Raw genomic sequence first — 72,089 nt, 5'->3', positions numbered from 1 at the left:
TATCGTCATCCGTACTCATACTCGCCATTGCAACAGCGGACAAATCGACTTCCTCATAGAGTGACGCACTCCCCGTTCCCATCATGCCACTAGCTTCCGGCAGAGAAATTTCACCGACCTTGATCTCCGCCTTCTTCTTGCTCATTTCTTCATCTTTCTTTTCTTCCTCCGAGATCACGGTCGTCTCTTCTTCTTCCTTTTCTGATTTCTTAAACGATTTTTTCATTGGTACCGCGTAGAGTACGTCAGAACCCGGTGCTGCTTCTCGCAACACGCGCAAGTTATCACCATGATCTATAATAGGAGTTCCTAGACCTTCGGAGCCGGTTTCGCCGCGATCTGTATTTCCATTTTCGTCTGGCTGAGCATATATTACAGCCGAGTCTACATCTTCGTTTCTATCTTCTTCTACTGTTTTGGTTTTGTCTGGCTGAGCGTAGAGTGCGATTGAATCTTCCCCAACTTGATTATTATTATTCGTGGTTCCACGTCCTTCGGAGTGGTCATTTTCACCGCCTAGATTCTTGTCTGGTTGAACAGAGTGTGGAGAGTTTTCTTCCCCATGCATCTTCACAGCAGGTAGATCATCACTGGTGCGCTGTTCCAATCCTCTGTTCTCTATTCCGGAGAGTTCTTTGTTATTATATCTTGAATTTGAATCTCGTTTCGGCTTCACTAATTCCCTCTTCGATTCGTCATCGGACCACTCTCTCTTTCGGCTGAAAAATGAAACGGGGATACTCAATAATAACATATGCAAATATGTGCTCTAAATATTAAGGGGCTGTGCAATAATTATGAGCCCTGGGGGAGGGTAAAATTGGGGGGGGCAAGAAATTTTTGGCGAGCCGAAAGGGGGGCAAGCAATTTTGACAAGCCGAGAGGGTGGGCAAGCGATTTTTGGCACGCATTCACGGGGCGCCTTTTTAATAAAACGCTCTAAAATGGCTTAGAAAAACGGTACGGAAACGCTTAAATATGCAAATTTTCCTGCTCGCTGCGCTCGCAACATACATCTAGACCATTTAAAGTTTGGAATTTGGGATCATGTTCAAGGGGGGCAAAGAATTTTGGCGGGCCGAGAGAGAGGGGCATGGCAAGCGATTTTGGCGGGCCGAGAGGGGGGGCAAGCGATTTTGGCGAGCCGTTCGAAATTTTACCCCCGAAATGGGGCTCATAATTATTGCATAGCTTCTAATATTTCCTCAGTCACAGACTACCACAGACCATTCGCAACCAGTCAAAGTCCCCGTGTTTTGTGTGCTGTGAATTTTCGCATATTCATGAGGGCCCATTGTTCGATCGTGCGGGTCTAACAATCACGCCAACGTTGCGAGCTTTGCGTGTGCGCGTTTTCGGGAAAATACGCGGTGCGTGCGTAGGAGTTTCGCCTGTCGCATTCCATTGAACAATCGGACCTCATTATCGGATCATGCTGAGACTTTGACGGTTTGGGAATTGATCTGTTCTTTCGTCCATGTCCTCAGTGTTCTCCATGACAATGTGTATGCTCCAAAAATAATATTTTAATTGACAGCAAAGAAACCAAGGAGAGATGGTAGCTTAAATATGAAATTTGGCCTTTGCATTTTTTTATTTTTGATCCTCCATTTGACACCCGCTAGATTTTCCTAGTCAAATTTAACCCCAAATCATGTGGAGAATCAGGTCAAATTTGACGCGGGAAAATCTAGCGAGTTTCACCAGTCATCAGTGAAATCGATTAGGAATTTTAAGATTGTAGGGTCTATTAATACCAATCATAAAACTTACTCATTTTTGCGCATTCTGATGAACAATATTGTTACTATGATAATCACAACAACAGAGACCATGATGATAACGAAAGCCCAAATTGACATGCCAGCTGTGTAGAGGAAACAAGATAAATAAATTGAGACAAAATAGCCAGATTCAGACTCATCAGAATTATATAGACGCCTTTGTTTCAAGCGGACATTTTATAATTCAACTTAAACCAGAGGTCCTGTTAGTTGTGAAATATCCTCTATGTTTGAAACGCGTAATGTACTGAATAGATTGTCATATGGATCTGTGTGACATCATCATTCCTTTGTTAAAGTAAATTTAGCTTCATCATAAATAAATTGGTAAAAATTGTGGGAAATCTAATTTATCACCCTAATGGCCAAAAAAGTCAAAGTCAGATAACCCAGTGCAACTAAGTCCACGTCAGACGTATCATAGTTAGAATCTTAGTGAGTCAAAGACAGATATCAGAGTCTGAATCAGAGTCTTGGGGAGTTGGTCAGAGAGAGTCAGAATTGTGACTCAAAGCCAGACAACACAGAGTTAGAATCATAGCCATTGCGACTAAGGCCTATAGGAGCCAGCATCACAGTCATGGAGACTCAGTAAATATTACACGTATCGGAACAAGGATCAGAGTCATGGAGAGTCAGACTAAATAAGACATATAAATGTTAGAAACAGAGTCACGGTGCAGTGAGACTGGTGGAGACTCGTCCAAGACAGGCGTACCACAATGAGAATCAGAGCCATGGAGAGTCAATCCGAGAGTCAGACAACACAGAGTCAAAATCAGGATCATCGTGAGTCAGTCAAAATCAGACGTATCAGAGTAAGCATCAGAGTAGCTCAGAGTCATGGAAAGTCAATCAAAGTCAGACAACCAAAGTCAAAATATGAATCATGGTGACTCAGTCAGTCAAAGTCAGACGTATCAGAGTAAAAATCAGAGTTATGAATAGTCAATCAAAGTCGGACGTACCAGGGTCAAAATCAGAGGCATGGTGACTCAATCAAAGACAGACGTGCCAGAGTCAGAATTTAATCATGTAGACGCAGTCAAAGTCAGGTGCATCAGAGTCAGAATCGAGTCACGATGACTCAGTTAAAGTTAGACGTATAAGAGTCAGAACCAGACTCATTGTTACAAAGTCCGAGAGTCAGAATTCCGTCCAAATCAGGCGTATAAAAGTAACAAATCATAGTGATATAGACTCAGTCAAAGTCGGATAAACCAGGTGACTTGGTCAAAGCTGAAAGACAGAGGTACTAATATATGCATTTGTTAAAGAGAGCGAACCCGATTATGCCAAAAATTCAACATGTAGTTGGTAATTTTTCATTCTGATTTTAAAATAAACAAGATAAATCAAGTAAATCAAATAGATCAAATCAAACCTATAAATAAATTTGAGTAAATAAAATAAATAAACCATATAAAATATATCAAATAAATAAATAAATAAATAAATAAAAAATATATAATAAAAAATAAAGAAAGAAAAAATAGTAAATAAAGAAAAACAAAAGAAACAAACAAAGTGAAGGAAAGAAAGAAACTAAATACACTTACGCCAAATGTCATCTGTTATACTCAAGGTACCACCACCACCATTTGTAGCCATTTTGAAATTGGATGATTCTTATCGTCTTACCTGTATCAGTGCAAGAAATGTGTAATGCTTAATCTCTGTCTGTCTGTGTGTTTGTTTGTTTCTTTGTTTTAATTGTTTATGTTTTTGCCCGGTAGCGTGGCTGCTCCTGCCGGGGAGGGAGGGGTGTAAAAATTTAAATTTTGCAGCCCCTTCATCAACAGCCTAAAAAGGTTGACCCTTTTTTCCGATGGTTTGAAAAAGTGAAGAGCCAAAATATCAATAAACGCAAAAACATATGTACAGGCCTATTAGTTCCAAGTTTTTAAACCGTTTTCATAATTTTTACACCTTTTTTTAAATAATTCTTTTTGAAGCCGCTTCTTCTTTCGCCGCCCCTTGTTTTATGCCGCCCTCTGCTGTGTTGGAAGATCATTAAGGGCAACGTCAGTATAGGACAAAGAACAATCACCAACATAACCTTCCTGTTGCTGATTACAATGACGGATTTGCAGAGGGGCATTGGCGTACCCAGTGGGTAGCCGGGGGAAAGTTGCCTCCCCCAGAAATGTTGGAAAGTTTTCCCCTCCGAACTGTTTTTCATAGATGAAAATCATGGGGAAGGCAAAGAATAAAGTGTCATTAAATTGAGGAAGAAAAGGGTAAAAACTTGGTGGGTCGCCTAGACCATGCATCTCAAAGGTAAAAACTTGGCGGGTCGCCTAGACCATGCATGTCAAAGGTAAAAACTTGGTGGGTCGCCTAGATCAAGAATCTCAAAGGTAAAAACATGGTGGGTCGCCTAGACCATGCATCTCAAAGGTAAAAACTTGGTGGGTCGCCTAGACCATGCATCTCAAAGGTAAAATGTTGGTGGGCCGCCTAGACCAAGTATCTCAACGGTAAAAACTTGGTGGGTCGCCTAGACCATGCATCTCAAAGGTAAAAACTTGGTGGGTCGCCTAGACCAAGCATCTCAAAGGTAAAAACTTGGTGGGTCGCCTAGACCAAGCATCTCAAAGGTAAAAACATGGTGGGTCGCCTAGACCAAGCATCTTAAAGGTAAAAACTTGGTGGGTCGCCTAGACCAAGCATCTTAAAGGTAAAAACTTGGTGGGTCGCCTAGACCATGCATCTCAAAGGTAAAAACTTGGTGGGTCGCCTAGACCAAGCATCTCAAAGGTAAAAACTTGGTGGGTCGCCTAGACCAAGCATCTTAAAGGTAAAAACTTGGTGGGTCGCCTAGACCAAGCATCTCAAAGGTAAAAACTTGGTGGGTCGCCTAGACCAAGCATCTTAAAGGTAAAAACTTGGTGGGTCGCCTAGACCATGCATCTCAAAGGTAAAAACTTGGTGGGTCGCCTAGACCAAGCATCTCAAAGGTAAAAACTTGGTGGGTCGCCTAGACCAAGCATCTTAAAGGTAAAAACTTGGTGGGTCGCCTAGACCATGCATCTCAAAGGTAAAAACTTGGTGGGTCGCCTAGACCATGCATCTCAAAGGTAAAATTTTGGTGGGCCGCCTAGACCAAGTATCTCAACGGTAAAAACTTGGTGGGTCGCCTAGACCATGCATCTCCAAGGTCAAATTTTGGTGGGCCGCCTAGACCAAGTATCTTAACGGTAAAAACTTGGTGGGTCTCCTAGACCAAGTATCTCAACGGTAAAAACTTGGTGGGTAGCCTAGACCATGCATCTCAAAGGTAAAATTTTGGTGGGCCGCCTAGACCAAGTATCTCAACGGTAAAAACTTGGTGGGTCGCCTAGACCATGCATCTCAAATGTAAAAACTCTGTGGGCCGCCTAGACCAAGCATCTTAAAGCTAAAAACTTGGTGGGTCGCCTAGACCAAGCATCGCAAAGGTAAAAACCCAAGGGGTAGCCGGTGGAAAGTTGCCTCCCCCGGAAATGTTGGAAAGTTGCCCCCTCCGAACTGATTTTCATGGATGGAAATGGGAAAGGCAAAGATTAGAGTGTCATTAAATTGACTAAATGGGACCAAATATTGACAAATGTGGACTAAAATGTGGCTTTGCCCCTTCACACTAAAAAGCTGGCTACGATACTCTGCAGGAGATGGGCAAGAACTGAAAACCTAGACCAATCATCTCAAAGGTAAAAACTTGGCGGGTCGCCTAGACCAAGCATCTCAACGGTAAAAACTTGGTGGGTCGCCTAGACCAAGAATCTCAGAGGTAAAAACTTGGTTGGTCGCCTAGACCAAGAATCTCAAAGGTTAAAACTTGGTGGGTCGCCTAGACCAAGAATCTCAAAGGTTAAAACTTGGTGGGTCGCCTAGACCATGCATCTCAAAGGTAAAAACTTGGTGGGTCACTTGGACCATGCATCTCAAAGGTAAAACATGGTGAGCCGCATGAGGCCAAGCATCTTGGGGGTCATCTTAAGCATTTCAAACTTGGTGGGTCACCTAGACCAAGCATCTTAAAGCTAAAAACTGGATGGGTCGCCTAGACCAAGCATCTCAAAGCAAAAACTTTGTGGGCCGCCTAAGACCAAGCATCTTAAAGCTAAAAACTTTGTGGGCCGCCTAAGACCAAGCATCTTAAAGCTAAAAACTTGGTGGGTCGCCTAGACCATGCATCTCAAATGTAAAAACTCTGTGGGCCGCCTAGACCAAGCATCTTAAAGGTAAGAACTTGGTGGGTCGCCTAAACCAAGTATCTCAAAAGTAAAAACGTGCTGGGTCACCCAGACCATACATCAAACGTATATGACATGGAAATCAGTGCTGAGAAAAAAACAAGCTGGTAACTAAACGATTCTAAGCTAATGGCATCCAGGAGGATATTGACAACAGCTAGGAGCAGTGTCAAGTTTTAAATACATTGGCTCAATCCTCTCAGATGAAGTTTCAAAAGCAGGATCAATCCCCTTCCACCGAAAATAAAATATAGCTAATAAAGCTAATTTCACAAAAGTTGATAAATGGAATATAAGAATTTACTGCTCTGATTCGATTGAATTCCAATTCTATACTATACGGCTTTCGCACACCGTAATATAAAATTCCATGTACAAGTATAATCATATGCCTCTAAATGAGTGTTTGTCTTTTTGTTTTGTTTTTACCAAACAGGCGCTTTCCACAAAAAACATTACAATAGATTGCTCTTACAATTAGTTAGGTCAAAAAATTTGGTGACCACTCTCTGGCTAGTAAGGTTTGACGATTGATTCGACTTCTATGGACCATTTAGAAATAAAATAGCCCCCATGTCCCTCGCGAAAATCCCGGCATTTTTCGCTAGAGGCCAAAATCCAAAATGGCTGCCGCCACCATTTTGAAAATTTAAGTTTTGAACCAGAGCACCTATAATCATGCACAAAGACACTTTTTCGGATATGTCGAGTACAAGGATTCCGATTCTGACATTAGTTTGACATTACGGCATCATTTTCACCCTTTATAAAAAATTAGTTTTGAACCAAAGGACCTAAAATCGTGTACAAAGACACTTTTTTGGATAAGTCGACCATAGGGATTTCAAATTTGACATTACTTTGACATTACGACCTCATTTTTACCCAGAAATCCAAGATGGTGGCCGCCGGCGCGGCGCCATCATGGAGGCTATTTTTTTTTCTATAAATGGTCCATAGAAGTCGAATCAATCGTCAAACCTTATTAGCCAGATTGGTCACCAAATTGAAGTTTTTGACCTAACTAAATGATATATGTTTGTACAGTCGCTGTATGACCTGTATCAATATAATTGCTCAATCTCCAAATAATGTTTTTGTAGAGGTGCCTGCCTTTCGTCTCTTTCGTCAAAAAACAAACATTCATTTATAGCTTATAGATGGAATTCTACGCTATGTCATGAGCCAAATTAATGAAGAATTATTGTAAATGTCCGTGCAAAAGTCAATTTGCATGCCGCAACCATTATTTTTCTAGTCCTACACCCGGAAGTGAACACAAATTTAGAAAACAAGACTATACAAATCTAATGACAAAAGAATAAAGCTCAAATAATTAATCTGTTGCTTAACATGACACTGCAGCTGTTGATAAATGATTTTATGTCTTCGTTTAATTCAGTGTCATTTTAGTAAATAGCCTTACCTTTATGAGGAATGAAAAGCACAGACAGATACATACAGACCTGCTTTGTTGAACTGATTTGGTTGTAACGCTAATTAACATGATAAAGTAATCAACATGTGAAGATAATGATCGCAATTATGAGCTTGTACGGTTGAAGTTTTTATAATATTACGATAAAAGGGGTTGAACAAATCACCGTGTTAAACTTTGTACCTTTGTAGCTCGTTGTAAAAAAAAAAAAAAGACCAAAGGCCAATACGTGCTTTAACTCACAACACTAACCTTGTCAGTAGAATAATAATATTTACCGCCGATCGAAATGTCGGTTACAGTTCACTCTATCGTGTATTTTTGGTATGCCCCTCAACCCCACCCCACCCCGCCCCGCCCCACCCCACACACACAAATACGCACCCCTACCTTATGGAAATCAGATACTTTTGTGGTGGTGGTGGTGCAAGTTATGGAAGATATTGTCAACCCTGTTATAGTCAAACTTGAAAATACCAGAAGACTGTCTTTTCAAAAAATGACAGGGCTTCAAACTCTTATCAAGGCGATATAAGAAATGCAGGGCCGTGATTAACGCATGATATCATGATCGTGCTTTATAATACTGAACAAATTGTACAATTTCACTGTCGTGTGTTTTAATATAAGTAGATTTTAAAGTTCAAATAATAGAACTATAAAGTCCAGTTGATATTGCTATATAAGTTTATTCTCTCATCTCCATTCACCGTAGTACTATAGTGGGACGTCAAAATCGACCGTTTCCAGGTCAACTGGTTGTGATGTGCCCTGAGTAATTTGATTTAATTTAATTATTTAACTTTGTTTACAAGCTGAAAGTAGTTCATGAGATGGGAAACCCCCTTGTACGTGCAAGACAATGGTGTGGAAAGTCATTTTGGTATTCTCTGTTTTTTTCTGTAGTAATCTAAGGCGCATTGCTATGCTGTGTTTATCTTCCTTTTTTGCAATTTTCTCTTTTCAAATGCGCATTGAGATGTTTTTTATAATGTTTATGCGCTATATAAGCGCGGTTTATTATTATTATTATTATTATTATTATTATTCCCCCAAATTATTGTAAACAAAGTCAGATCTATGTTTGGAACTTGGAAATCCTCAGTTCAGTATATTGCACCATAGTCAGAAAAGCCCCCCAGGAAGTGATGTAATGTGAAAGGTGAATGTGTATAATTAATATTGGGAAATCCCAATATTGCAGCAATGTTGTGAAAATGTGATTGAAGTAATGGTTTATTAATAGATGATGGGTTTTTTGCACGAGTACTGATATAAAAAGCTGGAGGCTTTTGTTGGGACTTTACAGAATGCCGTGGGAGATTGAGAAACTCCACATGTGTGTGATGGTCTTCGTGCTTCAAAAAAGAAGTACATTTTAACCAGTTTATATAGCCAATAATTGAGCTAATTTTAATACAGCAACGAAGAAGACAGCGAGCACACAAAAGTGCTCTTCCTCATCAAAGGATTAAAAGTTCTTCTGTCAAATTGCTGGAGTTTGATGGGTTTGTGAAGGCCACGCATCTGTCAAAAAACAGCGGAGCTGTGTTAAAGAAACCTGTTCCCTGTGGAAAAGAGTGATTGGTGAAAGAAACACCAGCGCAAAGGAGATTGGAGGAAGCATCATCATTTTCGTATGAGGATTTTATATGCAAGGATTTATAAATGCAAGTGTACTATGGACTTCGCTGATTTTCGCAGGACAAGTGAATAAGGATATATTACATCAGTCGTCCAGAACATTGCAAGAACTCTAGAATCACCAACAAGAAGACCGCTGGTTAAGTACCGATAGAGTAAAACTGATTGTGTGATTTTAGTGTATATTGTTATTATATGTACCAATCATACTCTGTTTTCAATTAAAGACTTAGATTTTGTTAGCTTAAACAAACAGTGTATTTGTGTTGTGCATTCGTGTGAGTTCGGGAAAAAGGTGATTTTGGCCTTGAGTCAAGTACGACTCGTAACAAAAATTGGGGGCTCGTCCGGGAAATACACTGTAAAAAAAAAAAAAAAAGTTGACATTAATATACTGAGTCTTGAAAGTGAAAGTACAGTATGGCAGAGTTCAAAGCAGAAGAGTTTCTTGAAACTATAAATTCGGAGAAGTTTGATGAGTTGAAGAAGCCTGATGGTTCATACCGATTGGTCGCAGACATGAGGGCTGCAAATGTTCATTCAAAGACAGACTTGAAACCAATTCCAAGAATTGATGATTGCATTGACAAAATTGGGAATGCAAAATTTGTTAGCAAATTTGATCTTTTGAAAGGGTACTGGCAGGTTCCACTCACAGACCGTGCCAAAGAGATTTCTGCTTTTTGTATACCATTTGGTCTTTACCAATACAAAGTTATGCCATTTGGGTTGAAAAATGCACCCGCAACCTTTCAGAGAATGGTAAACCAAATAGTGGCAGACATAGAAGGATGTGAAGCGTATGTAGATGATTTGATTGTTTACAGTCAAACTTGGGAACAACACATGGAACAACTCCATCAATTGTTTAAGAAGCTGTCTGAAGTACAATTGACAGTCAATCTGGTAAAAAGTGAGTTTTGCCATGCCACAGTCACATACTTAGGATATGTTGTAGGTCAAGGTTAGGTGAAACCTATCAAAGCCAAAGTTGAAGCAATTGAGCAATACCCCACACCTGTAAACAAGAAGGCACTCATGAGATTTCTAGGAATGGTTGGCTATTATAGAAAGTTCTGTCCAAACTTTTCAGAGATAGCAAGTCCTTTGACTGATTTGTTGAAGAAAGATGCAAAATTCATTTGGTCAGAACAGTGTGAAAATGCTTTTCACAAAGTCAAATCAATACTCATGAGTTCACCAGTACTTACTGCACCTGATTTTCAGAAGCAGTTCAAGTTGACTTTTGATGCCAGTGACATAGGCTGTGGAGGTGTTGTGATGCAAGAGGGTGAAGATCAAATAGATCACCCCATTTGTTACTTTGCAAGGAAATTCAACAAGCACCAGAGAAATTACTCCACAATTGAGAAGGAGTGTCTAGCATTGCTATTAGCACTGCTACATTTTGATGTGTATTTGGGTACCACAGTATACCCTGTGCTTGTTTTCACAGATCACAATCCCCTCACCTTCATCAACAGGATGAAGAACAAAAACCAAAGACTGGTGAGGTGTAGTTTGACCTTGCAAGAGTACAATCTGGACATCAAACATATTAAGGGAAAAGACAATGTAATAGCTGATGCCCTGTCCAGAATTGCATAAAAAAACTTGATAAACAAAAGTTCCTTTTAAAAGGGAACTTGTGTGACAAGTAGTCACTGTGTATGATGAGTTAAATACTCAAAGTTGATAAATGTTGAAGTTGATGTAAAAGAAGAAAACATTTAAGAAAGTTTTCATTACATTCGAACTTTCTTCTTTTAAGGGAGAGGGTGTGATGTGCCCTGAGTAATTTGATTTAATTTAATTATTTAACTTTGTTTACAAGCTGAAAGTAGTTCATGAGATGGGAAACCCCCTTGTACGTGCAAGACAATGGTGTGGAAAGTCATTTTGGTATTCCCCCAAATTATTGTAAACAAAGTCAGATCTATGTTTGGAACTTGGAAATCCCCAGTTCAGTATATTGCACCATAGTCAGAACCCCCCAGGAAGTGATGTAATGTGAAAGGTGAATGTGTATAATTAATATTGGGAAATCCCAAGATTGCAGCAATGTTGTGAAAATGTGATTGAAGTAATGGTTTATTAATAGATGATGGGTTTTTTGCATGAGTACTGATATAAAAAGCTGGAGGCCTTTGTTGGGACTTTACAGAATGCCGTGGGAGATTGAGAAACTCCACATGTGTGTGATGGTCTTCGTGCTTCAAAAAAAGAAGTACATTTTAACCAGTTTATATAGCCAATAATTGAGCTAATTTTAATACAGCAACGAAGAAGACAGCGAGCACACAAAAGTGCTCTTCCTCATCAAAGGATTAAAAGTTCTTCTGTCAAATTGCTGGAGTTTGCTGGGTTTGTGAAGGCCACGCATCTGTCAAAAAACAGCGGAGCTGTGTTAAAGAAACCTGTTCCCTGTGGAAAAGAGTGATTGGTGAAAGAAACACCATTTTTGGAGAAAGCAGCGCAAGGAGATATATTTGTGGAGAAAGCAGCGCAAGGAGATATATTTGTGGAGATAGCAGCGCAAAGGAGATTGGAGGAAGCATCATCATTTTCGTATGAGGATTTTATATGCAAGGATTTATAAATGCAAGTGTACTATGGACTTCGCTGATTTTCGCAGGACAAGTGAATAAGGATATATTACATCAGTCGTCCAGAACATTGCAAGAACTCTAGAATCACCAACAAGAAGACTGCTGGTTAAGTATCGATAGAGTAAAACTGATTGTGTGATTTTAGTGTATATTGTTATTATATGTACCAATCATACTCTGTTTTCAATTAAAGACTTAGATTTTGTTAGCTTAAACAAACAGTGTATTTGTGTTGTGCATTCGTGTGAGTTCGGGAAAAAGGTGATTTTGGCCTTGAGTCAAGTACGACTCGTAACATGGTTCAGTGGTCTCTGTGTTCGGAACCACGATATTAAATGATCACAACATAAAGTCAATTGGTTACAAACCATGCGTGAATAAGTTACGAAAGTATGACGTATGGCGCAATCGACACCAGTGATAGCTAACTTACAGTTAGGACGCGGGACTACCAATTCTTTAGAAATGCATAGTCGCGCTAAAAGTCGATCGATACATGTTAAAATCAGCACAATTCAGAGATACACCTTTTTGCTATGAAATTTATTTTCTCGGTCAAATATAAATCAATATTTTTTTTTCTTCAGTAATGTCAGTTAAAGACATAGTGCTTGGATATACATTTTTTTTAAAAATCCTGGTGTTAAAATTCAAGCATCATATTTTGTCTTTTAGTGTGATATTTTGATTTTTATAGGCCTTTAGTTCGCCCGTGAGCTTTTTACGGAATTCATTTTTAGCGTCTCAAACTAATATAGTTTGCTAAAGAAAGATATTTCCCACCTCTGTAAAGCACATCGTGTGGGTCTATATATTATAGTTTTGTCAGAATTTCCGTTTTTAATTTACCCTTTTTCCCTTCATGCTCCGAAAATGTCAAACTCAGTACTTTATCTCTAGAACAACCAGCAGAAATAATCGATATTTCAATTGTTGTCAACCAGGTCCCTTTTCCATTGAAAACCAGGATTGCCTGACCAGCGATTTGGTAGCCCCAATTCTGGTAAATGAGGTGAATTTTGGAAATTTGCTCCCGTGATAGCCTGCAATTTCAATTTATAGGGGCTATGGATTCCATGAGTATGAAAACCATTTTGTCTGTTTTTTTTTTGTGTTTTTTTTCATTACACACCTCAGACTTGCGTTCGGGTTTGTGTAGGCCTATTTGTCATAATTTAGCGCTATAGGACCTACTTTCTAAATGTAGGCTATAGCTATAGCCGTGCTATATAAATATTATACGATACCGCTATGTAATATTATGTAGGCCTATGGGGGTGGGGTGGGTACTCAACACATTTTAACCATGACTTACAATGCAAGGCTCATTGTTGCCATAAATGATTTTTCCTTTAGGTCATTATAATAGGTTGTTATAAACTTCCATGTTTAACTTTGTATTGTTTTGGCTGCTTCATTATGACTTTCGGTGGGTTTAAGCAATTTCATGACAATTGAAACACTAGGTAATTTCTTTGCTATATTGAAGTTCTGGCAACACTGTATCCAGGCCGGGCACCCAGAGATATCGATCCACAATGCTAGTATTAGCCTAAGATTTCACGCATAGATTTGAAAAATGTTCAGCTAGTAGTCAAAAATTATGGAATCAAAGCGGAAATTCTGACAAAACTATGATATATCGCTCACGGTGATGTGCGTTAGAAAGTTGGGAAAAATCCTTCTTTAGCGAACTATATTACTTTGAAAAGCTAAAAGATTGATCCAAAAAAAGGCTCGCGTGCAGAGTTGAAGCCTATCAAAATCGAAAATCTTACACTAAATGACTGAATTTCACGACTAAGTTTAACACTAAGATTTGAAAAAAAATACAGTATCAAGCATTACAGTTTTTCCTGACATTTACTGAAAAAATGAAAATGATTGCTTTTCATTTGGCCGAGAAAAAAAATTTACACTGAAAAGGTGTAACTCAAAATTTTGTTCATTTGAATACCAAATTCGATCGTTTGTATTGCCTTATTAAATGACTGAGTGAGCCTTGCAGAACAATAACAATCGGTAGTCCCGCGTCCTAACTGCTTATACAGTGATTGATTTTCTTGACCAGTTTAAGGGCTGGGGTATGAACGTTTGGACAGTATTTATTTTGGGACATTAGAGCACATCAGACATATCGAATTGCATTCTGAATACGAAGAATGTCATTCTGATATCAAATAATTTTGATTTTTGAAATTCGCAATTTAATACACATTTTATGGCAAATCATTAAAATTGATATTTTGATATTTAACAGTACTTGAAGTAAACTTTATAAATCTGATGATTTAAACTTAAAGTGTATGTAGGTGGGATAAAACACCAAAAAAAATTAGGTCTTTTTTGGGAAAAAAATCCATATCTTCAATATGAAAGGTCAAAATTTTCAATTGACCGTCGGCTTTTCCTCCCTGCTACATACACTTTAAGAATATATCATTAGATTTATATAATTTACTTCGAGGACTGTTATATATCAAAATTTGAAAAATATCAAATTTTTATAATTTGTCATAAAATTTGTATTATTTTGTGATTTTAAAAAATGAAAATTATTTGATATCAGAAAGACATGCTTCGTATTCAGAATGCAATTCGATAGGTCTGAGGTGCTCTCATGTCCCACAAAAAATACTGTCAAAACGCTCATTCCAGATTCCTTAAGATATCTCTTGATATTTTGAGAAAATATCTCAAAACCTGGACTTTTTATGTTGAAGCCCTATGATCAGCACGCAGAGCATTAACCTATGAAAATAATGTACATTTCACTTACCTGTGTTATAAAGCAGCATGTGGTCAGCACATGGAAAGAGAAATGAAAGAAAAAAAGGCAATTAATATTAATAACAAAGGAATATATGGTAGGCCTATTATTTCAATTACCGGTACATCTTTACAGTTCTACCTGGCACACCGACACCCGGTTATTAATTACATTGGTACAGCCAGAGACACTGAAATGAATACACGGGATCGAGACACGTAAATGTGCTATGCACGATCAGACGATAAATCTTTTGATACGGGGTGGAAAATGATGAATATCTCCCGTAAATGATTTCGTATAAAGAAACCAGATGTGGTAATTCCTTGCACTTGAACATAATGTTCAACATGTATTATCGTCGTTAGGTTGCGCTTTGAAAAACCAGCGTGCGTCTTGAGCTGAAAAAGTGACCAAAATCATCAAATTTTATATAGCGTAGCGTAGACCCTCGTGGAGGTAGTCTCGGGCCAGACTGTATGTGGCTATCACGAACATACAGGATCGACGAGTGTCAGACCGACTGACACAAACTGACTGTGTAGGAGACTATCGTAAAGGCAGTTAAAAGCAAAGAGCTTTTAAATAGAAATAGAGTCGCAATAGATTATATAATCTTTTGTTCGTTTGATGCCGATTAGAACTTGCGACAGGCTATTCATAAAAGTGGTACCATTGTTTCGAATAAAGGGGTTCCGCCATTAAATTGGTCACTGATCCGGCATCATATTAACGCTCTACACAACAGGCGAGTATCAATAAGTGACCACACTACAGTCATGTGTAAGGGCAGTCATGTGTAAAGTGGTACCATTGTACTCATGTATCACAAATGTGTGCTTGTGTGGGTCTGAAGACTATAAGGAGGCTTTAGCTGTCGATGCAATCATCTTTACCACCCACCTGACGATAGGTGTTTCATTTAAATAAATTGAATGCTCTTGGTGATCGATTACACATTAGAATGTATGAAGGCTGCCATTTCCAGTCCATATATCTATATTACACTATAATGGTAATGCTATACGTATACATGTAAGTATAAGTATAGGCCTATAAAGGTTGTTTTAAAGAAATTTCCATTTTATTTTATTTTAAGAAGGAGATTGGTATAGAAATAGTGGCGTACCCAAAGAGGGGAGGGGGTTGGGGAGGGACAGATTCACCTCTGTGAGAAGTCTTGGGAGGGAGGAAGAGGGGAGGGGGGGATATGGAGAATGAGAGAGGGCTGGAGGAAGGGATAATAAAGACAAGTAGATAAATAGAAATATAAGGAAAATGATGGGAATGAGAGAGGGAGGGTGAGAGGGGACAATGAGAGCGAGGGAGTGATAAACTGTAGGCCTAGGAAAGAATAAGTACAGAGAAGGGAAAAGAAAGGAATGATGAATACATTTAATAATAATTATTAGGCCTATATAATAACTAAACACATAACAGCACTGGGCAGCCATTCGACGATGTCAGTGCCTTTATTCGTTACGTAATTAAAACGCCCAGTCAGATGTATTTCACACCTACCAAACACAACTCACCCAATTTCGCAAACTGGGCGTTGAATGTACACTCTCATGAATATTGATTTTCCCTAATATTCAAACTAATATAATGAATGCAGCAATTAAGGGGGTACTACACCCCTGGCCAATTTTGTGCATATTTTTGCATTTTCTCAAAAATTATAGCGCATTGGTGACAAGTAAGATATGTATATTACAGGGCAAGGACTACAACTACTGCACTGAAAATTCAGCAACTCAAGGCAAGTAGTTATTGATTTATTGATCAAATATTGTTTTCCCCCTCATTTTTGACTGTAACTCCACAACTGTTGTCTGTGCTGAAATAAAATTTCTAGTGCAGTAATTGTAGTCCTTGCCCCTATAATATACATATCGTTCTTGTCACCAATGCACTATAATTTTTGAGAAAAATGCAATAGGCACAAAATTAGGCAGGAGTGTAGTACCCTTTAATATTGCCTATTGTTTTTTAATATTGCCTATACTCAAAGTATATGACGGATAATGTACTCGTGCAAATGCATTCGTCAAGATAATCGCACTTGCCATGGAGTTATTGCATTTAGCTCTCGAGCCTATCTCGAGCTAAATGCAATAACTCCACGGCGCGTGCGATTATCTTGACTAATGCATTGCACTTAGTTCATTATCCTTATCATAGTTATAGTTAACTGGCAATAAACGTTGGCTATATAGTTAGCTCATTATTTTGATATTTTATATTATTTTTGATAATTGGTTATGAAACAGATTAGAAATGTGTTTTCCAAAAATTAGAATGCATAATAGTCTGATTGTGCACAGCATACGTAAATGTCCTAAAACGCATATTTTTGGCCCTTAGGCCTATTTCAAAAAAATATTATAACTTGACCTTCACTGCCCGTTTAGAACCAACTAAAGGATTATGATTAGGATTTAGCTATGTTTCATTTAGCAAAACAGGATAATAGTTTTTAATTTGAAAAAAAAGTGCTGGCATTTTCTTAGAAACTACATGGAACAGAATTTTTTCACCACAATACATTTCCTTGAGATCCCCAAAGTATCATACTAAAAGTCCAAAAATATCCAAGTATGGGAAAGGTGCCTAATTTGCATAAATCCAAAATGGCCGCCAAAATGTCAGAAAAAATCTAGATTTTGATATATCTTCACTTCTAGGAAGGGGTTTTGGACACACTAAGTATCATGGGATAGGTTAAAATCGATTACATGAGATCATCATTATATTTTCAAAATGGCCGCCAAAATGTAAATTATGTATCTTTTTACACATGTAACTCAACATTTTAAATTATAGAATAGCAATATTCTACTTGGAACAAATTGCAACATTTTTTTTCACCACAACACATTAATTTGAGGTCTCTTAGACACCATACTAGAAGTCCCAAAGTATCCAAGTATAGAAAAGATGATGCCTAATTTGCATAAATCCAAGATGGTTGCCTGTCAAAATTCAAAAATTGTCAACTTTGACATTATATCTTCACATCTAAATGACACAATGATTCAGGTCTTATGTGTACGGTTGTTTGATGGGATTTTTCAAATAAAACATCGTGTATAGCCAAATTTTAGGCTTAAACAGCTAAAAGTGATATCGTGCTAATGTATGCAGATGCTTTTGAGTCGTTCTCAACTTTAAGTTCCCCTCTTTTACAAAATTATTCACTTTTATAGTATTTTTTAAAGCTTTTTCGGATATAAAATGTATCTATTAATGACAAAATTGGTGGCGCTATTTAGTTACTGGAATACCCTTTCAAGCTTTTAATACAAATAATTCTTTTTATTGTTTGATAAAATATGTTTATAAAATTTCCTTGTTACTTGTTTCACCTATTCCGGCTGTTTTAATGGCGGTATTAATCACCTAACCCTTGCAAATAAAGAAATATGATTTAGAATAAATAGCGTCATCTATAGTTTGCATTTACCGTAATAATGAAGCCAATTCTATATACATCAAACAGCCGTGTATGGGATAGGTTAGAAAATGATTACACAAATGGATCATGAACAGCTCCACAATATTCAAGTATGCCAAAATGGCCACCTGCCGAAATTAATTTTTTTAAACATGAACTCTGAAATATATTTACTTCCTAATGACCAGTATGATGGTTTGATTTTCAATGATGTATATAATTATGATATTTGTTTGTATGAACCCGTAGAATGTAGAATCCTCCAGCATTTCTTAGAAAGCAAAGTGTGCCCATTTTTGTATTCTTTGGGGAAAGAATAATCAGGGCCGGATTTACCTCTTTTGGGGCCCTGGGCCAGGCCAAAATTTGGAGGCCCCAAACGCACCGTATGAAGGAAGGCATACAATGCACTCAAGTGGCCAAGTTTTTCGACTTTACTAGGACAATTGCGTGCGACTACTTTAGCCCAAATTGTGCGCGAAGCGTGCAAAATTTTGGCCCAAAACTGGTGTTTTTCGGATAATATGCAAGATACACACTGCACAGGGCAATTTTGGGGGTCCAAAACATTTGGGGCCCTGGGGCCCGGGCCCATCTGGCCCTATGGTAAATCCTGCCCAGAGAATAATGCCAAGAGGACTGCTAGAATTTTCTAAAATGCAATACATTAACATTTTTGACTTGGAAATTAAAAAAAAAGCCTACTTGTGGGATGTAAAGCATTTACATTACGAAATATAATATATTTCATGGCAGCGATCATCTGAAAATCGTTTTCTGACCTGACATGTCTCCCAAGACATTCCTTGGATCCACAAACTACATTATATATTGAAAGTTCAGCTATTGTAATGAACCTATTAAGGGGTGACAGTGTTGAATTTTGGAAATACCTACCTACCTAAACAGTCAGTATCGTGCATTTCTGCACCTGCTGCCTTACGTAGGAAAATGTCCACATGACCTGGTCCTTGGTAGCAATTTCAGCTTCTTCCACAATCTGCAGACAACCTAGTACCATGTCTATCCAGGTCCCTCTGAATAACACTCTTCGAAGTTGTTATAGGGCGTCTAGGTTTCTCTTTCCATGGGTGGGATTCCAGAAGTAGAGCTTTCTTGAGATGCGACTCTCATCCATTCTGTGCAGATGTTCAAACCACTGTAGGCGGCGCTTTCTTATGATAGTAGTGAGCTTCTGTTGTTTCGTCAAGGATCTTATGAAGTCGTTGGTGATATGCTGAGTCCATTTGATGTGGAGAATTTTCCTTTGGCATCTCATATCAAATGCATCTAATCTGGACTCATCACTTTCAGTGAGGGTCCAGCATTCAGAAGCAAAAGTAAAGAGAACGCAGGTACTATAGAATTTCATCTTGGTGTCTAAGTTGATATGCCAGTCCTTCCACACCTTCTCAAGTTCTTTAAAAGCACCCGATGCTTTTTGCCAATCCTATGATTGACAGCCCCTTAGTATTTGATCCATCAGCCCTAAAGTATGCTCCCAGATACTCAAAGTGATCCACAACCTTGAAGAGGCCTTCATCTGCCATTGAAACCGAAGGTGCTGAGCTCGAACGACCAAGTGACATGATTTCTGTTTCTTGAAGCTCATTTTAAGTCTCATCTGTTTCACGGGCGGCTTCAGTTGTATTTGTCATCTTGGCATCAGAATCTTCTATAGTCTAAATCAATCAGCTTTACCTCCAGGTACGTCAAGCTTCGCCTAGGTAAAAGGGTATACCTTTCTTGGTTTTTTTACGAAGTCGATGGCAAGGCCAAAAGGCAGTGGTGACCAAATATCACCTTGTCTTACGCCGATACTGAGGAATTTGGAAAGGGAGTCCTCTGATTTGACCGCACATGTTGTGTCATGATAAGACTTACTTATGATGTTGATGATCTTCCTTGGGATGCACCTTGGTCTGGGGCGGACATTTTAAAATTTAATTTAGAAGAGTAGCAACGACATCACTTGCATTACATTCCAGATGTTAAATCTACATCATTTACAAAATTTGAAGAAATTCACACGAGTCTCTTTTATTTTAGGGCCATTTGTCTATAACTGGTCTTTACATGTAGCCCTATGGAGAGAGTGCCCGATGAGGGCGCTAAAACCCCCATTTTGGGAACAAAATTGTCAATTTAAAAAAACGGACTCGTGCGAATTTTCTAAAATTTTCAGAGTATGTAGTATGAACATGTAGAAATATAATCAAGTAGTTGCCCTACCTGCTCTTCTCCGAAAAAATAAAAAGTCCTATACCTCAATGATAATGAAACCTAGGTGGATGCCATAGATGTGCAGGAATTCCATAGAGATGGTCAGTTAACAAAGGCAGCATTAAAGTAGATGAATTTAATTAAGCATGGTAGCTGTTGGTTAAGACATTTTCAATGATTTTGTTCTAGCCAAATATTTAATTCTGGCATGAACGTCTCTAAAACAAGCTTGGAGTTTCCCCTCATTCTTACGTCAACGTCATCCGTCACTCTTAGAAGTACGATTTTGAAGAAAACTTTGCATGCAATGTCCAGTAGAGTGATACCACAGTGATTGTTACATACAGTTTGCGTCTCCCTTCTTTGGTAATGAAAGGATGATGCCTTGCCCCATTCTCTTGGTGTTTTCTCGGTTTGCCAAATTAGTTTACAAATTCTCAGCAACCATTCTTTGATGTTGTCGCCACGTCCTTGAGAAGTTCGGGAGGGGAGGATGTTATCAATACCCGGTGCTTTGTTTCGTTTGAGCAGGCTAATTACCTGTCAAGTTCTTCTCTGGTTGGTAGTTCCATATCAATGTTCAGTTCTCCACAAGCAGCCTCATCCTGAAGTATTTCTCCTTTTGCATCTCGTATCTGCGATGCATTTCTGTTGGTTTTACCAATGAGAACATTCTTCAGCTGGTGGACTTCTCTCTCATGTTGGTTTTACTTGAGGCTACTACTAAGTCATCATACTTGGATACTTTTAGAGTGCCGTAGTATTCAAGGGTTCTCAAATGATTATTGTGGTGAAAAAAGAACAATGTTGCAGTTGTTCCATGCTATTCTACAATACAAAAAGATGTGTTTCCTGAGTAAAATACAGATAATTTACATTTTGTCGGCCATTTTGAAAATATGCTAAGGATGCAGCTGGTCGAATCCAACGAAAAGTGTACACGGCATGTTCAGGGCCATATAAACTTAAAAGTATTAATCAATTGGCATTCATTTTTTGTATTATGTTTATTCGCCTTGATCATACGCTTCGCGCCTTATATAATAAGACCCCCTTCTGTGATAAACTTAGACACAGAGACCCCAAAACATGCTATTTTTACCCATTTTTTCAAAATATTTCTTAAAGTATTTTTAAAAACGTCTAAATCAGTTATGAAAAGAAGTCATTGGATTGAATCTAAATTGATTTCCTGAAAGGCGTGTATTCAAAGATTGCCTGTTCAATTTTTCACATATTTGTACATAATTATGAATTTGTTGTGATCATTTTTTGAGTGGTATTTTTTTACATTACCTACGAACACAATTTTTCATAGCACTAGATATATCTTTAAAAAATGGAAATCACTAATAAATGCGCAATTGATACAAGCTCTGATATGTCCAATACTGAAATGCATTGCATTCGGGCATCTTTATTATTGTGTTTAACTGCCAGAAATTCTAAATGGCACAAAGGTAGGTTTGGTAAAAAATATGCATTACCTCCTAATACATGTTAAAAGCTGTGTCATTTCCACAAAGTGAGAGAATAGTAAACAATAGTTAAGCAATAGGTGCAGGGTAATACACTCTTTATTTCTACCAAGTTTCAATAGCCTGCGTTCAAATATTTCTGAGATGTCAACAATAAAAGCAAGTATTCGTAGGTAAATTTCGGTAACCGAATGTTACCTACGAATACAATATTTATCATGACAGTATTGTGAAACACCGCCATTCATGCCAATGCCCATATTGGTACATAACGAAGGCCTGTATGTTTGCTATCAAATCATATGTCAATGAAAGTTGCGAATTCACATACATGCCCACCATGCAAAACTGAATACGGCTTAATTGTTGAAAAATATGTACTGAAATAGACCACGGTCTGCTCATTTGAAAGAAAAATCAGCTTCAAAGAAGATTAGAAGTGGATAAATACTTGGATTTGTCAACTGTCATGTGTGCTTCATTTTAAATGTTTACCGACCTTCTGGTGTCTGAGTAATTTGTGTCCAAATTGATTTATTCGAAGGTAACTTTTGACGTTTTCGCTAAGGTTACCTACGAATACCATGGAAAAAACGACTGTTCTCATTGTCTCATGATCTAGACAACATAATGATGGACCCTGGTATAAAGCTAATTGTAGTTGCCCTCAAACGAAAGGCCACAAGACGTAACTGACTCCAAGATGGACTTCACAAGTCTGCAATAACGGTTTTAAGCGAGTTGTGTGCAATTAAGCAAATTAAAGTCACTTTAGTACCTTTGTTTCTTACTTCAATACTCTTTCAACCGCTGTGAACCGACATTATTAATACATGATAGGGTCTAAAGTATCAATAAACGCACATAAAGAAAATGATACATTCAAAGTGTTTTATAAAATGAAGTTTTGATTGGGATATCCACCAAAAGTCTAATTCTTACCTACAAATACTGAAATGTTACTTACGAATACAGCATAATACATGACATGTGTAATGAAGTGTCGCTACCAATGGAAATTAATTGTCAAAAACTTTAAGCGGTACCCCAGGACACTATTATTACCCATATACGGATTCATTCAACAATTATTTATTATGTAAAATTGCTGATTAACTACTTGTATATCAAAATGAAGTGGTCAAAATCTTTTTGATCTAAGGTAATAGCATTTATTCATTTGGACGTACCATCTGAAAGAGATCTAAAAACTACCATTTTATTAATTCATTACCATAATAGCAAACTTTAAAACTGTAAACTCAATATAGATATTGTTAAATCGCTCATGTTACCTACGAATACCCGGGTGTGTTCACCTTTTCATTGTATAAAGCGTTAGGTGTATGCTTATAATTCCTAATATTCTTGAAAACATATCCTACTCGTTCTTATACAATGTGTAAATTGATTCATACTCATTTGATAGATAAAATACAGAAACTGACCTAAACTTCATTTTCAAAAATAAACTAGCATAAATTGACTAAGATCATATTGATCGCGTTATAAAAATAAAAACAAATATTTTCTGGTTGAGCTAGCATTTTCCTGACACCCTGCGGTCTACATTACACAAAAAAAGCGTTAATGGGAATATTCCATTTGTTTTAGGTTGATTAGTATTGCGATAGTGAAAGCATCCTAGTGGTATTCGTAGGTAACATTGGGTTTTGATATCACATTTACTATCACACGTCCTGGATTTATTTTTCAAGATTAGTAATGGAACTTTTGGTTCCTATAAGGCCAATATGTCATCAATCAATGGGCAAAAGGAAAAAATTGTGGAGACATTTTTATTTCGGACTTTTATTTTTGGCCCGTGGACACTTTTGGTTGGATTCGACCAGCTGTTTAAACATTTTGTAACATATCCCATTAGACTCGATGCGTCCAAAAACCCTTTCAATGAATGTTAAATCATTGAAATAGGCCAAAATGGAAGAATGTCAAAATCTAGATTTTTCTGACATTTTGGCGGCCATTTTGGATTTATGCAAATTAGGCACCTTTCCCATACTTGGATATTTTGGGACTTTTAGTATGGTACTTTAGGGACCTCAAGGAAATGCAATGTGGTGAAAACAATTCTGTTGCAATTAGTTCCTAATAGTTACTCCCAAAAGTGCCAGATTTAGCCTTTAATACTATTACAAGCATTGACACGTAGGCAACAGATGTCTGGGTCAAATTTTATGGTCTGAAAGTTAATAATTGTTGGTAAGAAGCTGTAAAAAGTAGATACTTTTCTATACAATATTAAATAGGCTTTTTTATATCTATTATTGAAATGTCAGCGAGATTAATACCCGGAGGGATTTGGCGCATTGTATCATAGGATGCTATTGTGTTTGCGTAAATTCTTCGTGGTTACAAACCATGGCGTCCTTGGATTTTCGTATCACGTACGTGGCATGAACTTAAAACAACCTACAGTGCAACAAGACATATGCAGTGGCCTAGATTTCTTTTTGACATTGAGGGGGGGGGGGTGGAGTTGGAAAAAAATCTTGAAGTATAGTCAATCCAGCACCTTTTGGCGACAGAATAAGTTTATGGTACAATTGCGCGCGAAGCACGCGAAAAAGTTTGCCACTTTGAAGCTAAAGTGATGAAATATGGTGTAAAAGTAAAATAAATGACAAATGGTCTTGACAATTTTTCATTTGCTCGCCCCATTCCTTTTAAAGGAATTTTTATTCCCGACAGCCATGGTGTTACTGCCTCAGTGTGGTTTATTCATAGTATCAAATACACACTAAAATGGCTGGGTTTCTTTTTATAATCAAACAACACCAAAATAACAAGGACACGCACAAACAACAAAACAACAACGCACAAAAACAAAGAATGTTGAATAAGTTCTTCCGGTTTGTTGATTAAATAAACAAAAAGACATTTTAGCTTGACAAAACCAAGTGAATTTTTACTCACTACAATATTTCATCCTTCACATCGGAGGACTTCATCGAGCTTCAGCAGGTATGATCGTCATCTGATGGGAGATGGGTTTCCGGTCATGTGAACTCATTTGCCATGTTTGCAGTCTTTAAAAGCGGATCATATACCTGTACGTGAATATAAAGTCGGTGCCCTCCTATGTGTTTTAAGGTCTTGCCCCCCCCCCTTCTTCTTATCTCCATGGCTTCTCGAACTTCTCTCGACTTCTTGTTGTGCTCCCGCCCAAGGATCTTTGAATCATCCCAATTAATTACGTGGTTGGCCCGGGCAACATGATCAGAAATTGCTGATTTGGCTTAAGTTCTTTTTCTGATAACCAAGTTGCGTTCAGAGCGAGTGTACTTTTTGGTTTGTGGCCTTATGCGGACTTGAGCTTTGTGTTCTGACATCCTAGTTCCAACTTGGAACTAGGATGTCAGAACACAAAGCTGAAGTCAATAGTTGAACATGCGAGACGTTTCACCGACATAGGTCTGATCGCAGTTTTGGCATCCAATTTCATAGATGCAAAAATCTCTTGGCATTAATGGAGCTGTGCGATCCTGGATACTCTCCTACCTCAAAGGACGCAATAGCCAAGTTGGTATATATAGGTGGTGATTTTTCTAAAACTCAAACAATGGAATTTGGCCTACCCCAGGGATCAGTGGTAGGTCCTGGGATGTTTAGGTACTACACATACCCACTTGGAAAATTTATCCAGAAACACAGATTGAACTATCACATATACGCAGATGATATGCAAATATATACAGAATTTAATCCCCGCATACCTGGAGATAGTGTAACTGCTCTTTTCAAATTGGAATCATATGTATTGCTGAAATCAAGAATTGGATGAATGTAAATAAGCTTAAACTGAATGAAGATAAAACCGAATTATTTGTTGCTAGCTCTGCATATAATTTGAAATATATATATGAACCAACTCTTAACGTATGTGGAACAATTATCAAACCATCTGATTCTGTACGCAACCTTGGAGTTCTTTTTGATTCAACCATGTCTATGTCATCTCAAATATCTGCTGTCTCTCGCTCTTTAAATTATCATCTTCGTAATATATAGGACGCATTCGCTGTTATATTGATAAAGATACTTGCAACCATGCTGTACGCTCACTTGTTATTTCTCGCATTGATTATTGTATTTTAAATCTAATCTGAAAACCTATATATTTGTTTCCAAACGAAGTTTTTTATTTTTAATTAAGCCATTGTACATTTTACTGTAGCCTAAGATGTAGTGTAAGTTGTACTTTTAAGATCATTGTAAAGCGCTTTGTTCATACTTATGCTAAGGCGCTATTTAAATTCCGTTTATTGTATTGTATTGTATTGTATTGTAATTGCCTGTTTTTTCTTTTTCGCGTTTGTCCTTTAGGGGAATGGGTGCACTAAGATGCGCCTGAGTGTTTGATGAGGTTTCAAATTCATGGCTGTATATCTCCGGGCTGTATCTACGTTATATTTTTTGAAAATTATATGAATGCGCTCCGACACGCCATTAACATAATTGGGATAACCACCATGCCTTTCCTTTTCTTTTCCAGGCGCGGATCCAGGCATGGGCACACCGGGCCCGTGCCCCCCCCCCTCCTTTTCGAGGGTCCCATTTTTTTTTTTTTTTTTACAATTTTGGAATAAAATAAATAAAACCTCTGTTTTGCTTTTCATTTTTACATCAACGGCCTCCCATGCCAGTGGCGGATCCATGCAGGGCACACCCGGACCGTGCACCCTTTCATGGTCCATGAATTGGCTTCAATTCGGCCTTCAATTCAGACACCCTCCCTCCGCGTATGGATAAAGAAGTCAATAAGCTTCTTTTTTGAATCAGCTTCACGACTAAACAAAATGAGGAAAGGAGAGAAGAGAAAGGGCTAAATGAGAGAAAGAAAGAAAAGAAAATGGAGAAGACCGGGTGAGAAGAAGAGAAAAAATATTTGCACGTAATTGAGTGGGCCCAAGCCTATACTTATCTGTGATTATTTTAGGCATTGCTTGAAGGAGTGTCCTCTGTCCAAAAGTCTGTGAAATTACTGCGGGCCCGCCGAAAAGCAGGGCCCGTCACATTTTCCAACATCAATATTACGACGGACCGTCTTCAACACCAATCCGTGCATGAGGCCTAATAAAGTGTCAGTCAGGGCCCGTCCCGGGGCAAGTGTAATATTTAAAATTTTGCACATTGAGTTTGGGGCCTTTTTTTGTTTTAACATGTTTAAGCAATGATAAAAGTGTAAAAATGATGCACAAAATGGGACCTTCATTTTGCAAAATTTTCCAACTTCTGAGGGGAGATAAACTGTTTTGGACATCCGGACACTTTATGTTTTAACATGTTTAGGTAATAGGCCTACAATAATAGTGAATAATGGTCTACAAGGGGCTTCAATTGTCCCTTCATTTTCACACATTTTCTAACTTCTCCGGGGGGCATCCCTCCTCAGACACCACCCTGCGTATGCATAAAGAAGTTGCCATTTTCACTTCTGCTTCGGACACCAGGCCCTTCATGTTTCAAGCAATAATTGACACAATATTGACACAATTTTCCAACTTTTCAGGAGGGAACATCCTCCCTCTGCGTATGCAAAAAAAGTTGCCATTTTCACTTGCTTTGGACATCCGACTTGACTTCAATTGGGCCGTCATTTTTCGGCTTTTTCAAATTAAAACTTTATATAATAATAGTGCCAAATTTGGCAAAAGTCTCTCACTTCTGAGGAGGGGGCACATCCCCCTCTGACACCCCTGCGTAGGCATAAAGAAGTCAACCTTTTGGCTTCTGTTTTGGACACCCGACCCTTTTAAAGCAATAATTTACACAGTAATAGTGAAAGCTTGTCGACAAATGACTTCAATTGGACCGTCATTTCGCAAATTTTCGGCTTTTTCCAAATAAAATTTTACACAATAATAGTGCCAAAATGGTCCATCAAATGGCTTCAATTTTGTCTTCATTTTGCAAACGTCTCTCACTTCTGAGGGGTACATCCCCCTCAGACACCCCCTGTACTGTATATGCATAAAGAAGTCAACCTTTTGGCTTCTGTTTTGGACACCCGACCCTTTTAAAGCAATAATTTACACAGTAATAGTGAAAGCTTGTCGACAAATGACTTCAATTGGTCCGTCATTTCGCACATTTTCGGCTTTTTCAAAATAAAATTTTACACAATAATAGTGTCAAAATGGTCCATCGAATGGCTTCAATTATGTCTTCATTTTGCAAACGTCTCTCACTTCTGAGGGGGCACATCCCCCTCAGACACCCCCTGTACTGTATATGCATAAAGAAGTTAACCTTTTGGCTTCTGTTTTGGACACCCGAGCCTTTTAAAGCAATAACAAAGCAAACACAAAACGTTTTCGACATCATTCGCAAAAGGTTATAAAAGGTTGTCAGAAAACGTTTAAATGTCGGGTTATATAAAGGGTATATTAAGAGTATAAAACGTTTTCATAACCTGAAAAACATTTTTGATAATCTACTGCTCAGCAAACAAAAATGTTTTACAGAAAACGTTTAAATGTCGGGTTATAAAAAGGGTATAAAAACGTTTTAATAACATTCCAAAAACATTCTTGAAAACTGGATACAAAACATTCTAAACAGAATGTTATTTTGGGAGTTGAAAAATATTTTGCGAAAAATGTTTGCCCAAAATATTTTCAATAACGTTTTAAAAACGTTTTCATGACCTTTATATAACCCGACATTTAAATGTTATTAAAAGGTTTTGAAAAAACATTTTAAGAACATTTCTGTGTTTGCTGGGTTCAAATATTTTAACATAATGTTATTTAAGTATTGACAAAATATTTGGCAAAAATGTTTGCAAAAATAGTTTAAAAGAACATTTTTGAAAACATTAAAAAAATATTGTTGTAGTGTGTTTTCATACAAAACGTTTTAACGTTATCATGACCTTTATATATAACCCGACATTTTAATGTTATTAAAACGTTTTTACCTAAACCAAAAGCCAAAATATAACTTATTTAAAACGTTTTTAAAACGTTTTTGTGTTTGCTGGGAATTTACACAATAATAGTGAAAGCTTGTCGACAAATGACTTCAATTGGACCGTCATTTCGCAAATTTTCGGCTTTTTCAAATTAAAATTTTACACAATAATAGTGCCAAAATGGTCCATCAAATGGCTTCAATTATGTCTTCATTTTGCAAACGTCTCTCACTTCTGAGGGGCCACATCCCCCTCAGACACCCCCTGTACTGTATATGCATAAAGAAGTCAACCTTTTGGCTTCTGTTTTGGACACCCGACCCTTTTAAAGCAATAATTTACACAATAATAGTGAAAGCTTGTCGACAAATGACTTCAATTGGACCGTCATTTCGCAAATTTTCGGCTTTTTCAAAATAAAATTTTACACAATAATACTGCCAAAATGGTCCATCAAATGGTTTCAATTTTGTCTTCATTTTGCAAACGTCTCTCACTTCTGAGGGGTATATCCCCTCAGACACCCCCTGTACTGTATATGCATAAAGAAGTCAACCTTTTGACTTCTGTTTTGGACACCCGACCCTTTTAAAGCAATAATTTACACAGTAATAGTGAAAGCTTGTCGACAAAATTAATGACTTCAATTGGACCGTCATTTCGCAAATTTTCGGCTTTTTCAAATTAAAATTTTACACAATAATAGTGCCAAAATGGTCCATCAAATGGCTTCAATTATGTCTTCATTTTGCAAACGTCTCTCACTTCTGAGGGGGCACATCTCCCTCAGACACCCCCTGTACTATAAAGAAGTTAACCTTTTGGCTTCTGTTTTGGACACCCGACCCTTTTAAAGCAATAATTTACACAATAATAGTGAAAGCTTCTCGACAAATGACTTCAATTGGACCGTCATTTCGCAAATTTTCGGCTTTTTCAAATTAAAATTTTACACAATAATAGTGCCTAAATGGTCCACCAAATAGCTTAAATTTTGTCTTCATTTTGCAAAAGTCTCTCACTTCTGAGGGGGCCTATCCCCCTCAGACACCCCCTGTACTGTATATGCATAAAGAATAAAGAAGTCAACCTTTTGGCTTCTGTTTTGGACACCCGACCCTTTTAAAGCAATAATTTACACAATAATAGTGAAAGCTTGTCGACAAATGACTTCAATTGGACCGTCATTTCGCAAATTTTCGGCTTTTTCAAATTAAAATTTTACACAATAATAGTGCCTAAATGGTCCACCAAATAGCTTCAATTTTGTTTTCATTTTGCAAAAGTCTCTCACTTTTGAGGGGGCACATCCCTGTTTTGGACATCCGACCCTTTTAAAGCAATAATTTACTGTATTTACACAATAATAGTGAAAGCTTGTCGACAAATGACTTCAATTGGACCGTCATTTCGCAAATTTTCGGCTTTTTCAAATTAAAATTTTACACAATAATAGTGCCTAAATGGTCCACCAAATAGCTTCAATTATGTCTTCATTTTGCAAAAGTCTCTCACAATCTGTTGAAAACGGCATATTCATGCACATGCGCGTATGGGGGTGTCTTTGGGGCTCGAGCCCGGCAAAAACAGGGGCGGTGTGATGGTGGGCGGCAATTATAGAAAAAATGGCAGGGCAGAAGGGGCGTCTAGAAGAATAATTATTTTTTAAAAGGGCAGAAAATTATGGAAAACTACTGTAGGCCTAACTATAGCCTACCTTTTTGGTCGCCAGCATTCATGGCCACCGCTTGAGTGGGTGGTGTTAATGGGGAGGGGGTACACCTCTTCTTATTAAAAATATTACTCACTGATTCACGCATTATGACCAAGATGTAGGTTTTAAAAGTCAAAATCCCGGTTGTTGATCCTTACAATATTTCGCAAATTTTATGTCAATGGCGTGTCCGGGAGCGACGCGAGGGGGCTTTGGGTGCCCCCCCCCCCCGGACTTTGTTAAAAATCAGTGTCCATATAGATTCGTTGCAATGAGCAAATATGGCCAATTCCACCAATTCCCTTTTCTTTTTTTTTATGTCAAAACTATGCAAGGCATTAACAGCTACTATCGGTATGATGGCGCTGATGGGTTGGCGCCAGATAGTTAACCTCCCGTTAAATTGCAAATCTTGCGAAAAAAGTTACTATTTTCGCCTGTTTTGTCATAATTATATGGTTGTAAAGTCAACATTGGCTTGGGAAGATTTTGAACATTTGGGTGCTGAAAATTGAAAAAAAAAATCTAATCGGATTGGTGAGCCACCTTGATGTGGGGGGGTTCCCACCTCGGAGTCAGAAAATTTTGCAACTATAGGTCACAAACACGAACACCCATTTTCCCTCTATTTTATCACAATTTTTTAACTTCACCTAGGATGATTGGGGCCGGTATTTACAGCCCCCCGCTCCAAACTTACTGAGGGGCTGAGTAATTTCTGCTTATTAAAGGCCCATTCAGTGATTTGCTCATCCGGACAATCATAAAAATCATCAAAAGTCAGATTTTGGTACCTTTGTCATTGTTATAGATGTGCTAACATACCGTAGCCTGCTGTGCTAGTGGTTCAGCGCCGAAAGCCGTGATGACAAAATAAGGCATTTATATGAAATCTGTAATTTTTATACTGATATATTAGCTATATTTGAATGGGCCCTCAACTTTGACAATACTGCTGTTTTCCTCATTTTTGGCCAAATAGTTTCATTTCAAAAATACCTAATGACAATTTTAATGACTAAGGCAATTTACAAACAATTCTAATTTGTTTGCACTTTCACTGGGATACCGATATAGCATAATATAGGCCTATATCTTCAATATCCAATTCCTTACCCGATGGTAAAATTACTGCCCATCATGAACACCCGGGGGGGGGGCACTTACATTACGTGATAGACACCATGCTCATGTATGGACTCTCGAAACGCACCCTAAACGAGTATTACTCAGCGCGTGCAAAACATATCCTAAACAAGTATTTTGCCATTTTTTTAACATTGAGAAAGTAAAAATTCATGTTCAGGTTCTTGTTTAATTTGATGTTTCTTAATGTTTTACCCTACGATTTGTTCTGATAGAAGCCAAACATAGCCTATTGCGCTCTTTTTTATTTTGCCATTAAACTTTGGTACCCTAAAAAGGCCTAAGCAAGTAGTTTGCTTGGAAAAGTATACCCTTTCTGATTTTTGGCACCCTAAACAGGTACAGCGCTGAAAAACAACCCTTTTAACTTGTTTTTTTAAACGAGCATGGTGTCCACCTTGAAATACAAGTGATGGGGGGTTTCCCACCTCGGATTCAGAAAATTTTGCAAATAATAGGTCACAAACACGAACACCCATTTTCCCTCTAATTTATCACAATTTTTTAACTTCACCTAGGATGATTGGGGGGCTGAGGTATTTACAGCTGAGCAATGCCTTTGCTTATTATTAAAAGGCCCATTCAGTGATTTGCTCATCCGGACAATCGTTAAAATCTGGGTTAAAATCATCAAAAGTCAGATTTTGGTACTATGCCCGGGTTATAGGCCTATAGATGTGCTAACATACCGTAGCCTGCTAGTGGTTCTGCTGAAAGCCGTGATGACAAAATAAGGCATTTATATGAAATCTGTAATAATATTTATATTATAAATTAGCTACATATATTTGAATGGGCCCTCAACTTTGACAATACTGCTGTTTGTCTCATTTTTGGCCAAATTGTTTCATTTCAAAAATACCTAATGACAATTTTAATGACTAAGGCAATTTACAAACAATTCTAATTTGTTTGCACTTTCACTGGGATACCGATATAGCATATATAGGCCTATATCTTCAATATTCAATTCCTTACCCGATGGTAAAATTACTGCCCATCATGAACACCCGGGGGGGGGGGGCACTTACATTACGTGATGGACACCCGTGCTCATGTATGGACTCTCGAAACGCACGAGTATTACTCAGCGCGTGCATAACATACCCTAAACAAGTATTTTGCCATTTTTTTAACATTGAGAAAGTAAAAATTCATGTTCAGGTTCTTGTTTAATGTAGCTTAAGTAGTTTGATATTTCTTAATGTTTTACCATACGATTTGTTCTGATAGAAGCCAAACATAGCCTATTGCGCCCATTTTAATTTTGCCAGTACTAGTTGGGCTATTCCAGAAAATAGATGCACACAAAGGAGTTCGGATATCCGGACTTTTAAAGTGTCCAAAGGCAAAAAAATCCGGCAGAAAAATAGTTTAAAACCAGAAATCCTCATATGAGAGCTCATTTTCAACATCATTTTTCCGTGATTTTTCCTTCATTTGATTGGATTTCCAAGCTTTTTCCAGTAACATTGGCAACTGGAAATCCAGTCGTTTTCAGAAAGCAAACTTGGAAATCCGGACACTTCTTTGATTGAAAATTTACTCCTCTAGGCCTATAGGCCTCGGGGGCCAGTGTGCACCGTCCTATTTTCTGGAATAGCCCATTTTGCTTGGAATACCCTTTTTCCAGATTTTTTGCGTTTTTGACACCCTAAACAGGTATGTAGCGCTGTACTTGCCCAATGCTGAAAAACAACAATTTTTACTTGTTTTTTAAACGAGCATGGTGTCCACCTTGAAATACAAGGCCCTAGGCTCAGCTACTAAAAGAGCTTTAAAAATTTAAGCAAATTGGTAGAGAGAGACAGAAAACGACTGATAGAGCAGTTAGATGTAGACTACACAAAGATTGATTCAACTGTTTGATGAGCCTTAATCTTTCCTCCAGTAACGTTACCATGGGAACTTCTTGACCGCTTTACATGTATGTTGATCCATATATTTATTCGAGTTTCCATAAGTACGGTTTGAATCTAACTATTACGAATATTTCACAATTGATTATATTTAACAGAAGTATTCACGGACATTTCAATATTTTATTGTGTAGCATAATAAATAAAAATAAAGTTATTTTTTGACCTATCTTATTTCACGATCTGAATACTGAATGAGTTATGAGGCCGTCGATAAGGTCAAATGTCAGCAGCGATCCTGCGAGCAAGAAATGTTGTTATTGTGCAAATGTGTGTGTACGTATAACGAAAAAAGATAGCTACAGCAGGGAAAAGAGTGAAGCATTTGTCAAGGTAATCCGTCAGTTGAACATCAACACTATCTTTTAACAGATTATACAAGCCCAGACTAAATTCAATTTGTAACTTGCTGTTTTTGTTAGGACTTTCATCATGACATTAAACTTAAAGTCATCCATTCCATGCCTGCATCAGATCAGTCATTCAGTGCATTTATTTATTTACTATCATTTGCTATACATGCTAAATTGCTTTAAGCTAAAATAATAGTTTCTCGATCATGAAAGCTCAATAGGCACTGACAATTGCGTCGGCGTACAACGCCTACCACACACGCTTTTTGGGTAGCGCTGCATTTCCTGTGGCTGTGGTGCATGTGCGTGTACAATTGATCGCGCTTATCGTGTCAGACGTGTGATCATTCCACTAAACTATAACCCAAGAAAGCCTCTATTGAAGCTTATTTCCATTAGGGTCCATTTGAACACCGGGACGGGTTGGGAACAGTAAGGGGTTAACACCCTACTCTTTTCGAAACTGGCTGCGAGATACATGATGTACAGGTATGGCTCTCTGTACACAGGACCAACGGCTTATTTATACTTTCTTTAAGCAGGGTAATCCCATTAAAGGGGGGTAACCCTATTGGTTTTGGATATGGATTGTCTTTAGAATTACATAATAATATCAAATATCGCCTCCTTTATGCTGCTTTGTGAAAAAAACGAGAGCATTTTCAGCGTAAATGTGAATAAATAGCCAAATTTGCAATCCAATACCTTGGTATACGTGAATTGCATTCTGGGCAGGCAATGACGAATGCTGACATGCTGTACAATGCCCGCCCGTATTGAACGGAATTTTTTTTTTTTTTTTCGTACCGTTTCAGAAAAAAAGGAAACAAAATATATTTCCCCTTGCAATATGTACATTTCAAATGAATATAAAAAAGTTTGGGTAAAATGGAGAGAAAAAAAACCTTCCGAGACCGGGTTTTGAACCGGTACCTCTCGGTAAAAAACAACTCGCTAGTCAATTGAGCTATTTAGCACACCACGCTTACTGTTGCCGTTTTCATAACTATATACGGCGCACCGTCTCCTCAGCAGTTAGTGTGGTTCGCTTTTTTCACAGAATTTGTATGACGCGAAACCAAAGTAGCTGTTGCGGTGACTATTTCGTTCATAATTCCCTCCCAGAAATCCAAAGTATTTACCATTGTTTACAAACTGGTATACCTGTAAAAACCGCTGTGATTCATGATTTCTCCGGAAATACATTGACTTGGAGCGTCAAATTTCAGGATAGTAATGAGAAAAATAGTATCTATTATGTGATACCAAAACCTCATCAACAATGAAAAAATCGGGGATGATGCTGTCGATCGGGTTACGGACCTTTAATGAAAACGTCCCCTCCGAAGGACGGAGTACTTTCGTGATTCATTTACCCAATTCTAAATTAACCATGGGGAGAGCGGAAGTCTGAATTTAATCTATAGGTAACCCAGGCAAACCTTAGTTAACACATTTGCTAGTCAGTCTAATTCGCCGATAATGTCAATGCATTTTTACATCGAAATTTAAAACAAGTGCCCGAAGAAAGAAACCTACATAAATATGTTTTCTATACTTCACTTGACCCAAATATATGATTTTTTATGGTGATAAGTCACCCGCAGACATGGAATTTTAGAGGATTTGGATAGCATTTCCATTAAAAAAGCTGCTATCATAATGAGACTAAGATCTAGAAACACCCCGAAATGCCGCTTTTGGGGAATTTTGCTAGCTGAAACTTTTTGATGAAAGTCAATCTTTGACAAGATGTAACTTTGCTACGGAAAGTGCTATGAAAAAATGGTTTTCAGTTTTGGCTTTGTTTACTCAAGGGCTTTAATTTGATATATAAAATGATGCAGTTTGATGCCAAATTTAAATTCACCTAGCATACCTATAATCTACAGAAGTTGCTAATTAATTTCAGACTTTTTTTTTTCCAAGTCAATATCCCAGCAAATCGCCACAGCCGGGAATCGAACCCGGGACCTCATGCACTAAAGGCAAGTACTCTAACCATTGCGCAACGCTCCTCGACCCCCTGTCATAAACTAACTCCACATTTTAAGGGTCCTCACATCTTACTATAAATAGGGGAATGTTGTATCTATGTATGTATCTATCTATGTATGCACATAAAGGCTCCGTCAGTTTCAATCCAAATGTCACCAAATTCATACGGGCGATCGAGGAATATACGGAGACAGTAATGCGAGACAGTAGTGGTCCGTTGCTATACTAGGTAAACAAAAAAAGGAGTCAGTTACTAAGCTAGCCCTGCGCGTCGCACGGGCGTATCTAATGCCAAGTCGCTCGCGTAGCGCAGCGATACCGCGCGGGTAACGCAGCAGTACGCCATGGCACGCGTAAACGACGCAGAGACACATAATGAATTATATTAAGGCCAATGGAACTCGATTATTAGTTTCCGATTGGATGTTTGAAAAAAAGGACAAGGTCGCTATTTCATTATTCAGTATTCGGTCTCTTTTCATTATCCATTATGTCAACAAAATCAATGATTTTATGAACAGCTTTCTCCAAATTTAGGTTCCCCACCAGTACCAAAGTATTGTTGATGAAAGACCATCTCAAAACCGGTATTAGGCTCATTCTTGTATTATGGGGTCCAATGGTGTCCGGTTATGACCGACACATAATTTGCCCTGAATTTTGAAAACTGTAACAGGTATTTGGCCTATTTGTAATTTTTTATACAAAACAAGTGGGTTATTACTAAAAACTTTCAAAAAAGAAATTGTTAACAGCTATTTTTAATTTTTATTACATGTAAGGTCTCGAAAATCATGGACACCACTTGTGACAAAAAAGATCATCTACATCTGGTTGCCTGTTAGTTTCATTTATATATGACCATTGCTTATTTTTTTGGTCTTATTGAGTGAATAGGATGTATACTAAAATTGTATTATGAAAGAAATGTTAGCGACAAAACATCTGTTAACAAAGACAGCGCTTATAAAGTACATATTTTGGTGTCCGTGTTATGCGCGACGTTATGACCGACATGTAAAAATGCAAAATGTGCTATATTTTTTGAAAATGGGGTAATTTGTAAACAACAAATACTTCAAATGATATATTATGACATGTTTAAATATGGTCATTTTCACGGTAAAGGGTGTAACTTTGGATTTTTAACATTTTAATCCGTAGTGTTCTAATAAAGCCACAGAATTCCATAATTTTGGCCACATAAGTCATCTAGTTAGCAGCTACCTTGGGTAGCATAATCAGCTTTGGGAGTTACTGCGCTCAGTTTTAGCAGGCTTAAATGTACTTAATATTGCCATTTTGAAAAACTATAAAAAACAGTAACATTTTTGTAAAACCCTGTGTTTTCTTCAGTTAGTTCATGGATAATTTTTCTTATCCTGAAAGTACAGTCATATGTTCAGTAAACACTGCCACATTAGATTTAATTGTGAACGGCCCTGTATTTTTGAGAACCGGACTTGATATTTGTCGTTTCGAGGCTTCATTTTCCGTTAACAATTGTTAACAAACTTTGTGGGTGTAGCTTTGGTTCATAATTCTTGGTTATTTCTTCACTTCTTCTTGATTTATAACAGTTGTTATCTTAACTTGAAATGGGTAACAAAAATTAGCCGATTTGCAAGCTTTTAAATTTTTATAAAATCTTGACTTCAAATAGCCGTTTTCCGTTAACTTTTTGAAGCCTCCGAAACAAACTGTTCAGCAAGCTTGTGCAAATATAAATAAAAGAGCTCATCCAATCTATTTATCAAAATGTAGCAAAGTAGATCCTCAAGTCACATGTTTTTAAATCGTGGAGATATATATCACCGCTTGAAAATGGGACCCAATACAAACTTTCCGTTAACAATTGAAGCCTCCAAACAAATGAAGCCTCCAAACAACAGTAAACTTAATTATCATCTATGCATATCTAAATTGGTGTGTTTCATACTGATATCTGCATTGTAATTATTACTTGATATGTGCAGAATGTCATAAATTAAAAAAATTGACATTATGGTTAATGTTTGAAAAATATACTGATAACTTAAAAAGCCTGTTTCGAGGCTTCACATGCAAAAAACACCATACTTAACAAATGGGTGAAAAAATTAATGTGTGATAAATCTACAATATCTGCCGCATAGAATCATTGATTCAATACACACAAGAAAATAACAGCTTAGATGATCCCAACACTGTTGTTTTCAAAAAAACTACTTCTGCAATGTTTAACAATTGTTAACATGAAGCCTCCGAAAAAAAAAAAATGACTTGCTGTGATAATTTAATTTTTGTCACAACTGAAATTCAATACTTAGAAGCAAAGCATGAAAATTGGTAATTGTGATATTTTTTACCTATTTTTTTATGTCAACTTGTAGTAGTTAGCTAAATATTTTACTTTTATGATCACCTGTGTTGTTAACTGAAGCCTCCGAAACACAAATCGCTTGAATTGCCAATTCTAAAAATAACTCCAATTTCTGTGAAACTTGGCTGGGAGGTTCCTTTCATCAAGTAGTATTTGTACATGAAGTTAGACATTCAAATTATTTTAGGAACCCAATTAAAACTTAAAAAATATGTTTAAGGTTTGGAAATTTCCATTGTAAATGACACTTGATGTTAAAAATTTTCAAAACTGCAATTTCAAACATAGCAAAACATGGTATAAAATTTAACTTATATCTGTTGACTTACTTTGGAATGGAATTTCACATGTATTCCAGCTTTCATGTCAAAATTTTCTGAGGTTATGTAAAATACATTTTTCTTAGATTTTAACCAAAATGTTATGCAAATGTCAAATTTTTATTAGAAATCAAAAGGTTTAAGCCTTGAAACATTATTTTACTTGAATTTAAGTTGCTTCTATGCATGATTTCAGTAAACAGAAACATATTTAAGTGGTTTGAAATTTTGACCCTAAAAATCAAAAGTTACACCCTTTACCGTGAAAATGACCATATATGACTGACAAATGGAAATTGCAAAATAAGTTGAATTAAAGTTAAAGCTGGATATTGTACGACAAACTGGACACCGAGTTATGACCGACACATGAAAATGAATAATATGTCATAATTTTTAAAAATTGGGTATCTGATAAACAGGGACAGACTTAGGTTTCAGTTTTCTACTGGCCCTCCGGGCCAGTGAAATGTCAGATCTAGTGGCCCTGCAATAAATTTACTGGCCCAGCTTTTTCAATATGTTCTACTGCAAAAAAAAAAAAAAAAAAACCCTAATTTTTTTCTTGGTGTTTTGGGGGAAAAAATCTATCAATTTTTAATCATTTGCCATTAAAATGTGTATTATATCACGAATTTCAAAAAATCAAAATTATTTGATATCAGAAGGACATTCCTCGTTTTCAAAATGCAATTCGATATGTCTGATGTGCTCTCAGGTCCCCAAAAAAATATGTGGAAACTTCGCTATCCGAGCCCTTAAAGTCAAGCAAACCTTAACTTTTGTTTTGTACTCAATGTAGAGAGTGTAGTAGTCACTAAGATGAGTTCAGTCAGTAGTCCTGCCCAGTGTCGTAACTAGGGTTGGTAGCACCTACCCCCCACAACCACCTATATCTTAGACGGCGGGCAGTGGCGTAGCTCAGGGGCTAAGGATACATAATACTCTCCTATTCTTGAAATAATTGCGTGCGGAGCACACGAAAATTTGGACAAATAAGGCCTATAGTATACACTAATTAATTTTGGTTACTAGATGTTGAATATCGGTCTTAAAATGTTCTTTCAATTGATTTTGTACTGAAATGCGCGAGAAAATTTTGACTTTCATCACTTGGAGGGGCTGAATTGGTCAAATTGGCACCCCCCTAAGGGTGGCGCCCGGGGCATGTTGCCCCCCTCTGCCCCCGTAGTTACGCCACTGGTCCTGCCTTTTTTATGCCTCCACCGGAGGTATTATGTTTCCTGGTTGTCCGTCTGTCTGTCTGTCTGTCTGTCTGTCTGTCTCTCTGTCCGTCCGAGCTTGCGAGTGCAATTTCTCAGAACTGGTAAGACGTACAGTGATGCAAGTTGGTGGAGGGATGGTTATTGGGGGTCTTCAAATTATAGGAGATGTTCGACGCAAAATATGGTAATTAAGTACCTAATTTGCATAATTTATGCGTAATATGCGTAATAAGCAAAATACCTTGTGAACAGATTATCTGGAGATCCGTATGGGGTACAGTGACGTAACTTGGTGGGAAGTGGCGTGGCCAGATGTTCTCGACCGGATTAGATTTTCAGTGCAAAATATGCTTATTAAGTACCTAATTTGCATAATTTATGCGTATTTGATGCGTATCAAGCCAAAAAACCTTGTGAACAGATTATCTGGAGATCCGTATGGGTTACAGTGACGTAACTTGGTGGGGAGTAGCAGGGCCAGAGGTTCTTGACCTGATTAGATTTTCAGCACAAAATATGGTAATTAAGTACCTAATTTGCATAATTTATGCGTAACAAGCAAAATACCATTTTCTCGGAGACTAGGGGTCGCACGTTCCTCAAACTTGGTGGGTGGGTGCATCTTGACCCTAGACAGAACAAGTTTGTATTGGTCAGTGGGTCAAGGTCACCCGAGGTCATGCAGGGGTCATCTGAGGTCAAATTAGCAAAAACTGCCGTATGGACATGAAACTGGGTGAGTACAGTCAACATTTAGAGCCAAAATTTTGGAAGGTCATTTTGGGGTCATCTGAGGTCAAGTTACTAAAACTGTCGTATGGGCATGAAACTTGGTGGGAACAGTCAACATTTAGAGTCAAATTTTTGGAAGATCATTCCAGGGTCATCCAAGGTCACCCAGAGGTCATCACTGGTTAAAATGATATGCCTCAAGGTGGAGGCATTGTGGCCGACGCTTTGCGTCGAGAACCGCGCAAGTCGAGAACCGCTCTAGTTAGTTCCAAAAGTTCACTAAGGTTCAAATCTGTGGTATACTATTTGCGGTATCGCTATCATCATCAGATAGAGCACGAAAGAGCTTGGAAGTAGTAGGCTACGTAAGCCTACTATTGCTGTAAAAAGCAGCCGTAAGTTCCCAACTTGCTAGCAATGCAAGAATTAGAATATCAAATATACGAAAAATCATTGAATAAAGATATAAATTTATACAGGTGACAGGCGGAGCAGAAACTGTAAATAATGTCCATGACTGATTATATCTTGTCTCATATGTGTTGGCTCAAAATCTAGTGGCCCGCCGGGCCAGCGTTGTTGGAAGTTTACTGGCCCGATGCAAAATCCACTGGCCCCGGGCCACCGGGCCACTGCTTAAATCCGTCCCTGCTGATAAACAATGAATACTTAAAACAACAGTGTGATATGTTTAGATAAATTTGCAGGTCAAATACACTTTTCAAAGTATGACATAATTACAGATAGCTTGTTATTGTCAGTCATAACTGGACACAAATATTTTGGTGTCCAGTTATGCGCTGACACCACTGGGCACCTTAAATTCTCTCATGTGCACAAAATTGATGTTATAGAAAGTCATCCACTTATCTATTATGCCACACTTGTGCTGGCCCCACATAAAAATGGTAACTTTTAATCTAAACTGACAGAAATTGTACAAAACAGGCCCAATAATTAACTTTTGGGTCAATTTTTGACCATGTGTTTTGACCAAAATGCAAGTATGCTGTTTTGAAGGTTACCGCAACTTCTTATAATGTTATTTTATTTTTACATTATAAAAGCTCCTAAACCACATTTAACTTGCAACTTTTTAGCCATTTTGGCATTTATATTTTTTGTTTAGCAGGGGTTAAAACATGTTTGGTGTCCGGTTATGCGCGACATTTTAGAGTGATTTCTCCACAGTTATGTGCTTCATTACAGATTTCTGGGCAATCATCGCTGAAAATATTTTGCAGATTTTGAAAGAGTATATAATTCCACTCAATTTAAGCTAACTTTTGACATTAATATTCAATTTTGAAAATTTGACTGTATGTCACACCATTGGACCCCATAATACAAGAATGAGCCATTAATGCTTAGATCATCTTTACAGACATTTTGCAACAGATTGAGAAAAGATTTGAATTTGTTTTCATTAAAATGAAAAGAAATTTGCAATTTTTGTAATCACTAGAAACATGATGAGGTAATCCTTAAATTTCCATTATTTACTACACCCTCTACCCCTACAACTAAGAAAAACTGCTGATTATGATCAGCAGGGGATGTCAGTCATTTTGAGAGTTTCAATTTTGATTATTTCCATTTCAATTTTCAGATCATTCACTTTTTTATGAAAATAATGAAAGTTTTGGTCAAATTGAAAAAGTGATGCGGGCGGTCAATAGGAAACTAACAATCGAGTTCCATTAGCCTAACGACCGTAGCGTAATAAATACAGGAAAAAGATGTGTGTTAAAATTAAAAAGTACAAACAACATGAAGAGGTAGGCCTACTATAAATCAAAAAGAAAACAAAATGAGGACAAACAGGCTGTACGAGTATGTGGGTTCTTCAGGAAATGTAAGAAAAAAAGCTATAATAAGATCACGAAATTTAAATAAAAAGGCTATTAAACTGAGGACAGAATTAAATAAATAACATGAAAACGGAAATCACAAGCTATGCAGCAAATAAAAAAAAGAAGCTAAAAGGAAATGTAAGAAAGGACAGATTTAGAAAATAACGGAACGGATTGAATAAATAAAAACACATGGTCAACGGAAAATCGCAAGCATTGCAGCAGAATTTTTTTTAAATGGAACAAAATTGGCCCATGTAGAAGAAACTACGCTCTCCCATTTACTCACCTAGCGGGGACACCCGCGCTACGCTAGTTTAAAATAAGCCCAACCAAAAACTGGTATTGTAACAAATTTATGCGTGTACCAACAAGTGCAGGGTCAGAATTTCGTTTACCAGTGCGAGAATCAATCTTGATTCTTGCAAAATAAATTTGCGGGAATCATTTGATTCTCGCAAATCAACTTCTGTGTAAACTACACACGTTTGCAGGAATCAAATTTCATTCACGCAAATCTGTTTACGAGAATCTTTGCGAGAATCGATTCTCTGATTCATGCCGAAATTCTGACCCTGAAGTAAGGCTGGCATTTTGGGCGTGTTAGCGGGTACCACCGAGATTACATTACCGGGCAGGAAATACCCTGCCCGGCACAGTCTCAAATTTTTTTAAAAAAGTTTTTTATTTTTTCGGTTTTGTAGTGTCCCTGGACCTAGACCTAAATGCTAGGATCATTCATGGTTGACCTTAAAAAAAATCAAAAAATCAAAAATTTCAAGATGTTTTGTATTTTTAATATGAAAATTGATCATTTGTATTCATGTCATAATCTATTAAATGATTTCAAAATGCATTGAATTTGAAAAAAAAAAAAATTTTTTTGTTGCAATGGCGGGTACCCGGTTACCCGCCCGAAAAATGCCGGGTACAAAATTACCCGAAAATACCAGGTCTACCCTGAAGTGGGAAACAATTATATAACCAGCTCACAAAATGCTGCTCATATTTTACTTTTCAGATTGCTGCTGATCTTAAGAAGTTCCTCATTCTGTGCATGACTGTGGGATTGTGACTGCAAAGTCAAAGGAAAGACAGAGTGAAAGAATTGAGCGTTTTTTTGCAACTGATCACTCCAAACTTGTAGACTCACTCCATATGTACAGGATGTGAATCAGGGTGATGAACACATGAGCTCACTCACACATCAAAGATGGCAGTGGCTAAACCTTTAATACATTCCGACTCCGATGGTATAGGTCGGAGTAACGGACTAAGAACCAATGGCATTGTGCTGCAAGAAGCTCTGGTAGCGCCGCATAGAAGTCGACCTGTCCCCAATCATTTATTGGACACTCGTAAGTAATGTAAATGTCTGGATCCCTTTGTCAAACAACTGAATCTGCAACTTGGTTTATAAATTATGTACTCAAACATTACGTACAGTTTAGTCCTAGTTTTTTTGAGTTAGGGATGAAGCTGTGGATCACGCAGCAGGGTTGCTGATTTTTTTTTTTTTTTAAATTAGAAAAACTTGCTTGTCAGAAAAAAAAGTTTGTCAGAAAAATAATAAGGGCTCGCTAGACAGAAAGCTAAGGTTAGGTGTAAGGTAAGGGCTAGCTAGGTCTTAGGGTACTAGCAAAATTTTGGACTAGCAACCCTGAGGACTTGTGACGCCCTCTGGAAATCCATGAATAAGAATTTTTTTTTTTAAGATGCCATGTTGTTGATTTTGTTGCAGGCATTTTTCACAAATTGTCCCTCAATGCAGTGGTTCAGGTTGAGCCTCAGGAAGTCCACTTCTGCGGATTTGAGCCTGGAAAAGTACAGAAGAAAACACTGGTAAGATGATAATATCATTGTTGGGTAGGGAAAATCTACTTGTGGCCCTTGAACATGTTGGAAACAAAACCGCAGAGGTAGGAGGTTGTGTTTTAACATGCTCAGGGACAATGGCATAGGAGGTTTTTCCTGCCCAATGATAACCAGAAGACACCTGAAGAGTGAGTGCTAACTCAGTTTATTAAAACAATTGTCTTATGCTGTGGATTAGTAAGACAGTATTTTCCAACATGTTGGTATTCTTGTCTCGGGTATTTTCACCGTTGTGTGTGTTTAACTAGAAATTCTTTTTTTGTAGCCACTGTTAAACATGACTAAATGCCGTAACCACTCAGGTATATAAGCCCACCTTCAGCTATAAGCCCACCCCCTATTTTTCAAACCATTCTGGGAACAAGGGTACACTCGGGTATAAGCCCCGTAGTAATTTTGGCTAAGTTCTTAAATCATATTCATGCTTTTCTTTCACATTTAAGAACAAATATAAAAAATATCAGGTAAAAATTAAAATACTATACTCTTATAATTATAAAAATTCACATAGATGAATGAAATTGCTGGTACATCAGGTATATACAAACGGGGAAGATTTTCCTTATTTTTAAATTCAACTACTCCCCTCCCTGGTTATAAGTCCACCCCCATTTTTGAAGTGAAATTGCCCATCTAGGGGGTAGGCTTATACCCGAGTGGTTACGGTTTGAAAGTAGTTTGAAATTGGTATCATTGTGTGATGTATTTGTAACCTTTATACAAAATATAGGATTATGTTTTACTTTTGATCATTTTTGTTAATTATTGCAGTGAATATTATAGCTTGTGATTGGATAAAAAATTGGTTGCAACTAATAACACTTACATTGATGACAACTAACAATCAGACTGCTTCAAAGGATATCATGATCTGGGAAATTAATAAAACTGTCAAGTGTAAAACGTGGAAAGTGTGCTGCCCTATATATGCATCGGTTATTAATAGATCCCTGCAGTGTTTACTCAGAGGCTGTATGTCTCAATTTTGGCCCAGTGAAAATAATATTTGGCCCACACAAATTTGCAATGCTGTATTACAATTAGTCAATTTGAGGAATTACTGAGCCAAAATTGGGCCAATTTGTGGAGAAAACGCTTCATTCGGAGCACCCAATTTCCAGAGAGAGTAAACACTGGATCCCTGTACTAGCTGCAAATAAGCATCCTCACCAGCAGCATTACGTGCAAAATAGCATAAGACATGTTAGGCGGTCTACTTGTTATCACCTAAATCATCTTCCTTTTCACTACCTCCTGGAATCATGAGATTTCCGTCACAAATAATTACTGGAGGAAACAAAATTTACATTGCAAATTACTAGTGCCAGTGGAGGAAACAAAAACAGACAAACATGATGGCGGCGTGCATTGTATGACGTCGCATTGTGCCAAAATATTTTCTCTAGATTACGAACAGTCTTCAAATCCAGCAGTTTACATAGATAGAGGTATACATTAGGGTGCATGTCTGCATGAGCTCACTTAGTAATGTAATGAATTCTCTGATTTTGCATAGCCATACACAAAGAGCTTATAATTTCCAAACCGTTTTAAGTCCACAACCACATGTTTCTCATATTACTTGTGTGGTACAATCACAATTACTTTGACAAGTTAGACATTAGCAACAATGAGTTGTACCATCAACAAGCCATTATTTACCATAACAATGCTGCATAACAATATGCAGACTATAATTTGTTCTCATTTGGGAACCAAAGGCCTCACACAGTACTTTTGCTGTACATCCACCCACTGTTTGCTTTGTAATGGTGCATCCAACTGAAATTATAATACCTATAGCATCGCAGGTAGCTCAGAAACATGTATTTGTGGACTTCACACAGTTTGAAAATAAGCTCTTTACATATTGAAACTGCATACAGTCTGTAAATTCATTGAAATCATTATCATCAATATTGTTGCATTAGAATTATGAAAATTTGAACTCAGAAAGTACCTCTTATTTTTGATTATTTTCACTAATACAATACAATACAGCAATTGCTCCATTTCCAAAAGGCTCAGAGCGCTTACAAATTAAAGACCTTAATACTACCACTTTCAAAAACTACATTTGAACTTTACAAAGTACAATAACATTAAGGTAACATATTAAGTTTTAAGAGTTCTTTTTTCCTTTTGCATACTTTTGTCTTTTATATCACTATAGCGACTCATCAACATCTCATCAGAATGCCAACAGATGCACATTATACCGCCAAGTACTAGTTACTTCAATGTGTGGTACAATAAGAAAGAGAGATTGGTCCTCGGCTTGGCCCTAGAGGTCACCGTTGAATTCAAGCCAGATGAATGGAGATATTACTATGATTGCATTAGGGTACATTGTCAGGTAAGACTGAATGCACTATAGAGGTCATAGAATTTCAAGCCAGATGAATGGAGATATTACTATGACTGCATTAGGGTACATTGTCAGGTAAGACTGAATGCACTATAGAGGTCATAGAATTTCAAGCCAGATGAATGGAGATATTACTATGACTGCATTAGGGTACATTGTCAGGTAAGGCTGAATGCACTATAGACAGTGGGCTTGCTACGGTAAATGTTGTTGACCATGTTGACCAGGGCTGTCAACTCTCACGCATTGGCCGTGACATGAGTCTCACGCATTGGGTCACTTTCTCACGATCTCACGCCAAGGTAGTATAATCTCAATGAAAACTCATGACATGCATGATGTGAATCGAACAAACCAATATTATTGCAACTTTTCAATGCGTACCTTCCATCAGTTTTAGTTTCATAACTTGTTTTTTTTTTTATATCATTTATCTCAACAAATAGCTCAAATTAATGAAAAACATCCTTGCGGCCATTATGGCCACCCTGATTTTCAAAATCGACCCTCACTTCAGCTGTAAGCTGTAATTTCATGATCTTGATTAACCCTAACGCTAGACATGGTTTTTGGCTATCGGAAGTATGTATAGAAAGGTGGAACGGAAAAGGAGAGAAGATATACAAATTTTTGACTTGGCACCCTCGGGATTCAAACCTGAGATCCCTCAGGTGCCATGCACAAGATCACCGACTTGTAGCTATGGGGGTTTGGCTGGCCCGGTCAGCGATTCCCTGGGTATAAACAGAGGAAGAGGCTTACGCATCATACACTGGAACATGGAAACATTCAAACATTACAACTAGCGCACGAGATCAAATTAATGATGCTTAATCGTCATTCTTCCTCTGTTTGTATGATTATATTAGGCTGGCGGGTAAGCATCATTAATTGATCTCGTACACTGGTGTGTAATGTGTTGTTTGTACTGTTCACCCTTGACTGCTCATATCCATAAGTACCAGACTTGAGTCCTGTTTATCAGGGACAGTCTGTGTAGCTCAGTGGTTAGAGCGCTCGCCCGACAAGCGAGAGGTCTGGGGTTCAAGTCCCCGCACAGGCAGGTATGTCCGGAGTTTTTTCTCTGGTATATCTGCCTATGCATGTTATGTTTCAATTTGTAAATTCATGTTTAAATGTGCTAGTGTGCGATGCGTAATTCTTCTTTCCCCTGTCCCTGGGTATATATGACTTAGCTGGGTACAATCTTTTTATTTAGTGAACACGAGTGATCGGGGAATAAGCACCCCATAACCAAAATTTTGTTGCTTTTTTTATAATACCAAAATTATTTATTTAAAAATAAAATTCATTTTTATTTATTTATTTTTTGTGCGGGGCGGCCAGCTTCTGTCCCGGGTGGGGCCTTCCACCGTAGCTACAACCCTGCTGCTAACCAATTGTACATATTTATCTGGTCTACAGGATGAAGACAATCTGGTCATTCCAGTTCATGCATACCCGTCTATGAACACATCTGATTTCCCTGATGTCGTTACATTTCCTCCAGTACCAGTTTCACAAAGGTAGGTCTATACATGCATACACTCAGTGTAGTCTTTACTGGGGGTTGGTTTGCTAACTCAACCCCCCAAAAGAAAATACCAACCTCCCTAAAACTACCCCAGTGTAAAATTGCCCTGGTAAACACAACATTTCACCTTTATTTTGGGCTAAAATAGTGTAAAATTGAAAATCAGCCTGATACACAAAAATGTCACCTTATCTATGAGATTAAAAAAAGTGTACAGTTGAAATCTTTTACACTTTTTGTGCTATTATCGCATACACATACAATGATTGCTTTTAAATCATAATGTGCGATCTTTTTTAATTAGTTTCGTTAATTTTTTTTCAAACGTGATTTTTTTCTTCTTGCAATTGCATATTTGTAATGTTTCCACATTGGAAGTGGCCAAATTCATTGTGCTTGTAGGATAACAGAGCAATTTAGAATTAATGTTATAAGAAGATGTTAAATCCACCATAGAACAGACAATGCAGTTAAGCAGTCAAGATAGATAATGGGTTTTCTTTCTTTACCTCATGATTATTTCGGCTTAAAATGACCAGGAAGTCTTTCTGACTGATTTCATTGTTTTTGGCAAAGAATAACAAAAAGTCTGAAATCATTATTATGACTTAAAAAGAAAAGGTGTGGGGAAAGCAATGTTATAATCAAATTAAGTCATTCTTGGCCAAACTGGAACACTGTGAACGCTAGTGGCTCTGCGATAAACACAGGCGAATATAGCGTGGTACAGAAGAAAGTATACACGCGCCTTACACTGCATACACGCTTAGTACACTACATGGACGCAATGCGCATGTTTGGCCAAGAATTACTTAATTTGATTATAGTAAAAACAGTTCTGGATGTTGTCCAAGTGAAATACTAGTATAAAAAGAACAGTATACCGTTGATTAAGACTTTGTAATTGGTACACATCCAGGAACACAAATGGGACAAGTTGATCATAATACTTATCAACTCATTCAACTTGTATTTCAGGCGTACTAGAGTCATCCCATTGCGATGTAAGGCTCCGGTGGACTTTGACTTCCAGCTCTCATTCGCACAGCACCATCCAGCATACACGGTGACCCCAATGTCAGGGGTCATACCTGCCTATGGTCAAGTGGACATCACAGTGACTTTTGCCCCCATGGAGTTCAACACTGCCATTATGAAGTTACAGCTGACAATATCGCAGTTCAACTCGACGCCGTTGATCTGCACGTTTGTCGGATCATCCACTCCCGGGTTGGCACAGTAAGTGATATAGTAAAAAAATTACATCTCAATTCAAAAGCATATCTGAACTAATCTTGCTGGCAGAAAAGAACGGCACTTGTTTAGATTTACATTTTTGAGAGCGTATACAGCATAAACACAGAATAAGGGTTCTCATTGGTTTATTCAATCATCTCGCAATCATAACGACAGACTGGTGATCTGATTGGCCGTTTACTCGTCAAAGCATAAGAACACAAAGCCGCTCATATGTCTGTCACTCATTAACAGAGCGCTCACATTAATCAAAGCAATAGATGAGTTTACCTCAATGTTTATCAACAAAGGCAAGGGACTGGTGTATCGATATGCATGATTGAACCCCATGCAACCACTACACTGTTCAATAGAGTACCGAAGTGTGACGTCATGAAATTTTCTTTTTTGCATTTCAGCATTTTCATGACCATATTTCAGTAGAACATGATGAAAAACATTCACAGTCCAAATTTGGTGGGAACCGGATCATGAGGGCCCGAGCTAATATAGCCCCATTCAAATCAGTGCCTAGTTGATAACGGTTTGGAACCAGGCTAATTAACACCTCTTTCAATGGGGCTAATTAGGTATTCAGGTCGTATCTCGGCCCTCATGATCCGATCAATAGGGCAAATTTGACTGGATGTTTTTCATCATGTTCTACTGAAATATGGTCATGAAAAAAAAAAAAAAAAAAAAAAGTTTTTTGTGACGTCATCACTTTGGTACTCTATAGCCTTATTTTTTTAAATCTTTTATTTTATTTGCTTCGTTGATTTCATCACATTATATATTTACATAACTCATTTGTTCTCACTTTACTGATTACTACAATTACCACATAAGCTTTCTGATTCTTAGTTCAGAATGTAATAAACTGATCAAATGGGGATATCCCCGTAACGATATTTACTAATTGACAGTTTACAAACACTTATTATTTTATTGGCCTTATTGATGTGGTGGGATATCGAGTTTTAAAAACACAAGCCCTGAACAAAATGTGATGAGCGTGCATACTGCCAGGCAAAAAACAATGGAAATTGTGATGAGATAGGGGATAGAATGAAGTCCTGGGTTCGATTTTTGGTGGTGGCAACTTGTCGAAGCATTGACCGAGGGGAGTTGGAATACAATTAGCAACATTGGATTCTGACATAATTATTTCTTGAATAATAATATCTTAAATTATTTTTTGAAATCCTCAATTTTCAGAGCTGAAGTTCACGCCAGAGAAGAAGACTCATCCGTCAACGAATCACAGCTAGACCCACACTGCATTTCGCCCGTGTCGGTAGCCAGAAGGAAAAAACGCACCAAAACGAGACAGCGCACCAGCTCTAGAGAGGCAGCTGTGAAAGAGTTGGAGAGGGATGGAGTGAGGTTTCCAAGCAATCTAGACACACAGCATAATGTTAATACGGTACTAATGCAACAGGCAGGCAAGCTGAAAGCCAAGGATTTAAGAGATGGTAAGGTTTGATTGTTTGTTTGTTTGTTTGTTTGTTTAATTATGTGGTTTGTTTGCTTGCTTGTTTGGTGTGAGAGATGTAAAGAAACAAGATGACTAGAACATCGGGCAAAGAAGCTGAAAGATTTGAGAAATGGTAAGGTTCAATTTGTGTTTTGTTTGATTCTTTACTTGCTTGGTTGGTTGCTTTCTTGCTTGTGTGCTTCTTTTTGGTGAAAGATGTAAAGAAACAAATTGCCTTGAATATCAGGCAGAGAAGTTAAAAAGTTCAAGATTTGAGAGACGTTAAGTTTTGATTGTGTTTGCTTCCTCGCATGTTTACTGTGAGAGATGTGAGAAAACAAGATGCCTAGAACGTTGGGCAAAGAAGAAAGCTATATTTGAGAGAAAGTAAGATTTGACTGTGTGTTGCCTGTCTATGCTTACTTGCTTGTTAACCATGAGAGATGTAAATAAACATATGCCTAGAACATCAGGCAGAGAAGCTGAAAGCTAAAGATGTGAGAGATGGTAAGTCATTGTGTGTTGGTCTTTGTTTGTTTGTTTGTTTGTTTCCATGATTGTTTGCAACAAGATGCCTAAAGCATCAGTTGATAATGAACAAAGTCAACAAGAATGCACAATCAGAATTACGAATTTGGAAGAGGAACAAACAAAGTGGGCATTTTCAGATCATGTTCTACAAGTCAACTATGTCAACAATTATGATGATGCAAAGATTTGTGGTGGAGAAAGATATGGGAAGCAAGGAGGAGACGGTAACCTTGAACACGGCATTTATGTCCCGAGTCAACGTCACATACAAACTTAACAAAGAGACAATAACAATGAGAGTTGATCCGATATCATGTGATCAAGTTCTCTGACAAAATGGACAACATGTAGTTATTATATGTTCCAGCTACGGTGACACCTTGTGACGTCACGCTGGACTCATTCCATTCATAGTTATCATCATATCTGGAGTATTATGTGATCTTATTTAACATCCCTTGGTGTTTTTGTTTTTTTCATTTCAGCTGTTTTATCTAATGATGCAATACATAATACAAGACAGCTTAAGGTAAGAAACTCTGAACAATGGGCTATTCCATGCATGTGAAATCCATGATACCCCCCAAGGGTAGCGCTAAGTTGCTTTTTGGGGTCCCGGACCCACCAAAATAGAGTTCGGACCCCCTGTTTTTAAATTTTCTGCAAGTTCAGGGGTCCCTGCAGACCCCCAGATTTTCAATCTAGCGCTCTTGCAGACATACTATTTATGCTGCATTTGTGCAACTTGGACTCACCAAGCTCTACTCCGGACCCCCTACTTTTTAATTTTCTGCAAGTTCAGGGGTCCCTGCGGACACTGGAGTGTTTAGTTGTAGCACTACCCCTGATACCCCCTATGGAAGACATGACCTTGACATGACTCCACATAGGGAGTGTCAATTTCAAATGAAGTTACCTAAATGGGTGATTCCATTTGAAATTCACACTCCCTCTGTGGAAGATTAAGGACATGTCTTCCATAGGGGGTGTATGGATTTACACTTGAAAATCCCAATTCAGAAAGCTGTAATAGTGCTTTTTGTCTAATCTTGTAGGTAACGTCAACACGTTGAAGCAGTTGTTTCTTGTACATATGTTTAAGTGTAGGGCTTTGTGTGTACTCCAGCCAAAATTTTTGCCAAATTTTCACACTTTCAGTGATATTTTAGGGTCATTTTAGCCTCCAGAAAGAAATAATATTAATCTTATAATTTCCAAGTCTTACTGACATGTGTCTGAAGGACAACTTAAGCATATTTTCCCCTCTTTTGTGTGCACAAATCATGTCATCATGATATAGGAATACCTGTATTCAGGGCATAGGTCAATAAACTATTGATTGTGTGGTGCAGTTGTGGGGATTTCCTGGGCAATATTGCACAAGCCCAGGGCTCCAAAAAATGTCAATTTCCCGGAAGCAAGTTGAATTTCACACAATTTATATGCAAAAAAGACACAATTTCCCTCCAAATACCAGAATTTCCCAAATTACTCACTTTTTCGAGCCATGCACAAGCCCATTATTTGCAACATGCATAACTGTGAAAGCCTGACCAAAAATGGTCGGTCTAAGTGTATTATGTGTATAGCTCCAAGTCAATGCCTTGTTCAGAGCAAATAATGCATTCCCAGTTGTGATGTTAAATTTAGGCTAGACTGCAGCAACATAGCTGTTTCAAAGATCTGGCCCAAAAAAGGTCTACTCGCCCCTGCACAAAATAACTGCTGCGGGCCTGGATCCATGCTTATTTGCTTGCATATTTACCAATTGCTTAATAACAAATTATGGTTTTGATAATTCATCACTCATTACCAAATGTTTGTTTTATACCAACAGGAAGCGTTATTTGACCATGAGGTTAAGCAAGATGTACAGGCAGAAAGAAGAAACCAACTTAGATGGTAAGAAAAAGTCAAACCTGTCTTTTACAGAACGGAGTGCCCATCTCTCTTTCATTAGCAATTAGGCCAGACTCCATCGTGATATGTTGCTGTGTGTGCTCCTCCACAGCGAGTCTGTTAACTTCCCAGCATTTAAGAATGCTGGTACCCATTTATACACCTGGGTGGAGAAATCGAGATAAAGTGCCTTACTCAGGGCACAAGACGATGACGTCACCGGGGCTCACACCGGCACCCTTCCGATTATGAGTCAGAGCCTGTTCCGCTTGGCCACCATGCTCCCTAAAAAGAAACTTTGATGATTGTGATCCAGTCATATTTAGACAGTCATACATTCTATATCATCATAATTAGAACAGAATGATGCATAACATATCTGAAAATGACTTCACATTTTAGATCTACTTTTGATAAATTAACGTTGTGGCCGTGTGTCCTGAACTCGCCACCCTTAGCGTTACATAACCAATATTATGAATTTTTACACCATCCGGGTTTCTAATTAGATTATCTCGACAATCATCAACCCTAAACTAGCAAAAGTATACATTTTTGGAAAGCTAAAGGCATAAGCAATTCAAATATATACATTTCAACTCATTATACAGGGTGACTTGCAAGTTATACAGGGTGGAATAAAAAAGATTTTGATAAAAAAATGGGTCACTCAATGCATTGCTTATTACCAACTTACAGTAATAAACTGGAAGTAAACAACATTCATTTGGTTAGAGGATATAGAGAGCCAACTGACTTTGGGAGAAACCAAAATCACAGCTGTTTGGTAATCTAGGAATATAGGGTGTCCCAAAGTATGTTAGATTTTTTTTACAATTCAACATATTTTGAACCTAAACATTTCTCCCTAACCCATACAGAAAAAACATGTCCATATTTAGATTCCTCGTCAAATTTCCTTTCAGAAAATCTATACTTTGACTATGATAGGATAAGTAATTAAAATTTTACAGTAACTTTTAGATTTTGAAGACATCTGCATTACTTACTACAGTGTTTAATATGACAACGGGTAGTTTTGTATGGAAAAGTTTGTATTTTCTGGACTAAACCAATCATAAATTATTAAAAACAATTAGTAGAATTGTTTAGCAGTAAGGCCATGAGTGTTTTAGATGCTAAATAGAGTCCAAATCCAATTTACAGCCTTTACAGAAGCAGATTACGCACTAAAAATACCAATCCCATAGAGTTTGTGTGTACCACATCCCCACCACCACATCCCCCACCACCGCCACCCTACCCATTCTGAATTCTATGAAGCATAGTGTCAGTATTAAAAAGGTTCAAGTATTTCTTTTTACAGGGTTGAAAGTGCATTTTATTTAGCTATAAAATGAGACCACGAGCATGACAATACCTTCTTGCTTGACAGAGATATCATAATTTGTTTTGAGTAGACTTTGGCAAAATGTAACGTCGCCACCTTTTTTGGTGGCGAGCTCAAGACACACGACCTTGTACTAAAAAGCCTGATTTTTACGTGTTTACATCCAACTGCTAACTCCATTTTGTGCATGCGCATATAATCATAAACATCACTCAAAATGTTGTGTTTTTTCAAATTTGTAGAGATCACATTCACAAGTTCTAGTAAAACATAATTTTACATAAGTTGGTATTATTATACCAATTTTTCGCAATTTGTATGCAAAGTTAGAACTAAACTATTAACGGGTTGCACTTATGGCAGAAGCCGCTTCACATGCTGATATGGTGGTATGAACCCTCAACCTATTCCTTAGAAGTGTTGCAAATAAATACATATTTCACATTGGTTGTATCTTTTCCTTTTGCAGGCAAGTTCATCTTGGTCGTGATCAGATTTCATCCAATGCTAGGCACGAGATCTTGGAAGCTAGGAGGGAAGCTGTCAAAGAATACCATGTAAGTATTTTTTTGCAGTATTAATGTTTTTGTAATTTCAACTGTTCTGAGCCTTTTCACACTTTTTTTGGTATTCACAGTTTGATATAGTTTAAAGCCTATAAAATTATGTTCTCTGGCATTGAAATTCCACTGTTCTGAAATTGACCTTTTCAGTAATTCCCATAATTCCTTGCGGTTAGATCCCAGGTGTCGTCATTTTACTTCATGCCGACTTGCAATGCGCAGTAAAGATGTTAGCTAAATGGTATGACGTCATATGATGATATTATGTGATTTACCAAAAAGGTCAATTAACTAAGAGCTCGAAAATAAAACCCACAGGGTACCCCTGGGAATAGCCCAGTGCCTTTACTATACTTTTGATTTTTGAACTTAGTGCTACAATAAATGTGTTAATGATGTCCAATTTATTTATCCTTGACTTGATGAGATCATACTACAAAAGAACCCTTTTTTGTATGTATATGTTAAATGCACAATTCCATAGTCACATGATGTAAAGAAATCAATACAAGCCTCTGTGTGATTTCAAACTACAAAGGCAATTGCTAGGGAATACATTTTCTAAGCTGTACAATATTGTTTCAATATTTTTTAGCCCTTAAGGGTAGACGAGGAATTGTACATTTTACAAAAGTGTTTTTGTTTCAGCCCTCTTTACAACATAACTCAAGAACCACAGGTCCAACAAAAATGATACTTGAATTCTTCTACACAATCGCTATGAAATGATCAATGCAATTTTTGCCAAAGCTGGCTATCATTCACAAGATGCTGTGAACTACCAAATCGCAAAAGTTTAAAATAGTTGTTAACCTTAAAGCCATAATATACAATCTTTTAAAAGGAGTTTGGTAAATTTTTCAAACCAGATTTTTTGGCATATTTGTAATGTTTACACATGTAGGCCTACCAACTTATTGTATTCAGCCAAATTCATTGGTTTTTTTTTGAGCAAAAGAGGACATTGAGAGCTTTCAGAAACTGAAAACCCCATGTTGATATGACTTTTCTTTGTGAAGTTACGTCAATTTATCAATCGCTGAAAACAATATAAAACAAAAGAATTAAAATATCTCAAAATTAATATAAGCGACATCCGACTCATTTCCCTTGATCATGTCACATATTAAGGCTTTAAGAGGCAGTTACATGCTAGTTAAAAGAAAATATCAAGCTCTCCAGTTTATCTCTTTTCCATTTACTTTGCACAGTTCCAACGGGGAGACCCTCTGGCAGAAATCGAGTTCAACAGAGCGTGCACAGCATGCTCACAAAGGAGAACGCACAGATCGAAATCAAGCACACCCGCTGCACAAGCAAGGTTTGACACATATAGCAATGACCCATGGGGACTGAGGCATCGGGCAATGGGGCAATTCCAGCAGGCAACAATGAAGCTGATCATCAGGTCGAGAGCCGACAAGAAGATCAAGAAGTTACGGAAATTGGTGAAAGATTATAGGGAAGGAAGAGCGGGGAGGGATCAATTAGGTGAGTATTACATAAAATTTAAGTGGGTCAGAGGGAGCATGACTAGGAGTGTTTGCACTCAAATATTGAAACAAATAAAGCTGGTACACAAGAGGAATGGTGTGGGTTCTATAAAGGAGATCACAACTCAAATATTGAAACAATAAAGCTGGTACACAAGAGGAATGGTGTGGGTTCTATAAAGGAGATCACAACTCAAATATTGAAACAATAAAGCTGGTACACAAGAGGAATGGTGTGGGTTCTATAAAGGAGATCACAACTCAAATATTGAAACAAATAAAGCTGGTACACAAGAGGAATGGTGCAGGTTCTATAAAGGAGATCACAAGGCTTTGATGTCATTGATGTAATTTCTGCCCCATGTGCACGATTTTTCTTGGGAGAAGGAAAGCATTAAAATACACCCAAAGACCTATGGAAATATAATTATTTGCTTTATCGACTCATAACATCAATGTATTAATATTAAGAAGTACATTGCAGTTTTGTAGTTAAATATCTAGAACTGAACAAATATGGCTGCTGCCATCCCATTGGCCTTAGGGATGAAATCAAACCTCGACCGGCGGTTCCGTCCGGTTGCCATTGCTTAGAACAATAGCAACCGGACAGAACCGGCGGTCAACCGCTAGTCGAATTTTGATTTCATCCCTTAGGTAAAGCGTATACAAATCATTGCACTTATAATAAATAACAAAAATGTGACTTTTTACCACTTTTGTTGCCGTAAAAAAAAATGTTGGCCTTGAAACATAAGGACAATTTCCAAAAACAAACAGTATCAAAAAATAATAAGTTCCGGGAATGGAGTGTATAGCCCAGGGTTGTAGCTAGGCCAATTTCTATGCCAGGTGGCAAATTATTGTGACAGAGAGTACATAGCGTGTGGAGCTCTCGTGCTTACTGCCAGGGGTCCAGTGGCCCGCTTAAGGGGTATCACCCCCCCTAAAAAATTTTTGTTTGTTCTTCTTATGATGAAAAAAACAACACACAAGAGCACAATTTTGGCTATTGTGTTCTATAAGTGTTATGAAAAATTTTAAACAAAAAATGTTGTTGTTTTTTTAATTTTCTCCAAAATGTGTATTTTGACCCAAATTTGTGTATTCATTTAGATTTCTAGATTCCTTGACTAAAGTCAATTCCAAAAATGTATACTTGTACAAATGTGGTAGGTAGGGCTGAAGAGGATTGAGCTTAAATATTTAAAAGCTGTGTTTTAATTGGTCACTCAGATGAACATATCATGTAATTAACCAATCAGAAACCCTGTAAGAAGGGCATGGTGTTAATTATTATGTAATATGATTTCTACCCAGGTACATATGGTGAGAACCAGGAGTCAAGATACAAAGATCTTCCCTTGGATATATCTGCTGATAAAGTACTGCCCTATGCTTTCCCTACGTATACTGCACCAGACTTTCAAGATGACATGGTAAGCAGTTGACCCCATGAGACCTACCTGCCAATTGGCCAGAAAGAGGTTTTCATTATCAATTGGCCCAATCAGCAACATTGTTAGAATAATTTCACCACACAAAAAAATTGGGGTGAATTATTTGCAAAGCTCCATTCTGATTGGTGATTAAAGTGATGATATCATGTAATTGACCAATCAGAGACAATGTTAGATCGGCAGGTAGTGCTCAAGTGGTTAAGGCTCAAACAAAAGCAGAAATGTGGTATGTAACATTTGCCCTGCAGTTGTCATTGTTCTTTGCCCTACTGTATATTAATACACACCCTTTTATTTTGTTGATGATCTGTGCTTTGAAAACTTATAAGCATTTTGCTGGCAGAGTATATTCTGTTTTTTGTCAATTTTTCCTCCGAAGAGGTATAACATGTTGGCCAGAGGGTAAAATTAATAATGTGTGTCTCAATGCACCATAACACTCAAGAATCTAAAAAGTGAGGGCAGGGGATGCAGACTGAATGAGCGCAGATGTGATGATGATGTGAGTCAAATAGCCAATCAGAACCCCACTGCTGTGTTTTTGCTATAAACAACACCAAATTGCCAGACCGCTGAAGAACCTTGCTGAAAACTATAACTGCAGTGAACTATTGTTTTCATTAATAATTTGCAGGCTTTAGATGCTCTTGGAATTGTACCAAGCAAACCTCAAGAAGTCTTTGTGAAACGACAAGTTCCATTATTTAACCTCAAGGTAAGATCACATTAGGCTATTCCAGTTGATATCTATACACCCCCTGTGGAAGACATTACCTTAATATCCCACACAGGGAGTGTGAATTTCAAATGAGGCTACTGAGTGGATGACTCCACTCCTTGTATGGGAGGTCCTCATTGTCATGTGCAAGTGCTCAATATCAATGTATAAGCACATGTTTGCTGTCAAGCAAGGACCGTGTACACAGTTATCCAAGTGCAGACTGTGCATGGGTTTTCAATCGCTATACCAAGGATATTTTCCACCGTCTTGCATGCTTAATATTCGTAAACACGATAGTACATGGCAATTGTTGACGTGCCTAGTATTATCCAATAGGGGACTTATCATCAAATAGTGCAATTTTAAGGTACTTCTATTCTGTTGCATAAGTTTGGAACCATGGACCGTCCACGGTTCTTATGCATCCCATGTTTGGAAGTGTATTTCAATAATTATGAACATCCACAATTGACGGCAAACATATACATCTCACGTTTGCAGGTAATTGCAAACACACACATACACACAATTAAAAAACAGATTATCAAGATTAACACAAACATAGTTTGTTCAGCTTACATAACATTGTGTACTGATATGGAACGCATTGTTGGCTACTGTTGCTTACTCGTTGCAGGTACCCCAGCAATATAAACTGATGAGTTACAGTCTTCAAAATGTCCAAGATGCTTCAGGTGGCTATGTTCCTCCAAAGCTCATCAGGCCGCTCAGAACGGGAGCCGAGGTAAGATCAGGAAAATAGTTATGTTATCACCTTGTGCCATTTTGAAATTTGAAGGGTGCAGACAACATTTCACATCTTTATCTACATTGAAATAAAACAAATGGAGACAGGAAACAGTATACTTTAGCAAATTTTCGGTACCAAGCGTACCTATCAGGCTTTATCTACACTATAATGCAAAATTTTGGCAAGAAAAGAAGTTTACAGTCATGTAATCCTATGAAAGATGCCCCCATGGAGAGTAATATATATTTTACAGTAGTATCTAGAGTTAGTGAAGATTAAAATTTATCCATGTAAATTCTGTTCTGTCTGTCATCAAAGTAACAGGTGAAAGTCAGTTATTCTGTGGCGAACTGGCCAAGCAGGGCTTCCTGTTTAGTTGGAAAAATAAAGTTTCACCGTGTGGATTAAGTATCAAAATATGCAGAACAAATTTCTCCACCTATTGACTACTTTAATTGGTATTTAGTGGCTTTGAGATATTGCTTTTGTTTTAAGGGATGGGGTATGAACGTTTGGACAGTATTTACTGTGGGATATTACAGCACATCAGACATATCGAATTGCATTCTGAATACGAAGAATGTCCTTCTGATATCAAAATAATTTTGATTTTTGAAATTCGCAATGTAATACACATTTTATGGCAAATGATTAAAATTTGATTTTTTTTTATATTTAACAGCACTCGAAGTAAACTTTAAATCTGATGATTTATACTTAAAGTAGGTGGGATGAAAAGCAGACAATCAATTGAAAATTTTGACCTTTCTTATTGAAGATATGGATTTTTTTCCCAAAAAAAAAAAAAAAAAAAAATAGGTCTTTTGGGGAAAAAATCCATATCTTCAGTATGAAAGGTCAAAATTTTCAATTGATGGTCGGCTTTTCCTCCCAGCTACATACACTTTAAGAATATATCATTAGATTTATATAATTTACTTCGAGGACTGTTATATATCAAAAATGTGAAAAATATCAAATTTTAATAATTTGTCATAAAATTTGTATTATATCGTGAATTTCAAAAATGAAAATTATTTGATATCAGAAAGACATTCTTCGTATTCAGAATGCAATTCGATATGTATGATGTTCTCTCATGTCCCATAATAAATACTGTCGAAACGCTCATTCACAGTACATCTCATACCACCAATTTGAGGTCATGCACCAAACCCAATAGGAGTGTGGAGGGTGTAAATCATGTTACAAACACTGTTGTAGTGGATTCCTCTTTGGTACATGGGAACTCTCTATTCCTTGCCATCCTTGGGTGGAGAGGGAAATTGATTGCCCAGTTCCCCTCTAAACCTTTGCATACAATTTTTACGCTACATTTTAGGATGAGATGATCAACATGCCATTACCAGAGCCAGCATGGAGTAAGACGGCCGATGAAAACAACAAAGAACAAATAGATGCAGCAGACACTGCCGAGTCACTGCAGACAAGAGACACAACATTGCTGGAACCACCTGCTACGCTCTTCAAACCTATAGAGTATCCATCATTGCACATATTTGTAAGTATACTCTGTTCAATGTATCTAAACAAGGAAGCAAAAACCATTAATTGCTCACTAAGGCACCAGAAACAAATTTGTTTGATCTTTGCATCGACCGTTGATGCTGTTTTGATGCTTGTTCATCAACTAATTAATCAGAATTAATGCTAACATTTTATTGGTCAATATTGCTACAGGCAGAAAATTACTATATTATCAAAATTAACAATATTAGTAAATTAATTGATTTCATAAATAATAAGGATCGACCAAGCATCGATTCGATGGTCGATTGAAAGATCAAACTAATTTGTTTCTGGTACCTAATCCCTTTTGGTCAGATTCTCAGCTTGAGTAGTGTTTGGCACATTTTTATGATACATGAAATGTTCTGCACAGTTAACTGTTACCTTGTATGTCAAAGGGTATCTGTTAATTGTTCAGTACCTCCATGGGGATGTTTGGAGATTTGTGATTAGGCAGACACAACTGGATTCGCACCTCTTGATATAAAAGGCAAAATTGTATGACTGTTTAGCTAGCCTAACCTGAGTGCGTTGTTTTGGTACCGGGGGATATCAAATGCAATAACCCATTGTATGCAGTGTTTGTACACACTTTCGTGGTAAATCAGTTTATGAAAAGGAAGCTGTTTTAATTTTAAAACTGGACAGTTACAATTAGTCTAAAAAAAGATTTTGTACCCAATTTGTTTACCTTCGATATAACTGAGCAAAAGTAGTTTTAAAACTTTCAACGGAAACTAAGAGAGCGCACCACCAATGATTGCGCCATTGGATTACACAGGGAAATACGCACGTTTGGATGGCGTTTTGTCACTGCAAAAACGTAATATGGATAAAAAGTTTGGTATCAAATTAAAGCTTATCACGTGTAGAATATTTTTCTTTTAACAGAATATATTGGTGACCATCTACTTTTTTTTGCTATTTGGCATAAAGAAAAAAGCGTGCAAATTTAACCCTAAAAAATCACTCAATTTTTGAAACCGGACATTGTCCAAATTCGCGCCAAAACTCCATCTCTGAAATAAAACAATTGGACTTTTTCTCATATTTTGTCATGTAGACACTTGTCGGAAGCAAATGAGCTAAAAATGGGCAAATTTTGACTATACGTTTTGAAAATAAAGCCGCAACAAGCTCAAATAAGCGGTGGACTATTTTAACCGAATTTCACTGGTACATAAATCGTGGAGTGATTTGGTGGTGCGCCCTCTTATAAACGTCAATAGTTATCAAAATCCAATTTTTTACATTTTTAAGTAAACTAGAGACAGTTTCTAGTCATTTCCCAAGATTTCATCCCTCTCGACTTTCCGTTCGGAAGAAATGGTGCTCTAAATATCAGTTTCGAATCACCAAAAGACCCAAATTTTAACGTGTTTATCAACATGCAGAAGTTTGAAGAGGTTGGACATAAAATTGAATGTTTTATGCAAAAAGATACTCTTTAATTTTAATTTTTTTAATTGTGAAAAGTACTTTATGTGTGTACAAATATTTTTAATACCTTAAATATAGGCCTATTTACATAATTGAGTCAAATTACCCCCCCTCTCGTTCTCTGTCTTCAAACTAGGCCTACTGATTTTGGCATTTTAAGCAAAAATACAAGTTTTATAAGTTATTCTGATTTGGTATAAATCTATAGCAAAAGCGCTCATATAAGTAGATTTTTGATGCTTTTCTTAACGTCAGAGACCTGTATTTTGGATAAATAAAAAAACATTATTGCTAAAACTAATCACAAATGTTATTTCAAGCATTTGCGAATGAAATAAAATGATTTATTAAGACTTCTGCCCTTATTCCATGTTTTTTGTAAAATGCGCGTACATAGCAACACACTTTAAAAGCCGCTTATAAGAGAGCGCACCACCAATGATTGCGCCATTGGATTACACAGGAAATACGACGTTTGGATGGCGTTTTGTCACTGCAAAACGTAATATGGATAAAAAGTTTGGTATCAAATTAAAGCTTATCACGTGTAGAATATTTTTCTTTTAACAGAATATATTGGTGACCATCTACTTTTTTTGCTATTTGGACGCAAAAAAAAAAGGTGCAAATTTAAAAATAAAAAATCACTCAATTTTTGAAACCGGACATTGTCCAAATTAGCCAAAACTCCATCTCTGAAATAAAACAATTGGACTTTTTCTCATATTTTGTCATGTAGACACTTGTCGGAAGCAAATGAGCTAAAATGGGCAAATTTTGACTATACGTTTTGAAAATAAAGCGCAACAAGCTCAAATAAGCGGTGGACTATTTTAACCGAATTTCACTGGTACATAAATCGTGGAGTGATTTGGTGGTGCGCCCTCCTAATGAAGGAAAATTTTCATTTTACCTTGCTAATATTTTCGGCAACGATCTGTTGCCATCCTCAGGCAGTTGTGACTGGCTGATACTGAGTTTGGCTTCAGTGAACACATTACCACACTTGTATCTGAATCTGCCAATGTCTTTGGCCCCGACCTTCTTAATAGTAACAGTGCAGATTTGTTCCTCCTTGATGACATTGTATCTGTACACCTGGTAGCCATCTTTGAACCTTTTGACTTGACCAGCCTTTTAAGAGCTTAGCTTGGACTCATGTGTACTTAAAATAACTGCAGCCTGTGGAGACATACCACCAGATATGCCTGAATTTGATTTTTTGAGTTGAAAAATTCTTTCACATAATACTGTTGCTGTTCTTTGTTTGTTTGTTTCAGAACCCAGCACCAGGTCTTCAAGTGTTCATGCCGCCAATGCCATACGCTGAGACGGATCCTGATTTCCATTTATGTCCACTGCCAAGATATAGTCATAGAGACAGCAATAAAAACAGTGTGGGTTTGATATCAAAGAAGTTCTTAGACAGAGAAGTAAGTTACAGATTCATCTGTAATACGGGTTGGATTGGGTATTTTATTATATTGGTGCTTATCAGTTATAATCAGACCATTTGCGCTATTTTTCTATACCTGTATTTATCATAATTAATCAATAAGGGAGACACAGTCAGAACGTTTTACACAGGGATCATCTTTAGATGCAGGAGGAAACTGGAGAACCATGGGATAAAATTTGGAGTTGTACCGGGGCCACTAAAGGGGACAAAATTCCTAATTGTTCCACTGACTCGCTACTTAAATGACTTCACTGGGACAAATATGTGCAAAGTGCACCGAAATTTGCAATTTAACTGCTATAAATGGGTCAAATGAGTACAATTATTGTAGTCTAAAACAGAGGAAGGTGCTCATTACAGCTTTTGCTCAATTTGTGCTCATATTTTGAACCAATGTGGGCACCTTCCTCCCTGTCCCCAGTCAATACTCCTTTGGAGTAATTGACTGGAAACCAAGTGTACATAAAAGGCACCCGGGAACAGCCAGATTTGAACCTGGGACCTCAATGGTGCTAAGCGAATATAGGACTTCCACACTAATCCATTAATAATAGAAAGATAAATGAAAATAAGATAGATCAAATAAATTTGAAATCAAGACTTTAAGCTGAATTCAGAATTGATCATTTCAATTGTATTTCTCTTTTTGATTGCTTTTTAGTAGCATGTGGGTAGTGCATCGTGTCGATATTGGTATCGCAGCCATGTTTTATTGCCTCACATAACACGGCCAAGAAGCAACAAAATTTCATGGATGATTTGCTATATTTAAGTACGTATGTTATTTTTGTCTTTATAGGATGTGATTAGAGGAGTAATGCAGTGGAAGAAGTTCCCATCACAAGGCCTCATATCTTTGGCTAACACACCCACACTCACAAATGTATGGGTGCCAAGGTGGTAAGTACCTACCTACAGACTTGTTCAGACGGTCTCAAATACAGTCAACATTTATTACATTCAAAAGATTTTACATGCAAGATATACTACTTGCAAAAGTAGGCCCATGTGAACAAGACTTACAAGTAACTTGCATGTAATTATGACCGTATGTTGACCATAATAGGACTGGATGATTCAATCCTATTGTAATTGTGCTTAACCATGGCATAATTTACCAGTGAATGACTCGCTTACTTGTGAGTTGGCTTACAAGCAAGTCCCGTGTGGACACACACTTGCAAGTAGTGTAATTTAATTTGCTGGGTCGAAAGTACCGTAACCACTCGGGTATAAGCCCACTCCCCTAGATGGCAGATTTTACTTCAAAAATGGGGGTGGGCTTATAACCGAGGAGGGGCTAGTACTTGAATTTAGAAATAAGGAAAAATCATCCCCATTTGTATAATGCCCAATGTACAAGTAATTTCTATCATCTATGTCAGAGAAAAGCATTGATTTGATTTGATTTGATTTAAGAACTTGGCCAAAATTTAGTACTGGGCTTATAGCCGAGTGCACCCATGTTCCCATAATGTCTTGAAAAATAGGGGGTGGGCTTATACCTGAAGGTGGGCTTATACCGGTGGTTACGGTAAGTACTTTCAAAAGTAGGCTATCGTCTAAACACACATTAATGTCTTCAATACATTAATTTTTAGGCTTGTCATACGCTTGTAAGCTTGCAAAACAAATTACAAAATGTGTGGCAAGGTATAAATACACAATTTGTTTCAGTGCTGGGATTACTAACATTTGGCCTATCCAAAATGTATAGGCAGCCTTATCAAAAAGGCAGATCATTTGAAGAAGGTTTGTCTCAGAGTCGTACCAATATGAGTTGATACAAAATTGGGAAATGATGACTGAAGAATGAACCAAATTCCAGTTTACCCGAAGAAAACAAAGCATTTGACATTGTTTTGGATCTCATGTGTTTTGTACTTTACCAAACAGTTTACCAAACCAGCTTTTTTGTTAAAATCATTTCCCACTTATAACACAGTCTGATGTTTTGGAGATTTACACACATTTAAACCCCATTGGCCTCTAAAAACTATTTTGATTGGTTACAAAGAGGCCTATATCAGCCAAGCAGAGGCACTGCAAGAAATGCAGTAGTGCCCGTAGGAGTTTGCATTCGTTAATTTCATGTATTGTGTCCAAGAATTAAATATAGAAACAGTGGTATATCAGGGGCTGCCAAAAACAAACCAAAAAAGGGGGGGGGGAGAAAAAGTTTCAAAGGGAATAAGAGACCTCAGTTTAAAATAATTGTTTAATTCAATAAAATGTATTTACAAATTTTATTAATAAATGTTTGTTACTTGACAGGACTGACCCCTTCAATGCTGCTCTTCTACCATGTGACTTTCCTCCCTTGTTAGACGGTCTACCAGAAGAGGACAAACAGAATGTGGCTGCAGTTAACTCGTAAGTACAAAATTAAGGTTTTGGGGGGATTTTTGATCAAATTTTCAGTAAACCATGTGAAAAGCAATACATGTACACCAATCCCATCTTAAGTTTTTAAATATTACACTCGCAGCTCAGCAGATGTTATGTTCAGTAAGGTATTTGATAAAGTGTAACAAAAATGTCATTTTGTGGTCACAAGTTTCGAACCACCTGACCTAGAGAACTGAGACTGCAGTGCTCAGCTTCCTGACTGATTTTGTGGAAACGAGATAAGGCATTTACAATTTTTGCTGTTCAGAAGTCAAAGTAAAGGGCATGAAATGATGAAAGCAGATGAGGGTGATACTACAGGTTGTTCCATGGTCATTCCTCTGGGTCTGTCATTGGGTGTAATAGCCTACATTAAGAGCAGTTATGTAAACCTTAGGTTCTTGTACGACTCAATATATTTTAATTTTGTTTCTTATCGTTACATAGTGATGACGAGGAGGAAGAAGAAACCAATAAGTTGGCAGAGGCAGCCGATTCCCTGGCATTAACTCCCGACATGGTCAATGCCGAGTTCCATCGAATTGAAGACTCACATACACAGGTGGATGATGAAGAAAGGTAAGATGGTAGCAACGATGTGATCAGACCTTGGATGCAATGGTATCACATCACAGTTTGCACTTCCATAATTCAGGCATGAAAATTGTCAGCGTTTTAGCCGATTTCAGCATTTTTTGTTATTGTTTTCAGCCTATTTCTGAATCAAATTCATAGAAAATGGTAAAAAACATGGTTTTCAGTGGGTTTTTTTCCAAAACCAGTTTTCATGCCTGATAATTTGTCTGTTGCTTAACAATTTTGTGGTCTGCAAATTGCGATACAGCTTTGCAAATAATAAGCATTCTATTGCACCTCATACGCTTATTGTGAAATGACATTGCACCGGAACTTCAAAAGTAGGGTGCAATATGATGACACAAGTTAGGAAAGTATGGTATCGCAGTTTGCATCACATAATATGCCTGTTTCTTTACAACTTTGTGGGCTGCAAATTGCGATACAGCTTTGTAAATAATAAGCATTCTATTGCACCTCATACGCTTATTGTGAAATGACATTGCACCGGAACTTCAAAAGTAGGGTGCAATATGACGACACAAGTTTGATAAGTAATTTTGAGGCCTGCATATGACATGGAAACTTGCTGTGTTCACCAATGTTTCCACCATGTTGTGCTCTTGGGCAAGGCACTTTACCTCTCTCCACCCAGGGTTGAAATGGGGAGCTGTTATGAATATTGTCCATGGAGAGTCGCCCAAAGGTATGAGCATGCCTTGGGCATTGTATGGCAGCTGATATAATCTAATGACAGCGGAATAAATGTAAAGCGTTTTCGTATTATGTGCACATGTGAATACCAACATTAATTTGAACATTTTGTTATCATTCTCTTTTCATTTACAGTGATGAATTTCCCCATGGCAGCAAACTTCCAACACACAATAATTCAGTCTCTGCAACAGGCCCGGTACCAAGGTAAGTGATTATTATTGGGTACCAACCAAATGTGGTGTGATCAAGGGAAATGAGGCAGAAGTCCGAAATTCTAGTTTGCAAACATGGGTATACAATTTTGCTGTAAACCTTTGATGAGAGCATACTTCCGCGATGTTAACAAGGCGCTTTTTAAGCATAGTATATGCTTTCCATTAATTCCGCTGTCATACTCTTTGTGAGTTGTGCCTCGAGTTGCCACATCATGGAAGTACGTTCTCATCAAAGGTTTCCAGCAATTTACTATAGAAATGTTTCAGTATGTAACCCCTTTGTTTTGGAATTTTTAGGCTATTATACCGTAAGAAATTCTCCTCTAGGCACATGGCAGTTTGAAGAAGAGATGGAAATTACAAAGCACCAGCCCCTGAACATCCTAACAGTATTTACAGATATGTGTGTTAAAGAGTTAAACCTATTAAGGGTAGACGAAGTGTTGTTGGTCGAAGCAACCAGAAAAATCGATTTTCATTCTCTAGATCAATAAATTATTGACAAATAACACATTGATGTTTTGCAAAAGCAAACTTGCTTAATTTATTGTTGTTAATGAGTTATGTACATTTTACAAAAGTGTTGTTGTTTCAGCCCTCTTTACAACATAACTCAAGAACCACAGGATCTACAAAATTATTTATGTGATATTTGAATTCTTCTACACGCTCGCAAGGAAATGAGCAATGCAATTTTTGCCAAATCTCATTACCATTCGCAAGATGTTGTGAACTACCAAATCGCAACACTTTAAAATTGTGTATTACCTTAATATACTTCACAAGCAAGCTTTTGTCACATGATCAAACATTGCAAATCCTTGTTCTCAAAACTCCCATATGCGCCTATTGGCGAATTTCTACGGTATTATATGCTGTTTTCACGATTAAGATCTTTCATGCATTCAAACACTTCAGTGGGCCTTGTCAACAAGAAAATCTGGGACCTAACAACAGGAGATACAAAATCTCTTGCAAAAATATTGAAATACAGTACGAAAGATTCTGAAGCTTAATCAAGGTCACAAAAAGCATTGCAATATGATCAGGGATGTGAGAGACCAGATATTTATCTGTTTCCAGATATTTTTTTCAACTTACAGATATTTTTCTACACTTGTTGTGTACAAAAGTATGTATGGTTGAAATAATTTCAGATTTTTTTATGCTAAAAACAGATATTTTTTCAAAGACACACTCTCAGGTCTGAATATGTGTACATCCATATCAAAACGATACACTTGTCGGCTGCTACATGTGTTTCATTTCACATGATAGCTATGAATGAATACCAGACTCATCTCAAGTGGAGGTCACTTTAAATCATCCCAAGTCAGAAAACATTCCTTGTAACCATGTGATGAGCCTGGTATTCATTCCTAGCTATTATGTGAAATGAGAAATATGTAGCAGCCGACAAGTGCATCGTTTTGATATGGATGTACACATATGTGACATGATCAAGGGGAATGAGTCACATGTCGACCCTGGTCGAAAATGAGTTTTTCACATGTTTCTAAAGAGGACATTTAGAGCTTTCAGATACTGAAAACCCCATGTTGATACAACTTTTCTTTGCAAAGTTACATCAATTTATCAATCGCTGAAAACAATGTAAAGCAAAAGAATTTTAACACTTTCTTTGTTAATATCTCAAAATCAATATTAGCGACATCCGACTCATTTCCCTTGATCGTGTCACATATGATACACTACTAGTGTATCTATATGATGCTTTCCTGCTCTCTAATCAAAAGTACACTCCTCTTGTGCATGTTTGCTCAAAAAGTACGACCTTCTCTTCTAAAAATATCTGTAGCGGTTTTTGTATGCCAGGTTGAAGGTATTGATATGGCCAAAACAGGGACGTAAATCTTCAGGAAATTTCCAGATTTCAGGAAATTTTGCCTTGTTTTTCCTTGTAGAAAGTATAGTGAAATACACATTTTCATGAAATGTTAAAGCAGTTTCAGGAAATTATGTCAGTGCTTGCTTTCGTCCTTGGGCCAAAATGTGCAATCTGTTTTGCTCCAATATGGTGTGCATCTTATTTTGCCATAATATGGCATATCTAATTTTTTTTTTTATTCTTGTCATTTTTCACCGACAGGGAGAAACGTGAGCAAGAACTGGAGGTGTTCCTGAAAAAGCGATACAACAGACTTGGAGAAAAGGTACAAGCGCATGTCACTCACATGAACAACCTCACTTCGCTGCAGGATTTACAGCTGAAATAAACGGCGAGCGAGATATTTAGTATTATTTTTCTAAAACTACGAGAATTTTATGCAAACAATGTGAATAAGAAATATTCTTGTGAAGTGATTTCATATTAAATCTATTTATTAATGATGCTCGTCAGAATTGGCGCTCTTGACGAAATTGCAAAACTTAGTTGCTTAGATATAACTCTTATGGCGCTTCTTCAATTTATGTGCCAATTAGTGTCAGCTAGCCTGCTATTAGTTTTGTGGCTATCCTAAACCCCATGGGCACTATTATCTTCCTTATAAGTGCTCCTGATTGGTTAATTACATGGTGCACTCATCTGCGTAACCAATCAAATTAGAGCTTTTAGATATTCTAGCAAGGTTAAGCATAATCTCCTTCAGCCCTGCTAACTATTCTTATCATATCTCTGATTGGCTCAGTAATCCTCTTTCTAACCAATCAAAAGAGTTCTTAGAGTAGTGCTCATGGGGTTAACTTTGTCATCCAAAGATTTTGTAGGTTTGTTACATTGATAAGGAATATATCTGTAAGAGGAAGTTTGTTTCATTGAAATGGAATTTCTCAGTAAGAAATTGAACTGCAATACTAAGCAAAATAATGGGTTCTACTAATTTGGCTACGATGTCCTAAGGTTATAGGAAGCGCTGGAGGAAAACACGATTTTTAGAAGGCGAAAAAAGTACCTCAATTTTCCAAAAAACATGATTTCCCGAAAACAAAAAAAAAAAAAAAGGTTGATGACTAAATTGCTTTTTATTCAAGGTTGGAAACCAGAGAAATACTGCTACTAAAAATGTGGTTTTTTTTTCCAAAGCTGGGTAAAGTTGTGTGCTTTAATTACTTTCGCTTTTATTGAACAACTATCAATTCATACTAATTTAATGTCTCTGGCTGTTCAAAGAAGCAACAGTAATTAAAACATGGCTGTATTTCTCCATTTTCCAACCTTCAATAACAAGTAATGTAGGGTCTATAACTTTTTTTATGCCTCCACCGGAGGTATTATGTTTCCTGGTTGTCCGTCCGTCCGTCCATCTGTCCGTCCGTCCATCTGTCCGTCCGTCCGTCCGTCCGAAAGCTATGGGTGCAATATCTTGTAACTGGTAAGATGTACAGTGATGCAATTTGGTGGGGGGATGGTCGTTGGCGGTCTTCAAATTCCAGTAGGTTTGGTTAGTGGGTCAAGGTCACCCAAGGTCATCTAGGGGTCATCTGAGGTCAAATTAGCATAAACCGTTGTATGGGCATGAACCTTGGTGTACAGTGATGCAATTTGGTGGAGGGATGGTCGTTGGCGGTCTTCAAATTCCAGTAGGTTTGGTTAGTGGGTCAAGGTCACCCAAGGTCATCTAGGGGTCATCTGAGGTCAAATTAGCAAAAACCGTCGTATGGGCATGAACCTTGGTGTACAGTGATGCAATTTGGTGGAGGGATGGTCGTTGGCGGTCTTCAAATTCCAGTAGGTTTGGTTAGTGGGTCAAGGTCACCCAAGGTCATCTAGGGGTCATCTTAGGTCAAATTAGCAAAACCGTCGTATGGGCATTAACCTTGGTGGGTACTGTAAACATTTAGAATCAAATTTTTTGAAGGTCATTTTGGGGTCATCTGGGGTCACACAGAGGTCATCTGAGGTCAAATAACTTAAAACTGTTGTATGGGCATGAAACTTGGTGGGTACAGTCAACATTTAGAGTCAAATTCTTGGACGGTCATTTTGGGGTCATCCGGGGTCACCCAGGGGTCATCTGAGGTCAAATAATTTAAAACTGTCGTATGGGCATGAAACTTGGTGGGTACAGTCAACATTTAGAGTTAAATTCTTGGAAGGTCATTTTGGGGTCATCTGAGGTCAAATAACTTAAAACTGTCGTATGGGCATGAAACTTGGTGGATACAGTCAACATTTAAAGTTAAATTTTTGGATGGACATTTTGGGGTCATCTGGGTTCACACAGGGGTCATCTGAGGTCAAATTAATAAAAACCGTCATATGGGCATGACACTTGGTTGGGTACATTCAACATGATACGCCTCAAGGTGGAGGCATTGTGGCCGACGCTTATGCCGAGAAC

General features: G+C 37.5%; 1 protein-coding gene across 1 annotated transcript; it reads left to right on the top strand.

Annotated features, from left to right (window-relative positions):
- The first annotated feature begins 33,554 nt into the window (after positions 1–33,554).
- On the top strand, positions 33,555–70,999 carry LOC140139816 (cilia- and flagella-associated protein 221-like). Its single transcript, XM_072161552.1, has 21 exons — positions 33,555–33,690; positions 43,223–43,559; positions 43,943–44,043; positions 46,250–46,432; positions 47,870–47,970; positions 48,957–49,217; positions 50,433–50,689; positions 51,708–51,751; positions 53,060–53,124; positions 54,942–55,029; positions 56,247–56,526; positions 57,849–57,967; positions 58,623–58,703; positions 59,347–59,454; positions 60,803–60,982; positions 63,711–63,863; positions 64,689–64,789; positions 66,164–66,262; positions 66,725–66,856; positions 67,703–67,774; positions 69,896–70,999. Exons 2-21 carry the CDS (start codon positions 43,415–43,417, stop codon positions 70,020–70,022), a joined length of 2,697 nt encoding a protein of 898 aa, XP_072017653.1. The 5' UTR covers positions 33,555–33,690; positions 43,223–43,414; the 3' UTR covers positions 70,023–70,999.
- The last annotated feature ends 1,090 nt before the right edge of the window (positions 71,000–72,089 follow it).

The sequence above is a fragment of the Amphiura filiformis genome, chromosome 18 (assembly GCF_039555335.1).
Source record: "Amphiura filiformis chromosome 18, Afil_fr2py, whole genome shotgun sequence".
Taxonomy (NCBI): domain Eukaryota; kingdom Metazoa; phylum Echinodermata; class Ophiuroidea; order Amphilepidida; family Amphiuridae; genus Amphiura; species Amphiura filiformis.
The sequence above is the reverse complement of the archived record's forward strand: the minus strand, read 5'-3'. Positions and strand labels throughout refer to the sequence as shown.

What these genes read in the sequence shown, in the direction of transcription:
- LOC140139816 (XM_072161552.1), top strand. Translation starts at nt 43,415, where the DNA reads ATGGCAGTGGCTAAACCTTTAATACATTCCGACTCCGATGGTATAGGT. An exon ending in CAATCATTTATTGGACACTC is followed by an intron (nt 43,560 to 43,942) that starts GTAAGTAATGTA and finishes ATTTTGTTGCAG; the next exon opens with GCATTTTTCACAAATTGTCC. An exon ending in AGAAGAAACCAACTTAGATG is followed by an intron (nt 53,125 to 54,941) that starts GTAAGAAAAAGT and finishes TTCCTTTTGCAG; the next exon opens with GCAAGTTCATCTTGGTCGTG.